Raw genomic sequence first — 72,089 nt, forward strand, 5'->3', positions numbered from 1 at the left:
ACTCATGATTGGGGCATGAATATATCATTAACTTAAGCCTCCCCCAAGCTTGAGCTATTCTTTCTCCTTCATGAGGCCAAAAATTATAAATATAATTCCGATCACGACGAACCAGATGGATAGGATAAAACTTCTGATGAAATTCCAATTTCAATCGGGTGTAATTCCATGATCCAATATCATCACATAGCCTATACCATGTCAACGCATTTTCCTTAAAAGATATAGGAAAGATCTTCTTCTTGACAACATCCTCGGGCAGACCTGCAAGCTTAAATAATCCACAAACTTCATCCACATAGATTAGGTGCAAATCAGGATGTAGTGTTCCATCTCGTGCATAAGGATTAGCTAGCAGTTTTTATATCATACCCAAAGGAATTTCATAATAAATACTTTCAGTTGGTGAAGAAGGTTGAGGAGCATCTCTTTGTGCTTCCGGTCGGGGTGAAGATACCCTGAACAAGCCCCTCAAAGGATTATTTTCCATAGTGACAAGTGACAGTAAGTCTCAGCATAGTATATAAAATTTTCCTTACCAAGTTCCACTTACCAAAGGTGCTTCACTCCTCGGAATGGCACCAGAAAAGAGTCTTGATGACCCACAAGTATAGGGGATCTATCATATCCCTTTCGATAAGTAAGAGTGTCGAACCCAACGAGGATCAGAAGGAAATGACAAGCGGTTTTCATTAAGGTATTATGTGCAAGCACCAAAATTATCGGTAACATATAGTTTTGTGATAAGGTAATTCGTAACGGGTAGCAAGTAACAAATCTAACAATGGTGCAGCAAGGTGGCCCAATCCTTTTTGTAGCAAAGGACAAGCCTGAAAAAACTCTTATATAAGGAAAAGCGCTCCCGAGGACACATGGGAATTTCTGTCAAGCTAGTTTTCATAATGCTCATATGATTTGCGTTCATTACTTTGATAATTTGGTATGTGGGTGGACCAGTGCTTGGGTGCTACCCCTACTTGGAAAAACCTCCCACTTATGATTAACCTCTCTCACAAGCATCTGAAACTACGAAAGAAGAATTAAGATAAACCTAACCATAGCATGAAACATATGGATCCAAATCAGCCCCTTACGAAGCAACGCATAAACTAGGGTTTAAGCTTTTGTCACTCTAGCAACCCATCATCTACATATTACGTCCCAATGCCTTCCCATAGGCCCAAATAATGGTGAAGTGTCATATAGTCGACGTTCACATGATACCACTAGAGGAGAGACAACATACATCTTATCAAAATATCGAACGAATACGAAATTCACATGATTACTTATAACAAGACTTATCACATGTCCTCAGGAACAAAAGTACCTACTCACATAGCATATTCATGTTCATATGTAGAGGAATATTAATAATCATTAAGGATCGGAACATATAATCTTCCACCAAATAAACCAACTAGCATCAACTACAAGGAGTAATCAACACTACTAGCAACCCACAAGTACCAATCTTAGGTTTTGAGACAAAGATCGGATACAAGAGATGAAATAGGGTTTGGAGAGGATATGGTGCTGATGAATATGTTGATGGAGATTGACCCCCTCTCGATGAGAGGATCGTTGATGATGACGATGGCTTCGATTCCCCCCTCCGGGAGGGAAGTTTCTCTAGCGGAATAGCTCCGTCGGAGCTCTAGATTGGTTTTGTCTAAGTTCCGCCTGGAGACGGCGGGATCTCATCCCAAAAGCTCTGATATGATATTTTTTTTCAGGTCAAAACCCTTCATATAGCAAAAGATAAGCACCGGAGGACTGCCAGGGGGCCCACAAGCCTGTAGGGCACGGCTAGGGGGGTAGGTCGCGCCCTGGCTTGTGACGTCCTGGTGGGTCCCCTGTGGTATTTCTTTCGCCCAATATTTTTTTTATTCGAAAACAATTCTCCATAACTTTTCAGGACTTTTGGAGGTGTGCAGAATAGGTCTCTCAGATTTGCTCCTTTTTCAGTCCAGAATTCCAGCTGCCGGCATTCTCCCACTTCATGTAAACCTTATAAAATAAGAGAGAAAAGGCATAAGTATTGTACCATAATGTGTATTAGCAGCCCATAATGCAATAAATAGTTATATAAAATCATGATGCAAATTGGACGTATCATCGATGACGAAGCTGAGGGAACCAAAGAGGATCACTCCGCCGAGTGTCATCATGTTGATGGAAAATGCAATAAACCTCCAACTGCGCTGGATTTGCTAGACGTGCAGCCCCAAGGTGGGCGCCAACTGTCGTGGTAATTACCCTGACAATAGTACCTAGGGTACAAATGAAGGGGCGAAGTCTAACTAGGCGCAGCAGATACACTCGGATGTACGAGTTCAGGCCCCACTCGGAAGTGGTAACAGCCCTTTGTCTCGAGCCCTCGGGCTCATGTTTTCTTATGGGGTATGAAATATTACAAGGTGCTGAAGCCTTGAGCAGGGGCCCAGGAGTGGCTTATATAGTGTACGCCACGACCGACCCAGCTTCATTTCAAGGTGAGTTAATGCTAATAAATAGGGAAGTTACTAGAAACGGCAGCTATAACTCTTGGCGTTACTGGTAACGTGTGTCTTCACTGCACTTCTTGTGATGGCTTAAGTCCTTAGCCGTTGGAGCCACTTTGGTGCCATCACCTTGATGTGGTCCGAGTGCGAGGATGCATCCGACTGCCACAACGCGGTCCAAGTGACTTCAGGCAGGCCGAGTGACGGTACGATGTATCGAGTGAGGCGAGACTACACCGATGACTTGAAGGACACTAATGTCCATAAGGGGTCCTAGGTGGGCCTAGGGAAGCAGGTCCGTAGGCCTACCCCTAATGTACAACCCCATAACCCAGCAAGCCAGCATCCAAGGCCAAGCCATCTGCTCCCAAGGCTAACAAGCTTGTAGCCTCTAAGGCAAAGAGGACTACAAGAGATATGCCTGTAGCTGAGAAGAACAAGGGTTCTGCTTCAAAAGATGTTGCTGCAGAGGATGAAGAAATTGTTGCGCTGAGGAATCTAAGACTACATCTGCCAGAACATAATGATGAACACCCATAGAAGAAAACATGAAGGAAAGGAAGGATCGAGGTCTCAAGGAGTGGAGACCAGCTAATCCATATGCTATGAGGAGGAGGATTGCAGTTGATGCTTGCTACCACACAAAGGAGCGGCAACACTTCTATGAGTCTATCATATTGGACAAGAGTCCAGCTGCCACTGACATGAGGTATGTAGATTGGGACTACCTCAAGGAGAATGAAGACTACTTCCCTCATGTACAAGAAAATTTCAGGGGCATAGACATTGACAACTTTGTTGGCAAAAAAATGACACCATGGTATAATGAGATGATCATGCAATTCTACTCTACACCTCACTTCTATCTAGATGGTAGAATTGTATGGATGGCAAAAGGCACCAAGTATAAATCCACAGTTGAAGAGTGGGCTACCATCTTGGTTTCCCTAGAGGTGCAAGAAAGAGATCTGGACATTTATACTGAGGCCAAAATGAACCAAAAATCCATGACCAACATGTACAACCCATTGACCAAGGAGTACGTGAAGACCCACAAGCTAGGGTGAGTTTACTTTTTGCAAGCAGGACTACCCACCACCAACACTATTATGAGGTACACCATGATGCCCAAATCAGGTAATGACAAGATGATCAGGGGGTACTCCATAAATATGATGCACCATGTAGGCACTCACACCAGGATTAGGGTGATGGACTTGATTGTTGAGACAACCAGAAGGACTGCTGCTGACCAAAAGAGGTGTTATGGATACAATCCCTATATTCAGATGTTGATCAACTCCAAGGTTGGGAAGAACTTGTATCTACTTGTTCGTCAACATCGGGCTCTCAAGCCAGAGTTCGCGAATAACGTTGTAGTGATGGACCCAAGTCATCCTACTTCAGCTACTGCGAACGCTGAGTTAGAGGCTGAGGCTGAGGCTGAGGCAGCCAAAGCCACTAGTGCAGTGATGAGATCCAAGGGTGATCGAATGGCGTTTCTTCTCAGCTCCATCCAAGGGATGGATAAGAACATAAAATATATTGTGCTGAATCAGAAGAGTTTTGAGAGGGTCGTGGAAACAAAGTTTCATGATTTTCGTTGTTTTCTTATGACAGATGCCATGGGGTGGCTTATCGAGTGTGGTTGGGCTGTAAGAACGCCGGCGGGCTCCAGAAACGAGATTGGGGACAAGCGATGTGAGACAGACAATGTACCTAGGTTCAGGGCCCTCTGTGGGAGGTAACACCCCTAGTCCTGCTAGTTTCGTTGACGAACGAAATGAGGTTACAATAGTGATCCTTGAGCTGTGTGACGGAAGAGGAAGATGCAGTGGGCAGCCTTCTACCTCTCGTGTGTGACCGGCTGACCCCCTACATGGAGCGGTACCAGGGGTTTTACAGGGTACCGAGAGGGACCCGACTAGCAGCCTCTCTAGCCGGCCAGGGGACCCACCGGTTGGAGGAGTCATGTCGCATGTAGGGGCCCGCCGGCTGTACGGTCCCACCAGGAGCCGGGACCCACCGGCCAGTCGTCGTCATTGGTGTGTGTTTGTTATGCAACGGCGTACGCCGCACTGTGCAGCCTCGTCTTGTGCAACCGGCTGCATTGTAGCCACGTGGGGCACGTAATGGAGTGGCCGGTGGGCATGCTGCCACTATGACGCCTCAGCTAGTCGCAGTCGACGAGAGTCAGTGGTAGGACCATCACCATTGTAGCCATGTGTGGTCAGGTCAGTGGTACATGAGCCTCTGTAGACATGCCTTTGATGATGTGCACGTAACGCGTTTGTCAGGGTGATGTGACTGGAACTAACCCGTCGGCTAGCGGGACGCAGTGGAGCCGGATGGAGAGCGCCCTTGCCCCGAGCCGGCTCGGTTGCGCAACCGGACAGGGGCATCCAGCTCTTCATGGGAAGAGGTCGTCCAGTGTTGTTTTTTCAAAGGAGGATGGGAGAGATGTTTGATTTTAGCCTAACTCGGGGTTATCCCCCCGTCAGTAGTCCTCGATCGAGGGGAGGCCCGCCAGCTCGGAACCGCGGACCTCGTCTGCTTGGATTCTTCGTCCGCGGGCTCGCGGAGCTACAACCGGATTGCAGACCAGCCAAAGGCGGCCCGGTCCATAGCCGACCATAGTGTGGACTGCATCGGGCTCTCCGAGGCGCAGAGGAAGGACGCCACGTGTGTTGTGCCATGGGCGGAGGCCTGAAAAGCCATGTGTGTGACAAGACCGGGCCGTGGGGCGGGGCCCGCCTGACTGCATCCTTGGCCCACGCGCGCAAATCTTCTGTGGATAAGGGGTGACGGTTGGCACTCTCAATGTGCAGTAACGCCGCCCGCGCGGCAATCAGGTAGTGGGGATCATGCGCGTCAGATCCCCACCCCCACTACCCCATGCGTAGTTTAAATGGGCGGGAGGAGGGGCCGAGGGTGCCATTAGCTCCCCCGTCCCCGTCCCTTGCCTTCTTCGTCCCTCCCCTCCAGCATCAAGAGAGATAGAGAGAGAAGCACTGATAGCGCACCCGTTGCGATGCCGCTCACCGTCGACGCCCGCCGCGACCTGCCAGCTTTCCCCATCTTTGGCCCCGCGCATCGAGTCATCGCCGAGCATGTCAACGACCACGGGCGCCTGGGACAGCAGCGACATGGATGAGGAGTACATCAAATTTCTCTGTCGTCGCCGTAAGTAACCACTGGTAGAGCTCATGGTGACGAGCATCACCGAGCCGGAGAATGCTCTGACACCACAAGACGGCGAGGTGGTGGTGATTGCCGAGCACTTCACCCGAGGGCTTGGGCTGCCGGGAAGCACCTTCTAACACTGGTTCCTTACGCACTACGGCCTGCAACCCCACCACCTCAGCCCCAACGCCGTCCTACAGCTATCCGCCTTCGTCACCCTGTGTGAAGGCTACTTGGTGATAGAGCCACGCCTGGATCTCTGGTGCCAGCTCTTCTACTTCAAGTAGTTGACGGTGGTGAACAAGGCCACTAGCGTGAAGGAGTGACCGTGTGTGATGCAGCACTCATCTACCACCGCACGGGAGCTGGCTTCCCAAAGATTCCCTTGCAAGACTCGGTGAAGAGCTAGCAGAGTGGGTTCTTCTATGTGAAGAACGTCGAGCGGCCCACGACCTCATGAACCTACCCGACTTCTTCGACACACCTCCGGTCCACAAGCTGAACTAGAAGTCTGTCTTGCCGCATTCGGCCGACGAGGTGGACCAGATCTACACTCGGCTAACGCAGTTGTTCGACAAGTAAGGACTCACGGGCATGGACCTCCTCGCCACCATGGTGGCGCATAGGGTTTAGCCGATGTAGCACCGCCCGCACCTCATCTATCATATGGGCGATCGGTGCGACTCGTGCCGGCTCTCCATGAAGGAACTAAGGCCACACCATGTGGCGAGGCGGGTGAACCTAATCTCCACCGCCTAGATGGACGAAGAGGGGTGGCACTAGGGCAAGGCCCCCTACGACGAGGAGCATTTGGCTCAAGTGGTGAGTTGAGTATTAGTTTCCCTTTTCTTATGTCATTCCTGCCGCCTTGACGTGCGTGACGCCGGATGCCGGTTGCGGAGACAGTTATTTTCCAAGTAGGATATTTATGGCAGGCCGGGAGATGACTTGCCAGAGTCGGATCCTGAGGAAATCGAGGACTTCGACAAGGTGGAGCCGAGGGAGACGGTCCGTGCCAAGACGAGGCGTCGGGAGGCGACGCGGCGGAGTCGGAGGGATCCGAACTGGCTGGTGAGTTTTTTAAGTCCGTGCAGCTGGGTTGGTGTGATGACGATGCTGAGTCACCAGCATCACACGATGTAGCCACCGCAGAGGATCCAGAGGCCGTGGAGGATGACGCTAGCGTGCCAAGGAGACGACTTCACCGAGCCGGCCACGACTCTGCCGAAAACAAGGCGGAAGCCAAGAGGTGGGGCAAGTTGTAGGCTAGCTCTCGCCCCCTTTGTGACAGCCCAAATGCTTTTCCTTCCTCATTTGTAACTCCTTTCCGTATTTGGCAACCTTGTGATGCTATGTGAATGGATGAGAGGCTTGGTGATGTTTTCATTTCATGTGCATCATGCATCATGCATAGCTTTTAATTCTTTTCTCTTCCTTGTTTGATCTTGGTGTGGTGGTGTCACCTTGGAGGTGTATGTGATTGGGTGATCTTGTGAAGTGTGGTGTGGGTGCAACACGAGCCCTTCAAAACCCTTAGTTGCACCATGGACCCAAAAACCCTTTTCCTTACAAATACCTTAGGGCAGGTTTGAAGTTTCTGTTGTGGCCTATTAAAATGTTCATCTTCTTTTAAAAATCCTATTAATAATTGTGGGTGTCAACACCCTCTGGTTTGATTCATTTTTTCTTCTGATTTATTCAAAAAACAGGGCCTCATTTTCAAATAAGTAAATTATTTTGGTCTTCTAAAAATGTGCCACTTACTTTTATAAACAGAGGCAACATTTTAAAAGCCCAAATATATTTTTCATTTCTATTTTCTCCTTTTCTTTTGGCCCTAGTCTTTATTTCATTTATGTTCTGTTTTTAAATCCGGCAGCTAAGTCTGAGAGTGTAACTGGCCCACCTGGGCTTCCTTCATCCCGCGACCCAGCTAGGCTGTGCGCTGGCTCCCCCCAGCGTGGCACGCCCTGGGCCCGCACATCAGCCCCTCCTTCCCCTTTCTTCTTCCTCGCTTTCCAGATCCCCCTCAAAGAGCTCCCGCGCGGGGACCCACCATGGCCAGGGTGGCGAGGCCAGTGTTGTGCCTCCCGGCCTATAAAGACCCCCTGGGCGTGCATTCCTTTCCCTAGGCTTTCCGCTCTCCATCGCCGTCGCCGCCAGGTTTGCTCTTCCCCTAGATCCGGTGAGAGAGCGGGTTCAGAGAGCACAGGTCGTTGCAGGTGCATCTCCGATGATCCCCTCAAGCAGGCGAGCGTCGGGAGTGCTCAGCGTCCTCCTCTTCTTCCCTGTCGTCCTCTGCATCGTCGCGGGATGCCAAGAACCACCGGAGTTGTTGTCTTCTTCCGCCGTGCCTGCCGGTCATCGCCGTTCAAATACGCAACCTCCTGTCTTCCTCAAGCCCGTTCGTCGACACAGTGCCTCCTTGTGAGCTTCTTCCTGTCCCCGCTACCTTCGTGCGTGTGATTGCAACGTGTAGAGCTGTCTCCACGTAGACAGGTTCTTGCCGCCGTCGGACCTCGTCACCGGCGAGTGATTCCGTCCAGTTCTTGCGTGAGAGCGTATGGGCTTGAGCTCCAGAACACGCAAAGGTTCCATTTTTAACTGTAGGGCATGATTCCGTCGTCATAGCTTGCGGTTCGACTCCGTCGTCGCCGCCGGAGTTCCTCACGGCCGGGAGTGTTCTAGCGCATTTCCGGCCCTGTACGTGTGCGTGCGCATGCGGATTGCTGTTGCGCGCGTAGTGTTGCCATCCGTCGCTAGGTTTGGTCACCGGAAGAACCCCCCCCCCCGTCGTGAGTGCTCCGACTCTGTTAGTCGCCGGCGATATGGGAGGTGTGTCTTTCTCGCGTGGGGCTAGGACTCTCTCCAGGGAGTGTGTTATGCTTTGTGCAGCCTGTCTCTGGACAGATGCGAGCGAGTGGTCGAGTGGTTCCACTGAACCGGCTTGACCAAGGGGGTGTGGGTTCGATCCCCAGCGCGCCCATTTCTTTTCTGCTGTGTTGGGGTTTTTAGCCTCGTTGCACGCAGGGTGTTAGACTAGGGGATTTCCTTCCCTAGCAGTGCAGCTATACTAGTGTAGTGAAGTGGTGTGGCATGTGAGTATGTGGGCAGAGGTGCATGGTTCGAATCCCCCTGGACCTTTTTTGTGTGTGTGAGTGTGGTGTGTGTGTGTGTGTGACCTTTGGTGTGGGTACATATGTGAGTGTGTGTGTGCCCTAGTATGGAGGGCAATGTGCTCATGCACATGTGATATGTGTGTGTGTGTGTGTGGTGTGTGTGCACCATATATGCAAGTGTGCACATGGGTGTGTGAGTGAGTGTGGTGTGTGTGTGCAAGTATGCTCATGAGTATGTGGGCATGTGAGTGTGCACATATGTGTGTGTGTGAGCATGGTGTATGTGAGTGTGTGAGTGTGTGTGTGTGTGGGCATGTGGGCATGGCCCACTTGCATACACTCACTAGGGGCCATGGTTCACTTACCATTGGGCCCCATGCATTTCTTTTGTGTTTGATGTTGTTTTGAGTGTTTTCCTCTTTGGGTAAATTCCATGTGGTGAGATAAGCAGATTTGGAAGTTTCCACTTTAGGCAAGATTGTACTTATAGTTGAATTGGAATCTAAGTGCAATTTCTTTTCTTGTTTGTGGTGTTCTCCAGAAAGCAACATGGGCAGTATAATAGATGGATTTGGGGTAGAAAATTCCAAGGAATCCAATGGTGTTACTCGTTTCTGATTTTGAGCAGTTATGTAGAAAGTCCCCATTTGGTGTGGTGGCAATATCTTTATCTGTGTAGGGTGGTTCATGTGCATGATAGAGGTTGTGCATGCTTGCATCATTATGTCTGTGGCATCATCTTCTTGCTGGTATTTATTTCCTGCTTGTTTCTTTTGGTAGCTACTCGGACCGAAAACGACTTCGAAGAGTCTGGTGAGTTCATGCAGGAAGATGAGAATCAGTTCCACTCTGAAGAAATCACAGGCAAGATGATCGTGACCTTGACACCGTTTCTAGCTTTGTTGTGCTTAGTGCTACGTTTCTTTCGTTACATCTCCGCTGCCTACCACATGATATATAGGCCATCAAACACTACCATGAAACCTCAAACACCTCCCCTCCTAGCAAATATTGTTTGGCTAAGTTAGGCTTGCTCAACCACTAATTGTTATCGTTGCTAGTTGCAGGTGCCAACTGGTCCATGTGATAACGTGGGCAATTTGATATCATCATATTTAATTGCTATTTAATTAATGCACATATATACTTGGTAAATAACGGAAGGCCTAGCCTTTTGCTGAGTGATTTGTTCCGTTGTTGCCGCCTTAGTTTCGGCTACCGGTGTTTTATTCCATAACTGAGTGTTGCTAACATGTTCCCGGTTGTTATAGGGACCCCCTCGATAAATCGTATAGTGTTAATACTTGTGTGGAAGGACCCAACTTTGGTGTTAATTTGCTAATAACTTAATAATAAAAGCATAGGGAATAGCTACCCCGAGGTATCTAATCAACCCCCTAGGCCAGTGCTCCTCATGAGGGTTGGTACAAAATGGATTACCTACGGGGCCACCGCGGGGAAACTTGAGGTTTGGTTCCCGTAGCTAGTTCCACTCGTCGTGTGCTGAGAACGAGATATGCGGCTCCTATCGGGTTCGTCGACACGTCGGGAGGTCTTGTCGGGCTTGTCTTACCTTAGCGATATATCTTGCGCATTGGGATTCCGGTGAGACTTTGGGTCTTCTCAGAGTTAAGATTTTCCTCTAAGGAATCCGACGAGATCACGAGTTTCGTGGTAGAGGATTACTATGCGGCCTGTGGTAATTTTTGACAGACTAGTTGGAGCACCCCTGCACGGTTTAATCCTTCGGAAAGTATTGCCCGCGGTTATGAGGCAAACATGGATATTTTGTTAACATCCCGGGAGTTGAGTTATATATTACTCCTTGTATCCATGGACCAGATTGCATGACCAGAAATTTTGGGAGTTCTGAGGTGGAAACTCAGGTAGTTACTTATAGGACAATCTTCCAACAGATGCATGATGTGAGGTTGGGATTCGACATTCAGTGGATTCATTTGTTCACGGTCATCTTACAGCAGTTCTTGTTGTGTCTTAAAGAGTCCTTGTAGCTTGCTACGACTCGGGGACGCTTTGTATGTCGTGTGCACTACCTTGTACACGATGGCTATTGTAGGATCGAGCCCGTGCCATCCTATCCACAAAAATATTGGATGGAACCTTTGTCATACATTTGTTCCGAGCAATCCTAGCTCATACTTGGTTTACAAGTGGCTTTGAATCAGATGTTGTCGACAGTTACTTTGAGGAAGCAGACTTACTAATTATCGTTCGAGTGCATTTGCTCAATATTCTTGTTCAGATATTTCTACTCGGTGGTTCATTTTAATCTTTGAATGTTAATCTCTGGTCTAACGTGTTGTCCGTCTCCAGGATGACTCCACGAACTCGCCAGAATCCGAGTCGTGAGAGTGTTGATCCTCCACCACCCCCTCCTCCGCCACCTCCTCCTCCAGAGGCATGGCAAGCTGTGATGACTGCAACCAATGCAAACACTCAGATGTTACTTCAGTTGTTGCAAAAGAGGAAAATCAGCAGCAGGGCAATTTCAACTCTGGTGGACATCAGTTTGCAACTCTGAATCAATTCCTGGCGAACCAGCCGAAGTCCTTCACTTCCTGTAACCAGCCATTCGATGCAGATGACTGGATTCGTGACATGAACAAGCACTTCGAATGCAGTAATGTGTGACCAGAAGACTTCGTCAAGTTTGCAACTTTTCAGCTCAAGGGTCAGGCAGCTGTATGGTGGCAACAGTTGAAGGATTCTAGAGGCGGCAGAATGATCAGCTGGGATGATTTCTGCAGGGACTTTAGGGCTCACTATATTCCAGCCAGTTTTGTGGAAGTTATGTGTGAGAAGTTTAGACGCTTGAAGCAAGGAAGCTCATCTGTGTACAAGTACAATGTCGAGTTTCACGAGTTGGCTCGGTATGCTAAACAGGACATCCCAGATCAAAAGAGCAAGATTTATCAGTTCAGAGGTGGTCTGAAGGAAGACTTGCAGTTGGCCCTTGCCTTGCACGATCCCGATGAGTTCGATAAATTCTAGAACTTGGCTCTCATGGCTAAAGTGGCTTTGCTCAAAGTGGAGGATTCAAGGAAGCGCTTCAGAGATTCCTGTTCCTCGTCCTCAACTCAGGTGGTTCAGAAGCAGCAGAAATATTGGGTGTCTCCTCCTCCTCGGCAGTTTCAGCAGTTCAATCAGTCAGGTGGTCGTGGTTCTTCCCACCCACCCAACCCAGCCTTCGAGCAGTGGTTTCAGCAGCAGAAGCAAGGGAATCCTCAAGTGCAATTTCATTCGCTGTTAGAGGTGACTTGTCACAAGTGTGGGCAGAAGGGTCGCTACTCTAACAAGCGCACCACTCAGCACCGTCTTCCGCCTCTTCCTCTAGTCAAGCCTCCAGGCAACACAATGGTGAAGTTCAATCCGAAGTCTGCGAGAGTCAATATGGTGAATGCAGCAGAAGCAGAAAACTCATCAGATGTAATCATGGGTAAGCTCTTTGTTAATGATATTCTTGCAAAGATTTTATTTGACTCACGCGCATCGCATACTTCTATGTCATTTCCCTTTGCATCTAGCAAAAAATTTGCGACCGAGTTTTTACCGAAGGCATTGCAAGTTGTGTCTCCGGACAGTCGTCTCAGTTCCAATATGGTGGTTCGTGATGTCTCTGTCAAGATGGGCGACTATTCCTTCTCGGCTTCTCCAATTGTCCTTGGCAAGTCTGATATTGATCTGATCCTTGGGATGGATTGCCTGGCGATGAACAAGGCGTATATTGATTGTCAAGCAAAAGAAGCCAAGCTGACTAATCCTTCGGAGGACGTGATTATCTTCACTGCGTGCGATGACACGATCAGTCTCTTTTCCTTGAATGAGAAGGGTGAGATCTCTCCAATTTCTCAAGTCCTAGTGGTATGTGAGTATGAAGATGTCTTTCCGGAAGAACTGTGACGAATGCCTCCGCACCGGGCAGTTGAGTTTGTAACTGAGCTTGAACCGCGAACTGAACCAGTATGCAAGCGGCCATTTAAACTGGGTCCAGAAGAGCTAAAAGAGTTGAAGAAGCAGTTTGATGAGCAAGAGTGTCTCCGTCTGATCAGAGCAAGCTCATCTCCTTGGGGTTGTCAAGTTCTCTTTGTCAAGAAGAAGGATGGAACTGACCGACTCTGTGTCTATTGTTGTCCATTGAATAAGAAGACGATCAGAAACAAGTATCCACTTCCCGAATTGTTCGAGCAACTGAAAGGGGCCAAGATTTTCTCTAATCTTCTCGGGATGGACTATCATCAGATCCGCATTCGTGAAAAAGACATTCCCAAGACTGCTTTCAGGACAAGCTTTAGCTCTCATGAGTACACAGTGATGTCTTTTGGTCTTGCCAATGCTCCACCGAACTTCTGTCAGATGATGAATTATATATTCTCCCCATTCAAGAATGAATTTATCTTGTTGTATCTTGATGACATTTTGGTCTTTTCTGAAACTGAGGAAGAGCATGAAGAACATCTCCGGCTTGTGCTTGATAAGCTAAGAGAGCATAAGTTCTATGCTAAGTTTTCCAAATGTGAGTTCTGGTTGAAGGAATTTGTGTAACTTGGGAACATTATCTGTGCCGAGGGCCTCAAAGTTGATCCGTCAAAGGTGCAGTCCATTGTTCAGTGGGAACCTCCTCGGAATGTAAAGCATATTCGAAGCTTTCTCGGGCTTGCAAGCTATTGCAGAAGGTTCGTTGAGGACTTCTCCAAGATTGCTAAGCCTCTGCCAAGCCTTCTTCAAAAGAGTGTGAAGTTTGTCTGGTCTCCAGAGTGTCAGTTGGCCTTCGACACACCAAAGAGAAGCTCACTTCTGCTCCAGTCTTGAATCCTCGTGATGATTCCAAGACTTACCAAGTTTTCTGTGATGCCTCTCTTCAAGGTCTTGGTGCAGTTCTGATGCAAGAGAAGAAAGTGGTAGCTTATACCTCGAGGTAGTTGAAGCCAAGTGAGAAGAATTACCCCACTCATGATCTTGAGTTGGCGGCAGTGGTACATGCTTTGATGACTTGGAGACATCTCTTGTTGGGCAGACAGGTTGAGGTCTACACCGATCACAAGATTCTCAAATACATCTTTACCCAGCCTAGTCTCAATCTTCGGCAAACTCGTTGGGTGGAAATGATCCAAGATTATAACACGAGCATTGACTATACTCCACGCAAAGCAAATGTCATTGTGGATGCCTTGAGCAGAAAGGCTTATTGCAACAGTCTTATTCTGAAGCCTCTCTAGCCTGATATTTATCAATCTTTCAGGAAGCTCAACCTTCAGATAGTACCTCAGGGATTTCTTGCTAATCTCTAGATTTTTCCTACCTTGGAAGACCAAGTCCGACAAGCTCAACTTCTTGATGTCATGGTGAAGAAAGTTAACATTGGCTTGGCAAAGAGCATTCCGAAATATAACTGCTTCCGTGTTGATGACAGAGATACCTTGTTCTTCGAGGACCGCCTTGTCGTTCTGAAAGGAGAGCTGATGAAAGTTATCATGGATAAAGCCCATAATTCCCTTCTCTCGATACATCCAAGAAGCTCCAAAATGTATCAAGATCTGAAGCAGACCTTCTGGTGGACTCGCATGAAGCGTGAGATTGCTCAGTTTGTGAACGAGTGTGATGTGTGTCGCAGAGTGAAGGCGGAGCATCAACGTCCAGCACGTCTTCTGCATCCCTTGCCTATACCCGAGTGGAAATTCGATCATGTGGAGATGGATTTTCTCTCTGGGTTTCCAATGTCCAGGAAAGGCAACGATGCCATCTTCGTCGTCATCGACAAGTTGACCAAAGTTGCTCATTTCCTTCCGGTCGAAGAGTCTATCTCGGCAGCTCAACTGGCAGAGTTGTACACATCAAGGATAGTCTCGTTGCACGGTGTTCCTATGCTCATTTCTTCAGATCGTGGAAGCATCTTTACTTCCAAGTTCTGGGATTCCTTTTAGACTGTGATGGGTACTAAGATTCATTTCAGTACAGCTTTCCATCCTCAGACAAGTGGGCAAGTTGAGAGAGTCAATCAGATCCTTGAAGATATGCTCAAAGCTTGTGTGATTTCTTTTGGCATCAAATGGGAAGATTGCCTACCATTTGTTGAGTTCTCATACAACAACAGCTTTCAAGCAAACTCAGGCAAGGCTCCATTCGAGATTCTATGTGGCAGGAAGTGTCGTACCCCGCGCAATTGGTCATAGACTCGTGAGCATAAGATTCTTTGGAATGACATGATTGCTGAAGCAGAAGAAATGTGTCGTGTCACTCGAGATAATCTCAAAGCAACTCAGTCCCGTCAGAAGAGCTACTACGATAGCAAGCATCATGACATGACTTTTCAGCTTGATGATTTTGTGTTTCTGAAAGTGTCTCCTATGAAGGGCACTCAGCACTTCGGCATCAAAGGAAAGCTTGCTCCTCGATTTGTTTGTCCTTTCAGAATTGTTGGCAAGAGAGGTGATCTTGCATATTAGTTAGAGCTTCCATCCAACTTCCAAAATGTGCATGATGTGTTTCACGTCTCTTAGCTCCGGAGATGCTTCAAGACTCCCGAGCGCACAGTTGATCTCCAAGATATCGATCTCTAGCCCGACCTATCCTTCCATGAGCATCCGATAGCAATACTTGAAGAGACTGAGCGCAAGACCCGCAATAAGTCAATCAAGTTCCTCAAAGTGCAATGGTCGCATCACTCTGACAAAGAATCCACTTGGGAGCATGAGGACCACTCCTACGGCAACAAAAGTCCTTCCCCGGCAACGCCAGGAATTCTTCTTGCTACTTCTCTTGCTTGCGTCGGTTTGTCCCTTGAAGAGGAGAGGGTGATGCAGCATAGGAGCAGAAAGTATTTCCCTCAGTTTGAGAACCAAGGTATCAATCCAGTAGGAGAATCTCGTCAAGTCCACAGTACCTGCACAAACACAAAGAGCTTGCACCCAACGGTATAAAGGGGTTATCAATCCCTTCAAGATTGATTGCAAAGTGAGATCTGAAGGCGGAAAGTGCAACGAAGGAAAAGTGTAAGGCTGAAAATATGGTGTGGAGTAGACCCGGGGGCCGTAGTGTTCACTAGAGGCTTCTCTCAAAATAGCAAATATTACGGTGGGTGAACAAATTACTGTCGAGCAATTGATAGAACCGCGCAAAGTCATGATGATATCTAAGGCAATGATCATACATATAGGCATCACGTCCGAGACAAGTAGACCGATACTTTCTGCATCTATGCTACTTCTCAAACAACAGCGCGAGAAATTGACACGTTGACAGAGATTGGGCTTGCGTTGGTTTTTCCCTTGAAGAGGAAATGGTGATGCACCACAGGAGCAGTAAGTATTTCCCTCAGTTTGAGAACCAAGGTATCGATCCAGAAGGAGGGTCTCGTCAAGTCCAGAGTACCTGCGCAAACACAAACACGCTTGCACCCAACGCTTCAAAGGGGTTGTCAATCCCTTCAAGATTGTTTGCAAAGTGAGATCTGAAGGCGGAAAGTGCAACGAAGTAAAAAGTGTAAGGCTGAAAATATGGTGTGAAGTAGACCCTGGGGGCCATAGTGTTCACTAGAGGCTTCTCTCAAAATAGCAAGTATTATGGTGGGTGAACAAATTACTGTCGAGCAATTGATAGAACCGCGCAAAGTTATGACGATATCTAAGGCAATGATCACACATATAGGCATCACGTCCGAGACAAGTAGACCGATACTTTCTACATCTACTACTATTACTCCACACATCGACCGCTATCCAGCATGCATCTAGTGTATTGAGTTCATGACGAACAGAGTAACACTTTAAGCAAGATGACATGATGTAGAGGGATAATCTCAAACCAATGATGAAAACCCCATCTTTTTACCCTTCATGGCAACAACACGATACGTGCCTCGCTACCCCTTCTGTCACTGGGTGAGGTCACCGCACTGTATGAACCCAAAACCAAGCACTTCTCCCATTGCAAGAATCATAGATCTAGTTGGCCAGACAAAACCCACAACTCGAAGAGAATTACAAGGATATGAAATCATGCATAAGAGAGATCAGAAGAAACTCAAATAAGATTCATAGATAATCTGATCATAAATCCACAATTCATCGGATCTCGACAAACACACCGCAGAAGAAGATTACATCGAATAGATCTCCATGAAGGTCATGGAGAACTTTGTATTGAAGATCCAAGAGAGAGAAGAAGCCATCTAGTTACTAGCTATGGACCCGTAGGTCTATGGTGAACTACTCACGCATCATCGGAGAGGTCATGGTGTTGATAAAGAAGCCCTCCGTGTCCGGATCCCCGTCCGGCAGGGCACCAGAACGTGCCCTAGATGGGATCTTGCGGAGACGGAAGCTTGCGGCGGCGGAAAAGTGATTACGATGCTCCCCTAATTTTTTTGGGAATATTTTTCATTTCTATTTTTCTCCTTTTCTTTTAGCCCTGGTCTTTTTTCATTTATGTTTTGTTTTTAAATCCGGCAGCTAAGTCTGAGAGTGTAACCAGCCCACCTGGGCTTCCTTCATCCCGCGGACCAGCTAGGCTGTGCGCTCGCTCCCTCCAGCGTGGCACGCCCCGGGCCCGCACGTCAGCCTCTCCTGCCCCCTTTCTTCTTCCTCGCTTTCCAGCTCCCCCTCAGATTGCTCCCGCACGGGGACCCTCCATGGCCAGGGTGGCGAGGCCAGTGTTGTGCCTCCCAGCCTATAAAGACCCCCTCGGTGTGTGTGCCTTTCCCTAGGGTTTGCCCTCTCCCTCGCCGTCGCCGCCGGGTTCGCTCTTCCCCCAGAACCGGTGAGAGAGCGGGTTGATAACCCACAAGCGTATGGGATCGCAGCAGTTTTCGAGGGTAGAGTATTCAACCCAAATTTTTTGATTCGCCACGACGGGAAGCGAAAGAATATTCTCAAGTATTAGCAGTTGAGTTTGTTAGAGTCAACCACACCTGAAAGATTAGTGTCTGCAAGCAAAGTATCAGTAGCAAAGTGGTATGATAGCAACGGTGCCAGAAACGATCTGTTGACAAGGCAGACTATTCCTAACTGTTGTATCAATGGCACCAGTAGGTTGCACGTAGGCGAGTAACTATTCTTCCCCCAACAACAGTGTCGGAAAAGATCTTGCAACAAGTAACAGCAAAGTAGCAAGGAACAACAGTAGCAGCAGCAGCAAAGTAACACTAGTGGGAACAGTAGCAGCAAAGTGGCCCAATCCCTTTTGTAGCAAGGGACAAGCCTATTCAAAGTAACGTAGCGAGGACCGGTAGTAAAAGACTCGTTGGCAGTGGATCGGTGATGGATGAGTATGACGGATTTCATTCATTCATGTAACAGCTATAACACGGAGAGATATGTAACTAGCTCCCGTTCATCAATCTAATGTAGGCATGTATTCCGTATGTAGTCATACGTGCTTAGGGAAAAGAACTTGCATGACATCTATTGTCCATCCCTCCAGTGGCAGCGGGGTCCTAATGGAAACTACAGGATATTAAGGTTCTCCTTTTAATAAAGAACCGGACCAACGCATTAACACGCGGTGAATACATGAACTCCTCATACTATGGTCATCTCTGGGAGTGGTTCCGGCTTTTGTCACTCCGGGGTTGCCGGGTCATAACACATAGTAGGTGACTACAACTTGCAAGATAGGATCAAAAACACACATATATTGGCGACAACATAATAGGTTCAGATCTGAAATCATGGCACTCGGGCCCTAGTGACAAGCATTATGCATAGCCAAGTAGTAGCAACATCAATCTAGAACATAGTGGATACTAGGGATCAATCCCCGTCAAGAACTAACTCGATTACATGATAGATCTCATCCAACTCATCACCGTCCAGCAAGCCTACGATGAGATTACTCACGAACGATGAAGAGCATCATCGAATTGTCGATGGAGAAAGGTTGATGATGACGATGGCGACGATTTCCCCTCCCTGGAGCCCGAAACGGACTCCAGATATGCCCTCAAGATGAAGAACAGGATGTGGCGGCGCCTCCGTATTGCAAAACGCGATGAAACCTTCTCTCTGATTTTTTTTCCAGGCGAAACGGAAGATATAGAACTGAGTTTGGGGGCGGTGGTGCCATGTGGGCCCCACAAGCCTGCACGGCGCGGCCTAGGGGGTGGCCGCGGCCTGTGGGCTTGGGCCCACTGGCACGCCCCCTCCGGTGGATCTTTGCGTAGGTATTTTTCTTTTATTCCAGAAAAAATCTTCGTAAATTTTCAGGACATTCCGAGAACTTTCATTTCTGCACAAAAAAAACACCATGGCAATTCTGCTGAAAACAGCGTCAGTCCGGGTTAGTTCCATTCAAATCATGCAAATTAGAGTCCAAAACAAGGGCAAAAGAGTTTGGAAAAGTAGATACGATGGAGACGTACCAACTCTCCCAAGTTTAAAGCCTTGCTTGTCCTCAAGCAATTCAGTTGACAAACCGAAAGAGACAAAAGAAAAACTTTGACGAACTCTGTTTGATCTTGTTGTTGCAACTAGGGATGAAAACGGAGCAGAAACGGATGGAACTGAGTGCTATCACATTTGTTTTCATATTGTTTTGCAGAAGTGGAAACGAATACAGAAACCCCGGAAATGAATACGGAAACAGGTACTACCAGAAACAGACACGGAGCAAATACAAAACAGATACAGAAATAGAGGTGGGCATTGACCAGAATATCAAAACCCCTTGAATCATAGAGTAATACAGACAACAACAAAAATTAATGAATTGCTAACATGTCTACAAAATAATTTGATTATGTTAGAAACATATCCTAGTATTGTATTAGTACATGACAATTGTGTATAGGGTCTAGGTGAGTACATATATGGTAGTATAAGTTGGGAATCAAATGATCCATTATGCTCATTGTGTCATTATGTGTTATTTGGTGGTTGGGCTACAAAGCAGACGTAGGCCTATAGTAAAAATGGGAAATTCCATATTCACGGAAACGGAAAGTTCCATTTCCACATATGTTCCACCGCAAAACACTCTTATGTTTTTGTTTCCGTTTTCGCATTAAAAATCCATTTCCATTTCCGTTTTGCAAATTTCCATTTCCGCTTTCATATTTCCTCTCCGTTTTCATTTTTCCTCCGGAAAAGCGGAAAGTTTCCACTCCATTTTCATCCCTAGTTGCAACTATGTCTAACTCATAACCAGAATTTCAGCAAGATCACAAGAAAACCACATAAGCAAATGACATCTAGGTCTCACGTTAAACTCATATCAATGGCATAATCAACTAGCGAGCAGATAATAATAAGCCTCAAGTGTCAACACTTCAATCAAAACAACATGAAGCAGTACGAATAGATGGTATCTCGCTGGCTCTTTCTGAGACCGCAAAACATAAATGCAGATCACCTTCAAAGACCAAGGGCTGACTAAACATTGTAATTCATGGCAATGAAGATCTAGTCATAGTCATAATCAACACAGTTAAAAGCAAAGCATAAAAATGACAGAGGTGCTCTCTAATTGGTGCTTTTGTAAGAGGAGGATGACTCAACAAGAACATAAATAGACAGGCCCTTTGCAGAGGGAAGCATTGATTTGCAGAGGTGCCAGAGCTCAAGCTTTGAAATCAGAGATAATAATTTTGGGTGGCATGCTTTCATTGTCAACGCAATGACTAAGAGTTCTCAACATATTCCATGCTACACATGCTATAGGCGGTTCCCAAACAGAAAAGTAAAATTTTGACTCCCCCACCACCAATCAATCACACTCCATGGCTAGCCGAATCCTCAGGTACCGTCCATACCAACAATAATCCCGGGGGAGTTTTGTTTGCTATTATCTTTTCGATTTGAGCATGGAACTGGGAATTCCAATTACCAGCCCCTTTCTCGTGAATGATAGTGAATAAACACATATCGACGATAACACGCCTAGCATGGAAGATACCAATAGCCCCCTGTCACCACATGAGCGGTTCGGGCACGCAAAATAGATTATTTCTTGAAGATTTAGAGGGTGGCATATGCAAATTTACTTGGAACGGCAGGTACATACCACACATAGGTAGGTATGGTGGACTCATATGGCACAACTTTGGGTTTATGGAAATCGATGCACAGGCAGTATTCTCGCTTAGTACAAGTGAAGGCTAGCAAAAGACTGGGAAGCGACCAACTAGAGAGCAACAACGGTCATCAAAATGCATTGAGAGTAACTAACATTGAGTGCAAGCATGAGTAGGACATAAATCACCATGAACATGAACATCATAGAGGCTATGTTGATTTTGTTTCAACTACATGCGTGAACATGCGCCAAGTCAAGCCACTTGAAACATTCAAAGGAGGATACCATCCTATCATACTACATCATAGTCATCTCAACTTTCATGTGGGCATCCAAGTCAAACCATTATAAGCTCCTAGCTAAGTAAGCATGGCATAAGCAACTATGATCTCTAAGTTATCATTGCAAACATGTTTCTCTCACAACAAAGTTGAACTAGGAATAGTGAGCTAGTCATATTTACAAAAACAAAATAGATCGAGTTCATACCAGCTTTTCCAGGCTCAGTCACTTCATCATATATCGTCATTATTGCCTTTCACTTGCACGACCAAATGATGTGAACAATAATAAGAGTGCTCGTGCATTGGACTACGCTGGAATCTGCACGCAAACACAACGGAGAAGACAAAGTAATATGGTTCTTGACAGCTAAACAGGTATGCATGCAAGAGCCACTAAAGAGTGTAACCAATATCTTCTACCTTGACCCAAAGAAAAAGAAAGCTATCTACACGGGAAAGCTCCCAACAAGCAAAAGAAGAAAAGAAAATCTTTTTGGGTTTTCTCAAACTAGACAGACACACGAAACGAAAACGAGAAAAAGGAAATAAACTAGCATGGATGATACAGTGGCAAAGTGTGAACACCGGCTAACAAAGTGGAAGCATAAGCAAGAATGTAAAGTTGGTGAGAACGCGTACTCCCCCAAGCTTAGGATTTTGGCCTAACTTGGTCTACTCCCAAGGATGGTCCTGGTGAAACCCAAAATCATAATTGGGGTTATACGGGAGCGCTGCAGCCACTGCTTGAATAGCTGCCTCACGGAGACGAGCAGCCTTTGCCTCCCTCTCATACTCCTCTGCCTCTCCTCTGGTTATGTAATATCTCCGTTTTACCTGAAAGTCAAAGAGAGCAGGAGCAGGAAGGGTAATATGGAAAACATGCTCCCGGTTAAATATCAGACGGTATAGGAGGGATTCATCATCCCTCTCAAGGAACTGGTAGCGTGTCAAATCTACGCGGTCAAGGAAAGCTGTATGGAGCGGGGGATCTCCTTCGCGGATGGGTACTCCAAGAAAATTTGTTATGCGAGTGGCATAGATCCCACCAAAGAAATCCCCTTCAATAGCATTCTTATTCAGCCTCCTTGCTATAATAGCTCCCATGTTGAAACTTTTGTCACCTGTCACTGCGGTCTTAAGGATACTAAGGTCGGGTGCGCAGAGGTGACAATGCTCAATCTTGCCATTAATGCATCTACCTATGAAGAGGGCAAAGTAATGCAAGGCAGGAAAATGAATACTCCCCATGGTAGCTTGCATAATGTCTCCAGTTTCTCCAACCGTAATACCAGCGCAAAAATCTCTAACCGAAGATTTAGGAGGATCACTGAGGCTACCCCAAGTAGGTATTTTGCAAATTCTATTAAAATCCTCTAAATCCATGGTATATGATTTATCATAGAGATCAAACAGTATCGATGTTTCACGGCCAGTTGAAAATTTGAATCTACGAACAAAAGAGGCAGTGAGAGCAACATACTGTTCACATTTATCGGAGATGAATTCTTCGATTCCGGCGTTGTGAACAAGTGCATCAAACTCATCTTTGAAGCCTGCCTCAATCATAAATTCATCAGAAGGCCATTCACATGGTTGAACCTGCGCGTCCCTAGGTTGGTAAGGATCAGGCTCCCGAATCGCAAGACGGGGACATCTCTTGCTTGAGGAACCACCATGAAAGTTTCTCCTGAACATCTTCCTTTTCTGAAATTTTCAGTGACCCAAAGGAAAGGTGAACAAGGCTCAACTAAACTCGTAGCAACTACTCCAACAAGTGCCTAGAGACCATATTACGCATCAAAACTACTTGGGACCAGCTAGAATCAGCATGTTAAGCTCAAGAACATGGTCACCAAGGCAGCAAAAATACGCGGAGTATAAGGCACTAGAACGAAAACTAATTGGACCAATGGAGGAGTCACTTACCAAGGAGTAATTTCCCCAAAACAGTTCAGAGAACGGTGATTTGAGCAAAGAGATCGAAAATCCCAGCAAGAGGAGCAAGAACACGGGTTTGAGCTGCGAAACGATTTTTTCTGGAGGTAGGAGAAGCCGATGAGAGCAAGAATGGGTGGAGGGGGTGCCTGTGGGCCCCACAAGCCTGGGTGACGCGGCCAGGGGGTGCACGCGCCCCTAGGGCTTGTGGCCCACTGTTGTGGCCCCCAGACAGACTCTTTCTCCCAGAATTTTTCAAAAAATCCAGAAAAAATCATACTTGATTTTCATAGCGTTCGGAGAACTTTGATTTTCGGAGTACTTTTCTACCGGACGCTAAAACAGAAACAAGGGAAAACTACACTAAATCTATCATTTTTCTTCTAAGCAACCTAAAGTGAAAGCTTGGAACAGAGGTTTGTGACTCCTCGGTTCATCCATCTCATGGTCATCGAAAGAAATCCGTCAATGGGGTTGATCAAATCCCCTCGACAAAACTTTCTCGAATCGCAAAAGAAGACGGAGAATTTTCGAATAGTCACTAAGTCACCTCAATGGGGATGTGTATCTCCCCAACAAGCAAGTCATACTTCATCTTGACACGAGGAATAGGGCATTCAAAGCTCCCAATGAAAATCGATGAAGTTTTTTCGATAGCATTGATGCAATGTACTCGATATTGTTTCTTCGGAAAGTGCACCGTATGCTCATTACCGTTGACATGGAAAGTGACATTGCCTTTGTTGCAATCTATAACACCTCATGCGGTGTTTAAAAAGGGTCTTTCGAGGATGACAACCATGGCATCGTCCTCGGGAATATCCAAGATAACCAAGTCTGTTAAGATAGTGGTGTTAGCAACCACAATAGGCACATCCTCGCAAATGCCGATAGGGAAAGCAGTTGATTTGTCGGCCATTTGCAGAGAGATTTCAGTGGGTGTCAACTTATCCAGTTCAAGTCTATGATAAAGAGAGAGAGAGGCATAACACTAACACCAGCTCCAAGATCGCATAACGCAGTTCTAACGTAGTTGCCTTTAATGGAGCAAGGTATAGTGGGCACACCAGGATCACCTAGTTTCTTCGGAGTTCCACCCTTGAAGGTATAACTGGCAAGCATGGCGGAGATCTCAACCTCAGGTATCCACCTCTTATTAGTCACAATATCTTTCATGTACTTAGCATACGAAGACATCTTGAGCATATCCGTCAAATGCATTGGCAGAAAGACAGGTCTAATCATCTCAACGAAGCGCTCAAAATCCTCATCATCCTTTTTCTTGGATGGTTTGGGAGGAAAGGGCATAGGTTTCTGAACCCATGGCTCCCTTTCTTTACCGTGCTTCCTAGAAGTGAAGTCATTCTTATCGTATCTTCTAGTCTTAGGCTGTCGGTTATCAAGATCAACAGGTTCAATCTCCACATCCTTATCATTGCTAGGTTGAGCATCATCATGAACATCACTATTGATATTATCATTAGGCTCATGTTCATCACCAGGTTGTGTTTCAGCATCAGAGACAGAGGCATCGTTTGGACTCTCAGGTGTAGCACCAACAGGGTTGCTAGCGTGCAGGTTCCTATCATCTTTCTTCTTCTTTCTAGGATGACTAGGTGCATCAGTGCTAACTCCTTGAGAATCTTATTCAGTTCTCTTCGGATAACCCTCAGGATACAAAGGTTCCTGGGTCATTCTACCGCCTCTAGTGACGACTCTGATGGAATTGTCATTCAACTCATTGAGCAAGTCATTCTGAGCTTTAAGTACTTGTTCTACCTAAGTAGTAACCATAGAGGCATGTTTACTCAGAAGCTTAAGATCGTTGATGTTTCTGTCCACACAAGCACTTAAATGACTAAGCATACGAGCATTCTTTTCCAATTGTCTGCTAACATAATCATTGAAACTCTGTTGTTTGGCAACGAAGTTATCAAATTCATCCATGCATAAGCTAGCAGGTTTATCAAAAGGAATATCACTCTCATAAAACCTACGCAGAGAATTTACTTCTACTACCTGTATCGGGTTATCGAGATCATGGATCTCTTCGATAGGTGGTAGATTTTTGACATCTTTAGATTTAAAGCCTTTCTCTCGCATAGATTTCTTGGCTTCTTGCATATCTTCAGGACTGAGGAATAGAATACCTCTTTTCTTCGGAGTTGGCTTAGGAGGTGGTTTGGGAATAGTCCAAGCATTCTCATTGCACAACATGTTGTTCAACAGAATCTCAGCTTGCTCTACGGTTCGTTCCCTAAAAACACTACCGGCACAACTATCTAGGTGGTCTTTGAAAGCATCGGTAAGTCCATTATAGAAGATATCAAGTATTTCGTTCTTCCCAAGAGGGTGATCAGGCAAAGCATTCAGTACCTGGATAAGCCTCCCCCAAGCTTGTGGGAGACTCTCTTCTTCAGCTTGAGCAAAGTTGTATATTTCTTGCAAGGCAGCTTGCTTATTATGGGCAGGGAAATATTTCTCAGAGAAGTAGTAGACCATATCCTGGGGACTACGCACACAACCAGGAGCAAGAGAAGTGAACCAGGTCTTAGCATCATCCTTTAGCGAGAAAGGAAACAGCTTGAGCATGTAGTAGTGGCGCATCTTTTCCTCACTAGTGAATAGGGTGGCTATATCGTGCAGTTTGGTAAGATGGGCTACAACCGTTTCAGACTTGTAACCGTGAAAAGGATCAGATTCGACCAGAGTGATTAACTCAGGGTCGACAGAGAATTCATAATCCTTATCGATCACAAAGATAGGTGAAGTGGCAAACTTCGGGTCGTATTTCATCCTAGCGTTCAGAGATTTTTCTTTCTTGCGCAGAAGTTTCTCAACATCATAGCTATCCTTACACGCAAGAAAGTCCTCAGCTATCTCTCCCTCCATAACATAGCGTGTATCAGGCATAACAGGCAATTCAGGCATAGTAGCAGGTTCTACTTCAATAGTATCAGCAGTTTCGGAAATATCAACACATCTAGCAGCAACTCTAGCAATATGTGCATCAAGGGCACCTAGTGGCAAAGCAGTATCAAGCATAGCATCATCGGGAATAGTATCAAGCATAGCATCATCATAAGCATCATGGGCAGCAGAAGTAGCATCATCAAGAACAAGAGACATATCAAGATTTCTAGCAGGAGGTGATGTCGCAAACTTACTCAAAACTGAAGGTGAATCAAGTGTAGAGCTAGATGGCAGTTCCTTACCTCTCCTCGTAGTGGAAGGCAAGATTTTAGTTCTTGGATCTTTCGGATTCCTCATAGTGACCAGCAGACGTCAATCCCAAGTGACTCAGAGAATATAGTTGTGCTTCCCCAGCAACGGCACCAGATAATAGCCTTGATAACCCACAAGCGTATGGGATCGCAGCAGTATTCGAGGGTAGAGTATTCAACCCAAATTTGTTGATTCGCCACGACGGGAAGCGAAAGAATATTCTCAAGTATTAGCATATGAGTTTGTCAGAGTCAACCACACCTGAAAGATTAGTGTCTGCAAGCAAAGTATCAGTAGCAAAGTGGTATGATAGGAACGGCGCCAGAAACGATCTGTTGAAAAGGCTGACTATTCCTAATTGTTGTATCAATGGCGCCAGTAGGTTGCACGTAGGCGAGTAACTATTCTTCCCCCAACTATAGTGTCGGAAAAGATCTTGCAACAAGTAACAACGAAGTAGCAAGGAACAGCAGTAGCAGCAGCAGCAAAGTAATAGCAGTGGTAACAGTAGAAGCAAAGTGGCCCAATCCCTTTTTAGCAACGGACAAGCCTAGACAAAGTAACGTAGCGAGGACCAGTAGTAAAAGACTCGTAGGCAGTGGATCAGTGATGGATGAGTATGACGGATTTGATTCATCATGTAACAGCTAAAACACAGAGAGATATCTAACTAGCTCCCGTTCATCAATCTAATGTAGGCATGTATTCTGTATGTAGTCATACGTGCTTAGGGAAAAGAACTTGCATGACATCTATTGTCCATCCCTCCCGTGGCAACGGGGTCCTAATGGAAACTACGGGATATTAAGGTTCTCCTTTTAATAAAGAACCGGACCAACGCATTAACACGCGGTGAATACATGAACTCCTCATACTATGGTCATCTCTGGGAGTGGTACCGGCTATTGTCACTCCGGGGTTGCCGGGTCATAACACATAGTAGGTGACTACAACTTGCAAGATAGGATCTAAAACACACATATATTGGCGACAACATAATAGGTTCAGATCTGAAATCATGGCACTCGGGCCCTAGTGACAAGCATTAAGCATAGCCAAGTAGTAGCCACATCAATCTAGAACATAGTGGATACTAGGGATCAATCCCCGTCAAGAACTAACTCGATTACATGATAGATCTCATCCAACTCATCACCGTCCAGCAAGCCTACAATGAGATTACTCATGAACGATGAAGAGCATCATGGAATTGTCAATGGAGAAAGGTTGATGATGACAATGGCGACGATTTCCCCTCTTTGGAGCCCGAAACGGACTCCAGATTTGCCCTCGAGATGAAGAACAGGATGTGGCGGCGCCTCCGTATCGCAAAACGCGATGAAACCTTCTCTCTGTTTTTTTTTCCAGGCGAAACGGAACATATAGAGCTGAGTTTGGGGGCGGTGGTGCCACGTGGGCCCCACAAGCCTGCACGGCGCGTCCTAGGGGGGTGGTCGCGGCCTGTGGGCTTGTGGCCCACTGGCACGCCCCCTCCGGTGGATCTTTGCGCAGGTATTTTTCTTTTATTCCAGAAAAAATCTCCGTAAATTTTCAGGACATTCCGAGAGCTTTTATTTCTGCACAAAAACAACACCATGGCAATTCTGCTGAAAACGGCGTCAGTCCGGGTTAGTTCCATTCAAATCATGCAAATTAGAGTCCAAAACAAGGGCAAAAGAGTTCGGAAAATTAGATACGACGGAGACGTATCACGGGTTCAGAGTGCGTAGGTCCTCGCGGGTGCATCTCCAGCGAGCCCCTCGAGCAGGCGAGCATCGGGATTGCTCAGCGTCCTCCTCTTCTTCCTCGTCGTCCTCTGCATCATCGCGGGACCCCAATAACCGCCGGAGTTGCTATCTTCTTCCTATGCGCCAGCCGGTCATCGTTGTTCGAATTCGCTGCCGCTTGTCTTCCTCAAGCCCGTTCGTCGACGCAACGCCTCCGTGTGAGCTTCTTCACATCCCTGCTAGCTTCGTGCTTGTGATTGCAACGTGTAGCATCGTCTCCGTGTAGACACGTTCTTGCCGCCGTCGAACCTCGTCGCCGACAAGCGATTCCGTCCAGTTCTTGCATGAGCGCGTATGGGCCTGAGATCCAGAATGTGCGAAGGTTCCATTTTTCCTGTAGCGCTCGATTCCGTCGTCATAGCTTGCGGTTCGACTCCGCCGTTGCCGCCGGAGTTCCTTAGGGCCGGGAGTGTTCTAGCGTGTCTCCGGCCCTGTGCGTGTGCGTGCGCATGCGGAATGCTGTTGCGCGTGTAGTGTTGCCATCCACCGCTAGGTTTGGTCACCGGAGGACCCCCCCCCCCCCCCGTCACGAGTGCTCTAACTATGTTCGTCACCGGCGAGATGAGAGGTGCGTATCTGTCGTGTGGGGCTAGGACTCTCTCCATGGAGCGTGTTATGCTCTATGCAGCCTGTCTCTGGATAGATGCGAGGGAGTGGCCGAGTGGTTCGATCGAACCGGCTCGACCAAGGGGGTGTGGGTTCGATACCCAACACTTTATTTCTTTTCTACTGTGTTCGAGTTTTTACCCTTGTTTCACGCACAGTGTTAGACTATGGGATTTCCTGCCTAGCAGTGCAGCTGTACTAGTGTAGTGCAGTGGTGTGGCATGTGAGTATGTGGGCAGAGGTGAAGGGTTTGAATTCCCCTGCACCTTTCTTTCATTTCTTTTTTGTGTGCATGTGTGTGAGAGAGAGAGTGTGGTGTGTATGTGTGTGTGCGCTCTGTAGTGTAAGTACACATATGTGAGTGGGTGTGTGTCCTAGTATGGAGGGCAATGTACTCATGCACATGTGATATGTGTATGTTTGATGTGTGTGCACCATGTGTGCAAGTGTGCACATGGGTGTGTGAGTGAGTGTGGTCTGTGTGTGCAAGTATGCTCATGAGTATGTGGGCATGTGAGTGTGCACATATGTGTGTGTGTGTGAGCATGGTGTATGTGAGTGTAAGAGAGTGTGTGCGTGTGTGCATGTGGGCATGGCCCACTTGCATACATTCACTAGGGGCCATGGTTCGATGACCATTGGGCCCCATGCATTTATTTTGTGTTTGATGTTGTTTTGAGTGTTTTCCTCTTTAGATAAATTCCATGTGGTGAGATAGGCAGATTTGGAAGTTTCCACTTTAGGCAAGATTGTACTTATAGTTGAATTGGAATCTAAGTGCAATTTATTTTCTTGTTTGTGGTGTTCTCCGGAAAGCAACATGGGATGTATAATATATGGATTTGGGGTAAAAATCCCAAGGAATCCAATGGTGTTACTGTTTTCTGATTTTGAGCAGTTTTGTATAAAGTCACCGTGTTGTGGGGTGGCAATAGCTTTATTTGTGTAGGGTGGTTCATGTGCATGATAGAGGTTGTGCATGCTTGCATCATTATGTACGTGGCATCATCTTCTTGCTGGTATTTATTTCCTGCTTCTTTCTTTGGGTAGCTACTGGGACCGGAAACGAGTTTGAAGAGTTCGGTGAGTTCGTGCAGGAAGATCAGGAGCAGCTCCACTCTGAAGAAATCACACGCAAGATGATCGTGACCTTGACACCGTTTCTAGCTTTGTTGTGCTTAGTGCTACGTTTCTTTCGTTACATCTCCCCTGCCTACCACATGATATATAGGCCATCAAACACTACCATGAAACCTCAAACACCTCCCCTCCTAGCAAATGTTGTTTGGCTAAGTTAGGTTTGCTCAACAACTAATTGTTAGCGTTGCTAGTTGCAGGTGCCAGCTGGTCCATGTGATAACATGGGAAATTGATATCAACATATTTAATAGCTATTTAATTAATGCACCTATATACTTAGTAAATAACAGAAGGCCTAGCCTTTGGTCAGGTGATTTGTTCCGTTGTTGCCGCCTTAGTTTCGGCTACGGTGATTTATTCCATAATTGAGCGCTCCTAACACGTTCGGGGTTGTTATGGGGACCCCCTCGATAAATCGTATAGTGTTAAGACTTGTGTGGCGGGACCCAACTTTGGTGTTAATTTTCTAATAACTTAATAATAAAAGCATAGGGAACAGCTACCCCGAGGAATCTAATCAACCCCCTAGGCCAGTGCTCCTCATGAGTGTTGGTCCAAAATGGATTGCCTGCGGGGCCACCGCGAGGAAACTCGAGGTTTGGTTCCCGTAGCTAGTTCCATCCTCGTGTACTGAGAACGAGATACACGGCTCCTATCCGGTTTTTCGACACGTCGGGAGGTCTTATCGGGCTTTTCTTACCTTAGCGATATATCTTGCGCATTGGGATTCCGGTGAGACTTTGGGTCTTCTCGGAGTTGAGGTTTTCCTCTAAGGAATCCGACGAGATCACGAGTTTCGTGGTAGAGGATTACTATGCGGCCTGTGGTAATTTGTGATGGACTAGTTGGAGCACCCCTGCAGGGTTTAATCTTTCGGAAAGCCGTGCCCGCGGTTATGAGGCCAACATGAATATTTTGTTGACACCCAGTTCTAGATAACTTAAAGTAATTCAAATAAAACTTACCAACTGAGTGTGTACCCGTGATTGTTTCTTTCACAGCTCCTTCTCTGATCGAGAACACGGTGGGGTAATGAATGACGTAAGTAGGTGTTCAGGATCACTTAGTGATCAATCCAGTCTTCGACCATCTTGCGTAGACCACCATATTTAATTTATGTTCTTCGTAAGATAGCCACCATATATGCTTACGATGCTGCAAACTCAAACATTTAACCTACCTCTCCTCTTTAACTTAGTTATACTCGATAACAAGGTCATGAGATTGATGAGTCCTCGTGGCTCACAGTTTACTACAAACACCCAAAGGTACAGGTACCCCTGGTGCAGATGTTCCCGAGGACAACCAGCTGAGGTGGGAGTTCGACGAAGACGGTGGCACGCTGTATGTGACGTATCCTGAGGACTAGAGGCGCATGGTCGCGATCGTGGGACTAGCAAGATGGGATAGCATGATTTTGTCATTTATCTTGTCTGTAGTCGGACCTGGTCTTATGTATGAATAATGAATGCTTGTGTGGATTGTAAATTAGCATGTGGCGAGTGTAAGCCGAATATTATACTCATCTCTCTATTTATGTAATGGCATTGTTATGCTACTTGCGATACGCTAAGATGCGACCCTTTCTACTTTTGAGGTCTCGTCCCCAAATAAGAAAAATGCCGCATCTTGGTCGTTATAAGCTTCCTAAGCGAGAAGCCGGGGGGCATTCGTTGGCGGCCACGAAGGTGGCGGAAAGAAGCAGCGGGTCCCGCCGGTGGGACCTTCCAGGCGGGCGGTTCCCGTCAGCACCGGGTAAATCCTTCAGCCGGCCCATTCCCCTTTATCTTGTTTTCTTCGTGAAAGCTCATGCTCATACAAATGCGACGAGCAGGGCCCCGGGCACCCTGGGGAAGTCGACCCAGACGGCGGCGGCGGAGGGCGAAGGGAGCACCGAGAAAGAGCGTGCCGCCTCGGACGAGCTCAAGTCAACTGCTACAGCAACAAAAGACCTTCCAACGGCGCCAGAAACGTGCTACGGCACCAGGAATCCTTCTGCTACGGCTACGCCTTAAGGGACTTCCTAGGAAAATATGCAAAGGATTTCCCCGTGTGCTTGGAGCCTTGCGTTGGTGTTCCCTCGAAGCGGAAAGGGTGATGTAGCGCAGCGGTGGTAAGTATTTCCCTCAGTTTGAGAACCAAGGTATCGATCCAGTGAAGGAGTATCACAAGTGCCTGCACAAACACAAAAGGCTTGCTCCCAACGCTATGAAGGGGTTGTCAATCCCTTATAGATTCTTCGCCAAGTGAGAACTGAAAGCAACAAAATAACAAAGCAAAGTAAAAGGAAAAGTGGAAACGATAGATGTGAATAGACCCGGGGGCCGTAGTGTTTACTAGTGGCTTCTCTCATGAAAGCAAGTAGACGGTGGGTGAACGAATTACTGTCGAGCAATTGATAGAACCGCGCAAAGTCGTGACGTCATCTATGGCAATGATTATATCTATAGGCATCACGTCCAAAACAAGTAGACCGATACTTTTTGCATCTACTACTATTACTCCACATGTCGACCGCTATCCAGCATGCATCTAGTGTATTAAGTCCAAAAGAACAGAGTAACGCCTTAAGCAAGATGACATGATGTAGATCGACAATCTCATATCTACGACAAATCCCACCTTGTTACCCTTGATGGCAACTACACAATGTGTGCCTTGCTGCCCCTACTGTCACTGGGAAAGGTCACCACACATTAAGAACCCAAAACCAAGCACTTCTCCCATTGCAAGAATCATAGATCTAGTTGGCCAAAGAAAACCCAAGACTCGGAGAGACTTACAAGGATATCAAATCATGCATATAAGAAATCAGCAAAGACTCAAATATATATCATAGATAATCTGATCACAAATCCACAATTCATCGGATCTCGACAAACACACCGCCAAAGAGGATTACATCGGATAGATCTCCATGAAGATCATGGAGAACTTTGTATTGAAGATCCAAGAGAGAGAAGAAGCCATCTAGCTACTAACTACGGACCCGTAGGTCTGAAGTGAACTACTCACGAGTCATTGGAGGGGCGATGATGTTGATGTAGAAGCCCTCCAACTCCAAAGCCCCCTCCGGCAGGGCACCGGGAAGGGTCTCCAGATGAGATCTCGCGGAAACGGAAGCTTGCGGCGGCGGAAAAGTGTTTTCAAGGATTCCCTGATTTTTTCTTCTGTATTCTAGGGAATATATAGGCGGAGGAGCTAGGTCAGGGGGGCGCTAGGGAGGCCACAAGCCTGCTGGCCGCCGCCCCCCTGGTGGTGGATAGGGGGCTTGTGGGCCCCCTGTAACCCTCCTGGCTTGGCCCTCAAGCCCCCTGATCTTCTTCCGTTCGGGAAAAATTTATTTCGGGGATTTTATTCCATTTGGACTTCGTTCCAAAATCAGATTTGAAAAGAGCCAAAAACACAGAAAAAACAGGAACTGGCACTTGGCACTGAATTAATAATTATTCCCAAAAAATATATAAAAGGTACATAAAACATCCAAAGATGACAAGATAACAGCATGAAACCATCAAAAATTATAGATACGTTTGAGATGTATCAAGCATCCCCAAGCTTAACTCCTGCTCGTCCTTGAGTAGGGAAGTGATAAAGAATGAATTTTTGATGTTTTCATGCTACCTAGCATAGATGTCCTTTGTACCTCCTCTTATGTGACGTGAATGTTCAGATCCATTAGATTCAAAACAATAGTTTGCTATAGATGTGGAAACAATAATAATTCAAGCAAACTAGCAAGGTAATCATGAACTTTCAGAATAACAAGACCAAAAGAAAGTTATCCCTACAAAAGCATATAGTCTGGCTATGCTCTATCATCATTGCATAACGAATTTGAATCATGCACAACCCCGGTATTGGCCAAGTAATTGTTTTCACACCTTTAACTTCTCAAACCTTTTCAACTCTCAAGCAATACATGAACGTGAGCCATGGTTTTAGCACTATAAGTGGTGTGGAGTGTGGTGGAGGTTGCAAGACAAAATAAGGAGAAGATGATCACATTAACTAGGCATATCAATGAGCTGTGGAGATGCTCATAAATAGATATCAATGTGAATGAGTAGGGATTGCCATACAAATGATGCACTAGAGCTAAGAGTATGTGAAAGCTCTTAAGGAAAACTAGTGGGTGTGCATCCAACTTGCTTGCTCACGAAGACCTAAGGAAATTTTGAGGAAGCCTATCATTGGAATATACAAGCCAAGTTATATAATGAAAATTTCCCACTAGCTATATGGTAGTGACAAAATGAGAGACTCTCAATCATGAAGATCATGGTGCTTAATATGCACAAGTGTGGAAAGGTGGTAACATTGTCCCTTCTCTCTTTTTCTCTCTTTTTTTTGGTGGGCTCTTTGGCCTCTTTTTTTTGGTGGGCATCTTTGGCCTCTTGTATTTCCTCACATGGGACAATGCTCCATCAATGATGATCATCACACTTTCAACTCAAAACTTAGAGCAACGATGACTCTATATGGAATGCCTTCGGTAGTGTACCGTGACAAAGATCTAGCATGGCATAGGCATTAATGGAAACATCATGCTAGCTATCTTACGATCATGCAATGGCAATGTAGACGTGGTGGCACATGTCATGTTGGTTGTTGCATGGCAATATATCTCGGAATGACTTTGAAAAAGCCATAGTAGGTAGGTATGGTGGCTATTTTGAGGGAGGCTAATGGTGGGTTTTGTGCACCATCGAAAGTTGCACGGCACTAAGAAGATAGTGATGGTGGAAGGTGAAAGTGCATCTAAACCATGGACTCAACATTAGTCATGAAGAACTCATATAATTGTTGCAAAAGTGTTATTAGTAATCGAAACAAAGCATTCAACGCATACTCCTAGGGGAAGGGTTGGTAGGTATAAACCATCGCGCGATCCCGACCGCCACACAAAGGATGACAATCAATAGACTAATCATGCTCAGACTTCATCACATAGCGGTTCACCATACGTGCATGCTACGGGAATTACTAACTTCAAGACAAGTATTTCTAGATTCACAACACCTTACTAATATAACTTCAATATTACCAAAACCACAACTCAAAACTAATTGAGATGAATCAAACTTATCTAACTATTCAATGCACATGAAGGTGGAAGTTTTCGTATACCTTTGGATAACTACCCCTTTTGAGACTACTTTCAAAGCATAGGTTTGTTGGGAAACGTAGCATAAATTCAAAAATTTCCTACGCATATTCAGATCTTCCTATGGAGAGACCAGCAACGAGAGAGGGGTAAGAGCATCTTCATACCTTTGAAGATCGCTAAGCGGAAGCGTTACTAGAACGCGGTTGATGGAGACGTACTCGCAGCGATTCGGATCCGGTGTGATTCCGATCTAGTGCCGAACTACGGCACCTCCGCGTTCAACACACGTGCAGCCCGGTGACGTCTCCCGCACCTTGATCCAGCAAGGAGGAGGGAGAGGTTGGTGAAGAACTCCAGCAGCACGACGGCGTGGTGTCGATGGAGAGACGAGCTCTCCCGGCAGGGCTTCGCCAAGCACCGGCAGAGAGGAGGAGAAAGAAGGGCAGGGCTGCGCCGAGGGAGAGGGAGAAGTCTGTCTCCCGAGGGCCAAAACCCCTCTCTATTTATAGGAGGAGGGGGAGGGGGGTGCACCACCCCTAGGGTTCCCCCTAGGTGGTGCGGCAGCCACCAGATGGGAAAGGAGGCAGCGGCTAGGGTGGGAGGGGGTGGCGCACCACCTGGTGGGCCTAAGGCCCACCTGTGCCTAGGGTTTCCCCCCCCCCCTCCTTCCCTCTCCCATGCGCATTGGGCTGAGTGGGGAGGCGCACCAGCCCACCTAGGGGCTGCTTCCCTCCCCCACTTGGCCCACCTTACCTCCCAGGGTCGTTGCCCCCCTTCGGTGGACCCCCGGGGCCACCTCCGGTGGTCCCGGTACATTACCGGTGATGCCCGAAACACTTCCGGTGTCCGAAACCATCCGTCCTATATATCAATCTTTACCTCCGGACCATTCCGGAGCTCCTCGTGACGTCCGGGATCTCATCCGGGACTCTCGAAACAACTTTCGGTAAACTCGTATAACAATTCCCTATAACCCTAGCGTCATCGTGTAGACCCTACGGGTTCGGGAGACAGGCAGACATGACCGAGAACCTCTCTGGCCAATAACCATCAGCGGGGTCTGGATACCCATGGTGGCTCCCACTTGCACCACGATGATCTCATCGGATGAACCACGATGTCAAGGATTCAATCAATCCCGTATACGATTCCCTTTGTCTGTCGGTATAGAACTTGCCCGAGATTCGATCGTCGGTATACCTATACCTTGTTCAATCTCGTTACCGGTAATTCTCTTTACTCGTTCCATAGCACGTCATCATGTGACTAACTCCTTAGTCACATTGAGATCATGATGATGTTCTACCGAGTGGGCCCAGAGATACCTCTCCGTCACACGGAGTGACAAATCCCGATCTCGATTTGTACCAACCCAACAGACACTTTCGGAGGTACCCGTAGTGCACCTTTATAGTCACCCAGTTACGTTGTGACGTTTGATATACCCAAAGCACTCCTACGGTATCCGGGAGTTGCACAATCTCACGGTCGAAGGAAAAGATACTTGAGATTAGAAAATCTTTAGCATACGAACAATACGATCCAGTGCTATGCTTAGGATTGGGTCTTGTCCATCACATCATTCTCCCAATGATGTGATCCCGTTATCAATGACATCTAATGCCCATGATCAGGAAACCATGATCATCTATTGATGTCACACCCTGTTTTTCACCCCAAGTATTCTATGTTGCAAAAATCAGAGCTTGTTAAAACTTTTTCAAATAATGTAGTGAGTGCAATGTGAACCCTTGTTTGAGTGTGTGCTTGTTTGTTTGATGACTCAAACCTATGAAAACTTATTATTTTGCTCTCTTCAAAAATCCTTTTTCCTTTATATCTTGATCACCTTCATCCTGTTGGGATACACCACTAGCTCATGAAGCCAAGTGGCACTTCCAACCAAAGTTAGTGGTCTAATCCAAATATCATTTTCATTCATTAAAAACACTAAATTATCATTTAAAATATTATTTTCCTATTTTATAACTATGTCTGTGTCTAAGGCCAGTAATGATATTCCCACAAGGAAAATTGCTTTCCTGCCTTAGAAAATTCTGAGTAAATTCATGGAAGCTCAGAAGGACATATATTTTCCATATATAAGATTTCCAACCCTATTTTATATTAATATTATTTGAGTAAAACCCTGAAAACCATTTCTGTCTGTTTTAGCTTTTTGAGATGTTTCTAAAGGAAATTGTCTCAATAAAATCCCATAAAATTTCAGGAGCCCTTCCAAGCCATATTAGGTGCTCACCTAAAATCTCACCTTGATCCAAGGTGGGGAAGTGCACCTAATGAACCCAAAACCCTCTCTGTCCAGAGTAGAGTTGGAATAACTCTACATTACAAAGTTTCTCCAATGGAGCTGAAACTTTCCACAGATGTTTGACACCCCAAATGAGGACTCCACACCAAAGATGGGATTTGTGAGACTCTGTTTGGCCACACTCCCTTTGTAAAAGGACAGTACTGGTCATTTTGAGACATTTTCAAGTTTACAAAGCCAAACTTGTTCAATGGAGCTCAGATTTGGTGGAACCCCATGTTTTTACCCCAAGACCAAACCTGTTAAGTTTCATTTCCAGTGGTGGGGTGGATGCACCCCAAGTCACTGTCGAACACCTACTGACAGGAAAGTGAAAACCCTCCTAGCCGCTGTTTTACCCAATGTCAAGGCCCCAAACTTGATGGGATAGAGCACCAGAAAACCCTGAGCACCCAGTCAATCAGCCCCTCCCCAACTCCAAACACAAGTGACAAGAACTCCAATTTGAGCTGTAGGGCAGTACTGGCAACACTAGTGTTCCTTGCTCCCTTGACCAGCTCGAGCTCCCACTAAGCCACAACGGCTAGGCTCACTCCCAGCAACACTCATGACATGGAGGACACGTCCCAAGTGCCCCAGAGTGAGCCAGCATGCCGTGGCATGCCAAAACTGCGCTCTGGGCGCGCTGCAGAGAGCCACCAGCAAGGGGACGACGCTCCGGTCGGTCCCAACCTCCCCAGTTATGTCCAAACACTCCCCTGACAACCATTCAGTGCAAAGCTACCCCAGGGACCCTCTCCCCCTCGCGCAAGAGCTCACGCGACGCGTGCCCGTGTGCGCCTGACGCGGCCGAGCATGCACGGTCGCTTCGGCTCGACCCCACTTGCTTTCCCTCTGCGGCCATTGCACCAGGAGGTCCTAAACCACGTCCCGAACCCGTGGTTTCGCGGCCACCACCTCACTGTGCCCGCACGCACGCCACAGTGAGTCACCGGCGCACCCGAGTCGGGTCACCGTCGTTGGCCTATAAATAGGTCCCCCCGGCACCCCAGCACCCTCCAAGAAGCTTCAGCACGACCAGTAGACACTCCCTGGCCACCTAGTCGAGCTCGCAGAGCCCTGGTACTCGAGATCGACCGAGGCTCCTCCGCCTCGGAGCTCCGGTCGATCTCCGGCTACACGTCGGCTCCTGCGCTGCCCGACCTCCCATTACACTCCCTTTGACACCAGGAACATTTCCCCTAACTTCCCCGAGCGGATCCATGCCCCTGGCCCCTAGTTCGACACCAGCCCGAAACCCTTCCGCCACGGGCACCTCGTCGCCGACGACCCAGACCACCTCCGGTGACGTCCCAACCAGGAGCAGGTAGGCGGAGGCACGAGGGACCCGTTCCCGTTCTTAGTTTGGCCTGAGGACAATGGCAGCCTCGCCGGCGTCCATCTCCACCTCTCTGGCTGGAGGTAGGAGAAGGACCCGACAGGTGGAGCCCACCTGTCGGTGTCCTGGCGCAGTCAGCGCGCGCAGCCGCTGACGCTGACCCCAGGGGCCCGCAGGTCAGGTTTGAACCTGGCCCGCGCGCGCCTGGTGGCCAGGCCTGCTGGCTGGGCCGGCTGGATCTGTTCCCCTGGCCTTTTTTCTTTTGTTTTAATCCAGTAACCAAAATGATTTTTATAAAAAGATTTAGCCAGTAGAAAAATATAATGCTTCCACCAGTAATTTTCTAAAATTGAGTAGTATTTGATTCTGCAATAGTTGACATTTAACAAAAACAGAAACTATTTTGATATAATAAAATGATATTAAAGAGCACTTATTTACTTCTGTTTGCTTTTAAATAAATATGGTTAGCTAATAAAACTATAGGAAACATTTTCCAAAATAATAAACTGAATTTATTCAAGCCTTGCAACATTTTTAAAGGCACTTTGTGATCTGTTTTAGTGAGAGCTAGTATTTATTTATTCCTTTCTCGACGGTAGAGTTACCGAGTGACGGAGGATCCGGAGCGGAAGACCTCGAAGACCCCGGATACCTAGCTGACCAAGGAAAGCGGCCCTTTTGCCATGACTTAAGTATATAAAATGATGCATGCTAGTATAGCAAGTATTTTCCATTGCATGTGATCACGATGCCGGTTCATCATTGATGTGATGGTACCAAAGGCTTCTTCGAAGCACTTGCATTGATAGTAATGATATTCACATGGCTCCTGGGAGCACAAACATGATGAGCTGACCCTACCACTTATGAGGATCATGCTACTGTCATGTTGATTAGTAAAGTTATAAGATCATTGCATTGAGCTTGACCCTACCCTTGAGGGTCATGTTATACCATGTTGACAAGTAAAGATAGAGCATATTATCACAAGCATGATGATGAGTTAAATAAAGAGTTTATGAAAACCCCGTTAGGTGCCACTAATGCCCGAGGGTGATGATGAGTTGGTGATCACTTTTGGTGAAGTGATGCACCGGTGATTTTGTGTGAGTATGGTTTCGAAAATGGGATTAGATTTATGATGTGTCGACCGTCCCAACCTTACCAGTACGACCACGATACCCCTTTATAGCACGGGGCTTTGTTGATTACTCTGGTCCGTACTAGCAAGGAGCCACATTACTAGTGGCGGGAGTGATCGATGTCACTCTCGTGATGGGGTCGTGCCAGGTAGGACGACTATGCCATTATTATGAGTTCCAGGCACACCGTTGGTCCCTGCATGGTTGATACGGTCCAGAGTCGGTGCTCGTAAGACGTACAACATGTGGGTTGGGTACCAATCGAGTGGACCTCTTTGTCTAGTATCGTCAGGGGAAAGATGATGATCGGGTACTTACCTCGGGTATATGTGATATACCGCGAGTCGTGGATGACACGGAAGTTTCCGTTTCTCGTGGGTCCAGCGTACTACCTCTGTAGAGTGTAAACTATTCGAATAGCCGTGTCCACGGTCAAGGACAGTTGGGTGGTGCTGCTTAAACTACGTCCAGTGTTTCCGCATAAACCAAGAGTGAGTGTGTGTGTGTGGTGTTAAAAAGGTGTTGTTATGATAATCACAATAATATGGTCAAGATCGGTGACTTGGCATATAGGGTAAACCCGGCTGGTTTAGCCCTCATTGATACCTTGAGGTTATGACAAGTCCGATGACTTGGCATATAGGGTGAGCCGGTGTGTTCAACCCTTGTCAGATATGTCAATATCTGTAACCTGTTCTTCAAAAGTAATTCTTTAACTTGTTGCATATACCTGATCATGCCCCCACATTGCATTCCACTAAAGAAGCATGTTACTGCTATTCCTTACCCAATATATTCATATCATGGGTTGTTTGCGAGTACATTCAAAGTACTCATTGGCTTGCCACTGGTTATGTTATTGACCAGACCTGGAAGGACCGGAGTTTGGTGGCGAGTACGCCTTCGGAGACGAACCTGCGATCTAGGACGCTTCCAAGTCAGAATTTCTGTCGGTGTAGGCTTCATGGCATGGGCACCGCTCAGGCCTTACGAGTTTCTGCTACTCGATGTATCCGTTTAATTGGCTTTAGGCCTTGCTCTTGAACCCGACCTTCTGGTCATTTGATGTAATAATTTCGGTAATTGGATGTAAGACTCTATTATTCAGTATCTGTGTTCAGTGCACATTGATCCTTGGGGTCACTGGGCACGGCGAACTCGACTTGCTAGTCGGGGTCACCATAGAACTGGTCTCAGAGCCATCCTAACTGTAGGAAGCCTTAGATAGCATGGACGTTAGCCGAGAACGTTAGAGCGCCAGCCTTGCACAAGACTTTTGCACATAGAACCTTTTGACTTCTCTCCTATGCCTTGTAGATGGCTGCCGTACCTGAGACGCTTCTGGAGGCCGGCTTTCCACTACTCCTGGTGGATTGTCTCGAGAAGTGCCACGTACGACGCACACCCATCTTCCTCTACCACGAGCACTGGGTCAACGCCGACACCAAGGAATATCACGTCGACGTGATTGTGAAGGCTAATAACTCCCCGTCTAGTTGGTTCTTCGAAGGACCACAGATGGGAGAACTGATGTTGGCAGTGGAGACGGTCGCACGAGAGGCGCTCGTGCGTCTCCGCAGCATCCTCCCTAAGATGGCTAATGAGCCTGTCACTTGTCATCTACCTTTCATTAAGGAAGGAGTGGATGGGAGTTGGACACTCACCCCAGCCACAGAGGATGGAATGCCATTAAGGTTTCAGACCTACTTCAGTCTCTCGTCGGACACCCTGACACACTTCTTGGTCAAGGAATCAGTCAAGCTTCGCCAAGAGCTGCACCTAGGCAAGGGCCTGCTCCACACTGAGAAGATGGAGAACCGCAAAGTAAAGAAGGCAGACGCACCTGAAGGGAGGGCAGTTGTTGCCACTAGGGGTGGTGTGTTACCCATCCAGGCAGTCCCTCTTCGGAGTCGCCGCCTGACAGCGGAAGAGTACACTGAGATCTTCGCCGCCTCGCCCAAGAGACGCCGTGATGTGCAGATCCTTTCTTCCACTCCTATAAAGGTAGAGGATGTTGATGAAGATGAGGATCCTGTTGAACCCGCCTTTGAGACAGAGCAGTCCGCCGCGTAGATTTTTGTGTAGGCAATTGAGAGTACCCGAGCACAGGGTATCAATGTATCCGTTTTAATTGCGTATGTGTGCTTGATGTAAGTCACCTATTGCCGTAGGCAGCCTGTAAGTGACTACATCACCTAGTTGTTATGAATGCAATTTCCAGTTTGTCAAAAACCTCGTTTTGAAAACTTGGCACATGCACGTATTGGACCCCCTCTTACTAGGAACAAATCCTTGTATTCCCGAGCAAGGTGGCATTTTGACCTGTCTGTTTCTATGACAGGATGGTGAACGCAACCCGCAACAGCACCTTCGGCAACCCCGGCGCCGGCTCCTCAGAGACGCCGCAGGGAACCGAAGGAGAAGCTCACGCTGGAGGTCACCACGAGCAGCCTAGAGACCTTCCGCCACCACCTCCTCCTGAGAACTTGACGATGTCTCAGTTCCTTCAAGCTCTTCGGGAGGAGCGTCAAGCCAGCAATGCCGCTATCCAGTAGCTGACTCAAGTTCTGGTGGACAACCCGCCGCGGAATGGGAATGGCGGTGGTCGCTCTACTCTTTCTGAGTTCATGCGGATGACGCCCCCCATATTCACGGAGTCAACTGAACCCCTCGATGCCGATGACTGGATTCGCACCATTGAAGACCTCCTCGCGCTGGTCAAGTGCACCGATGATCATGAGAAAGTCCTTTATGCTTCTCACTGTCTCGGAGGCACCGCCAGGGCATGGTGGGATGGATTCCAGATCATGCGGGCAGGGCAAATCATCACTTGGGAGATGTTCAAGGAAGGATTTCGCGCGGCTCACATTCCACCTGGACTGATGACCATTAAGAAGCAAGAATTCCGAGCCTTGAGGCAGGGCAGTGGAACTGTTAAGGAGTACCTGCAAAAGTTTAACCTCTTGTCGAGGTACGCGCCTGAAGATGTTAACACTGAGGCTGCTAAGGTGGAACGCTTCATGGAAGGGTTACAGCAGTCCCTGCAATACCAGCTGGTGGTTTGCGACTGCCAGACTTTCAGCGAGCTGGTCAACAAGGCGCTTATGCTGGAAGACAAGCGTCGTGCGATGGACGACACCCGCAAGCGCAAACTGATAGGCAGTGGAGGACCCGGTAACGCAAGACCAAGACCATGGCAGTCAGCACCTGCAAGACCCAACTTTCAGCAGCAGCAGTACAAGTATCCGGTGTTCCGCCAAAATTATCAGCCTCAGCAGCAAGCCAAGCCTGTAGTCAACCCGCCGAACAACGGTGGAGTCAAGACCAACCCTCCGGAGCAAGTCACCTGCTTTGGGTGTGGTCAGACTGGGCACTATTCCAGGCAGTGTCCCAACAAGAAGCCCGACGCACCGCGTCCCAATGCACCCAACCCCGGTCAAGGTGCACCAGGAAGGAACCAGGCCCCCCGCAACCAACAGTTCAATGGCAGAGGCCTGATCAATCACATCACTGCAGAAGAAGCGCAGGAAGACCCGGACTGCATACTAGGTACGTTCCTCGTCAACTCAACTCCAGCAATAGTGTTGTTTGATTGTGGTGCCTCACATTCTTTTGTTACTCAAGGGTTTGCGGAGAAGTGCGGCTTAAAACCCACTTTACTCCATGGGCAAATGGCAATTCAAACCCCGGGAGCAGTATTGAGGACCAACCTAGGGTGTAGAAGGGTCGAGATAGTTATCAATGGGACGAGTTTCTCGGCAGACCTCATTGTGCTTAAATCGCAAGGTGTAGAAGTAATCCTTGGCATGGATTGGTTGGCCAAGCACCAGAGTCTTTTGGATTGTGCCAACAGGGCCATTACCATGATAAGCAACCAAGGGGTCAAGGTCAAGTTTGTCTCCGAGCCAGTGTCGACTCACGCATCTCGAGTCAACAGTTTATCCGAGATAGAGCTTGATCAAGTGCCTATAGTCTGTGAATACCCGGACGTCTTTCCTGACGAGCTACTCGGAATGCCTCCTGACCGATACATCGAGTTCATCATTGAGCTCATGCCTGGGTCAAGTCCTATATATAAAAAGCCTTACAGGATGGGTTCCGAGGAGCTGGCAGAGCTGAAGAAACAACTGGATGAGCAACTCAGGAAAGGGTTCATCCGTCCGAGTGCATCACCTTGGGGATCACCTGTTCTATTTGTTTCAAAGAAGGATGGTACCATTCGACTCTGCGTCGACTACCGTTCTCTTAATGAAGTCACAATTAAGAACAAGTACCCGCTCCCCAAGATCGAAGACCTGTTTGACCAGTTAAACTGGGCCAGGGTATTTTCCTAGATCGATCTTCGATTGGGATACTACCAGTTGAAGATCCGACCCGAAGATATACCCAAGACTGCATTCGTGACCCGGTACGGTCTATATGAATACACTGTCATGCCTTTCGGTTTGACAAATGCCCCAGCTTACTTCATGTACCTCATGAACAAGGTCTTCATGGAATACTTGGACAAGTTTGTCGTCGTGTTCATCGATGACATATTAATCTTCTCCAAGTCCGAAGAGGAGCATGAGCAACATTTGAGGCTAGTTCTGGGAAAGCTTCGAGAGCACCAACTTTATGCCAAATTCAGCAAGTGTCAGTTCTGGCTGAACGAAGTTGGATTTCTGGGTCATACCCTGACGGCACGCGGTTTGGCCGTAGATCAGTCCAAGATTATTACAGTGACCAACTGGGAATCACCAAAGGACGTGAAGGATGTCAGGAGTTTCCTCGGGCTCGCGGGATACTACTGCAAGTTTCTCGAAGGATTCTCCAGCATCGCTCGACCTATGACTCATCTCTTGAAGAAAAGCCGGAAGTTCGAGTGGACACCGGCGTGTGAAGCAAGCTTCCAGGAGTTGAAGAAGAGGCTAACTACCGCCCCGGTATTGGCTACCCCAGACATCAGCAAGGAATTCGTGATATATTGTGATGCCTCTGGAACCGGGCTCGATGGAGTCCTGATGCAAGATGGCAGGGTCATGGCGTACTTGTCACGGCAACTGCGACCGCATGAGGAGAACTACGTCACCCATGATCTCGAGGTAGCAGCTGTAGTGCATGCTCTGAAGACGTGGCGACATTACCTTCTGGGAAAGCGATGTGAGATATATACAGACCACAAAAGTCTGAAATATATCTTCACTCAAAGGGAGCTGAATATGAGACAGCGGAGATGGCTTGAGTTAATCAAGGATTACGACCTCAGCATTCAGTACCATCCCGGCAAGGCAAACGTGGTAGCCGATGCCTTGAGCCGGAAGGCAGGCTCCTTGAACGTCACGCTCAAGGAAAGGTTACCCGTCTTGTATGAAGAGATGGAGGGCTTCGGACTTGAGATATTCAAACCAGGGTACCTGGCCAACCTCGAAGTCAAGCCTACTCTGGCAGACAACATCAAGGAAGCCCAGAAGGGGCACAAGAGTATCGAAGGCCTCAAGAGGAAGGTGCGAGAAGGCAAAGCCCCAGGATTCTCGATTGATGAGCAAGGAGTACTGTGGTACGGGAAGCGCTTATGCGTACCTAACAAGGCCGAACTTAAGGACTTGATCCTGCAAGAGGCACATGACACACCGTACTCTATCCATCCAGGTGGTACCAAGATGTACCAAGACATCCGAGAACGATTCTGGTGGCATGGCATGAAGAGGGAGATTGGCTACTATGTCGCTAAATGCGATGTATGTCAGCGAGTCAAGGCTGAACACCAGCAACCTACTGGATTACTGCAACCTCTTCAAGTGCCAGAATGGAAATGGGATAAAGTCGGCATGGACTTCATCACCGGGTTGCCCCGGTCAAATAAGGGTCATAACTCCATTTGGGTCATAGTTGATCATTTGACCAAGGTGGCCCATTTCATCCCCGTCAACACCACTTACGATGGCAGCCAGCTGGCCAGTCTGTACATTCATCGAGTGGTGAGTCTCCATGGAGTTCCCAAAGAGATCGTGTCCGACCGTGGCACGCAATTCACCTCAAGATTCTGGAAGAAGTTTCAAGAAGCTCTCGGAACCAAACTCTCCTTCAGTACGGCTTTCCACCCGCAAACGGGCGGACAGACCGAGAGGGTAAACCATATACTTGAGGACATGCTCCGCGCTTGTGTTTTGGCCCATGTTGCCAAGTGGGAAGACTGCCTGCCGTTTGCTGAGTTTTCTTACAACAACAGCTACCAGTCCCGTCTTCAAATGGCCCCATTCGAAGCGTTATATGGGCGGAAGTGCCGCACCCCGCTCAATTGGTCCGAAACCGGTGAAGGACTAGTCTTTGGACCAGAAGCACTGCAGGAAGCAGGGGACAAGGTTCAACTTGTCCGAGAGAACTTGGAGGCAGCTAAGTCAAGGCAGAAGAGTTACGCTGACCCTCGCCGCAGAAACGTGGAGTTTGTTCCCGGAGACCAGGTGTACTTGCGAGTCACGCCTCTCAAGGGGACCAAGCGTTTCCACGTCAAAGGGAAGCTAGCTCCAAGGTTCGTTGGACCCTTCAAGATCACGGCAAGGCGCGGGGAAGTAGCTTATCTGTTGGAGCTACCTCCTGAGCTTTCGGGTGTGCACAACGTGTTCCACGTGTCACAACTCCGGAAGTGTTTGCAAGTGCCGAACCGTCCCGATCTTTACAAGGATATTGACCATCAAGCTATTGACCTTCAACCGGATCTTACCTACCGCGAGAGACTGATCCGCATTTTGAATGAAGACGAGCGTTGCACCAGAAGCCGCACCATCAAGTTTTTCAAGGTTCATTGGAGCAACCATACCGAAGCAGAAGCCACATGGGAACGTGAAGACTATCTCCGATCAGAATTTCCCGAGCTATTCAGCGCTTAGCTTAGGAATCTCGGGGACGAGATTCTTGTAAGAGGGATAGGTCTGTCACACCCTGTTTTTCACCCCAAGTATTCTATGTTGCAAAAATCAGAGCTTGTTAAAACTTTTTCAAATAATGTTGTGAGTGCAATGTGAACCCTTGTTTGAGTGCGTGCTTGTTTGTTTGATGACTCAAACCTATGAAAACTTATTATTTTGCTCTCTTCAAAAATCCTTTTTCCTTTATATCTTGATCACCTTCATCCTGTTGGGATACACCACTAGCTCATGAAGCCAAGTGGCACTTCCAACCAAAGTTGGTGGTCTGATCCAAATATCATTTTCATTCATTAAAAACACTAAATTATGATTTAAAATATTATTTTCCTACTTTATAACTATGTCTGTTTCTAAGGCTAGTAATGATATTCCCACAAGGAAAATTGCTTTCCAGCCTTAGAAAATTCTGAGTAAATTCATGGAAGCTCAGAAGGACATATATTTTCCATATATAAGATTTCCAACCCTATTTTATATTAATATTTATTTGAGTAAAACCCTAAAAACCATTTCTTTCTATTTTAGCTTTTTGAGATGTTTCTAAAGGAAATTATCTCAATAAAATCCCATAAAATTTCACGAGCCCTTCCAAGCCATATTAGGTGCTCACCTAAAATCTCACCTTGATCCAAGGTGGGGAAGTGCACCTAATGAACCCAAAACCCTCTCTGTCCAGAGTAGAGTTGGAACAACTCTACATTACAAAGTTTCTCCAATGGAGCTAAAACTTTGCACAGATGTTTGACACCCGAAATGAGGACTCCACACCAAAGAAGGGATTTGTGAGACTCTGTTTGGCCACACACCCTTTGTAAAGGACAGTACTGGTCATTTTGAGACATTTTCAAGTTTACAAAGCCAAACTTGTTCAATGGAGCTCAGATTTGGTGGAACCCCATGTTTTTACCCCAAGACCAAACCTGTTAAGTTTCATTTCCAGTGGTGGGGTGGATGCACCCCAAGTCATTGTCAAACACCTACTCACAGGAAAGTAAAAACCCTCCTAGCCATTGTTTTACCCAATGTCAAGGCCCCAAACTTGGTGGGATAGAGCACCAGAACACCCTGAGCACCCAGTCAATCAGCCCCTCCCCAACTCCAATTTGAGTGACAAGAACTCCAATTTGAGCTGTAGGGCAGTACTGGCAACACTAGTGTTCCTTGCTCCCTTGACCAGCTCGAGCTCCCACTAAGCCACAACGGCTAGGCTCACTCCCATCAACACTCAGGACATGGAGGACACGTCCCAAGTGCCCCAAAGCGAGCCAGCATGCCGTGGCATGCCAAAACTGCGCTCTAGGCGCCCTGCAGAGAGCCACCAGCAAGGGGACGACGCTCCGGTCGGTCCCAACCTCCCCAGTTATGTCCAAACACTCCCCCGACAACCATTCAGTGCAAAGCTACCCCAGGGACCCTCTCCCCCTCGCGCAATAGCTCAGGCGACGCATGCCCGTGCGCGCCTGACGCGGCCGAGCATGCACGGTCGCTGCGGCTCGACCCCACTTGCTTTCCCTCTGCGGCCATTGCACCAGGAGGTCCTAAACCACGTCCCGAACCCGTGGTTTCGCGGCCAGCACCTCACTGTGCCCGCACGCACGCCACGGTGAGTCACCGGCGCACCCGAGTCGGGTCACCGTCGTTGGCCTATAAATAGGTCCCCCCGGCACCCCAGCACCCTCCAAGCAGCTTCAGCACGACCAGTAGACACTCCCTAGCCACCTAGTCGAGCTCATAGAGCCCCGGTGCTCGAGATCGACCGAGGCCCCTCCGCCTCGGAGCTTCGGTCTATCTCCGGCTACACGTCGGCTCCTGCGCTGCCCGACCTCCCATTACACTCCCCTTGACACCAGGAACATTTCCCCTAACTTCCCCGAGCGGATCCGTGCCCCTAACCCCTAGTTCAACACCAGCCCGAAACCCTTCCGCCACGGGCACCTCGTCGCCGGCGACCCAGACCACCTCCGGTGACGTCCCGACCACGAGCAGGTAGGCGGAGGCACGAGGGACCCGTTCCTGTTCTTAGTTTGGCCTGAGGACAACGGCAGCCTCGCCGGCGTCCATCTCCACCTCTCTGGCTGGAGGTAGGAGAAGGACCCGACAGGTGGAGCCCACCTGTCGGTGCCCTGGGGCAGTCAGCGCGCGCAGCCGCTGACGCTAACCCTAGGGGCCCACAGGTCAGGTTTGAACCTGGCCCGCGCGCGCCTGGTTGCCAGGCCTGCTGGCTGGGCCGGCTGGATCTGTTCCCCTCGCCTTTTTTCTTTTGTTTTAATCCAGTAACCTAAATGATTTTTATAAAAAGATTTAGCCAGTAGAAAAATATAATGCTTCCACCAGTAATTTTCTAAAAATGAGTAGTATTTGATTGTGCAATAGTTGACATTTAACAAAAACAGAAACTATTTTGATATAATGAAATGATATTAAAGAGCACTTGTTTACTTCTGTTTGTTTTAAATAAATATGGTTAGCTAATAAAACTATAGGAAACATTTTCCAAAATAATAAACTGAATTTTTTCAAGCCTTGCAACATTTTTAAAGGCACTTTGTGATCTGTTTTAGTGAGAGCTAGTATTTATTTATTCCTTTCTCGACGGTAGAGTTACCGAGTGACGGAGGATCCGGAGCGGAAGACCTCGAAGACCCCGGATACCTAGCTGACCAAGGCAAGTAGCCCTTTTGCCATGACTTAAGTATATAAAATGATGCATGCTAGTATAGCAAGTATTTTCCGTTGCATGTGATCACGATGCCGGTTCATCATTTATGTGATGGTACCGAAGGCTTCTTCGAAGCACTTGCATTGATAGTAATGATATTCACATGGCTCCTGGGAGCACAAACATGATGAGCTGACCCTACCACTTATGAGGATCATGCTACTGTCATGTTGATTAGTAAAGTTATAAGATCATTGCATTGAGCTTGACCCTACCCTTGAGGGTCATGTTATACCATGTTGACAAGTAAAGATAGAGCATATTATCACAAGCATGATGATGAGTTAAATAAAGAGTTTATGAAAACCCCGTCGGGTGCCACTAATGCCCGAGGGTGATGATGAGTTGGTGATCACTTTTGGTGAAGTGATGCACCGGTGATTTTGTGTGAGTATGGTTTCGGAAATGGGATTAGATTTATGATGTGTCGACCGTCCCAACCTTACCAGTACGATCATGATACCCCTTTATGGGACGGGGCTTTGTTGATTACTCTGGTCGGTACTAGCAAGGAGCCACCTAACTAGTGGCAGGAGTGATCGGTGTCACTCTCGTGATGGGGTCGTGCCAGGTAGGACGACTATGCCATTATTATGAGTTCCAGGCACACCGTTGGTCCCTGCATGGTTGATACGGTCCAGAGTCGGTGCTCGTAAGACGTACAACATGTGGGCTGGGTACCAATCGAGTGGACCTCTTTGTCTAGTATCGTCAGGGGAAAGATGATGATCGGGTACTTACCTCGGGTATATGTGATATACCGCGAGTCGTGGATGACACGGAAGTTTCCCGTTTCTCGTGGGTCCAGCGTACTACCTCTGCAGAGTGTAAACTATTCGAATAGCCGTGTCCACGGTCAAGGACAGTTGGGTGGTGCTTCTTAAACTACGTCCAGTGTTTCCGCATAAACCAAGAGTGAGTGTGTGTGTGTGTGGTGTTAAAAAGGTGTTGTTATGATAATCACAATAATATGGTCAAGATCGGTGACTTGGCATATAGGGTAAACCCGGATGGTTTAGCCCTCATTGATACCTTGTGGTTATGACAAGTCCGATGACTTGGCATATAGGGTGAGCCGGTGTGTTCAACCCTTGTTAGATATGTCAATATCTGTAACCTGTTCTTCAAAAGTAATTCTTTAACTTGTTGCATATACCTGATCATGCCCCCACATTGCATTCCACTAAAGAAGCATGTTACTGCTATTCCTTACCCAATATATTCATATCATGGGCTGTTTGCGAGTATATTCAAAGTACTCATTGGCTTGCCACTGGTTATGTTATTGACCAGACCTGGAAGGACCGGAGTTTGGTGGCGAGTACGCCGTCGGAGACGAACCTGCGATCTAGGACGCTTCCAAGTCAGAATGCCTGTCGGTGTAGGCTTGATGGCATGGGCACCGCTCAGCCCTTACGAGTTTCCGCTACTCGATGTATCTGTTTAATTGACTTTAGGCCTTGCTCTTGAAGCCAACCTTCTGGTCATTTGATGTAATAATTTCGGTACTTGGATGTAAGACTCTATTATTCAGTATTTGTGTTCAGTGAACATTGATCCTTGGGGTCACTGGGCACGGCGAACTCGACTTGCTAGTCGGGGTCACCACAATTGACTAACGAGCTAGCCAACTAGAGGCTTGCGAGGGACACATTGTGATCTATTTATTCACACATGTATTACTATTTCCTGTTAATACAATTATAGCATGAACAATAGACGATTATCATGAACAAGGAAATATGATAATAACCATTTTATTATTGCCTCTAGGGCATATTTCCAACAGTCTCCCACTTGCACTAGAGTCAATAATCTAGTTACATTGTGATGTATCGAACACCCATAGCATTATGGTGTTGTCATGTTTTGCTCGTGGAAGAGGTTTAGTCAACGGGTCTGCAATATTCAGATCCGTGTGTACTTTACAAATATCTATCACTCCACTCTGGACATGGTCCTGGATGGAGTTGTAGCGGCGTTTGATGTGCTTCGTCTTCCGGTGAAACCTAGGCTCCTTGGCTATGGCAATGTCCCCAGTGTTACCACAGAAGAGTGTCATTGGACCCGACGCGCTTGGAACCACTCCAAGGTCGGTGATGAGCTCCTTCATCCAAATTCCTTCATGAGATGCTTCTGAAGCAGCTATGTACTCCGCTTCACATGTAGATGCTGCCACGACTTCTTGCTTGCTACTGCACCAGCTCACTGCCCCACCATTCAACACATATACGTATCCGGTCTGTGACTTAGAGTCATACGGATCTGTGTCGAAGCTAGAGTCGATGTAACCCTTTACGACGAGCTCTTCGTCACCTCCATAAACAAGAAACATTTCCTTAGTCCTTTTCAGGTACTTAAGGATATTCTTGACCGTTGTCCAGTGTTCCATACCGGGATCACTTTGGTACCTCCCTACCAAACTTATGGCAAGGTTTATATCAGGTCTGGTACACATCATGGCATACATTAGAGAGCCCACGGCTGAAGCGTAGGGGACATAACTCATCTTCTCTCTATCGGCTGCCGTGGTCGGCGACTGAGTCTTACTCAATCTCATACCATGCAAAACTGGCAAGAACCCTTTCTTTGAGTTTTCCATATTGAGCTTCTTCAATATCTTGTCAAGGTATGTACTTTGCGAAAGACCTATGAGGCGTCTTGATCTATCTCTATAGATCTTGATGCCTAATATGTATGCAGCTTCTCCAAGGTCCTTCATTGAAAAACTTTTGTTCAAATAGGCCTTTATGCTCTCCAACATCTCTATATTATTCCCCATCAATAATATGTCATCCACATACAGTATGAGGAAAGCTACAGAGCTCCCACTCACTTTCTTGTACAGAGAGGCTTCTCCGTAAACCTGTATGAACCCAAATGCTTTAATCACCTCATTAAAGCGAATGTTCCAACTCCGAGATGCTTGCACCAGCCCATAGATGGAGCGTTGGAGCTTGCACACTTTGTTAGCACCCTTAGGGTCGACAAAACCTTCTGGTTGCATCATATACAACTCTTCCTTAAGGTTCCCGTTAAGGAACGCTGTCCTGACGTCCATTTGCCAAATTTCATAATCATAAAAGGCGGCAATTGCTAACATGATTCGGACTGATTTCAGCTTCGCTACGGGAGAGAAAGTCTCTTCGTAGTCAACTCCTTGAATTTGTCAAAAACCCTTTGCGACAAGTCGAGCTTTGTAAACGGTTACATTACCGTTTGCATCAGTCTTCTTCTTGAAGATCCATTTATTTTCTATGGCTCGTCGGTCATCGGGCAAGTCCACCAAAGTCCATACTTTGTTCTCATACATGGATCCTATCTTAGATTTCATAGCCTCAAGCCATTTGTTGGAATCCGGGCCCGCCATTGCTTCTTCATAGTTCGAAGGTTCACCGTTGTCTAACAACATGATTTCCATCACAGGGTTGTCGTACCACTCTGGTGCGGAGCGTGCCCTTGTGGACCTTCGCGGTTCAGTAGTAACTTGATCCGAAGCTTCATGATCATCATCATTAACTTCCTCTTCAGTTGGTGTAGGCACCACAGGAACAACTTCCCGCGCTGCGCTACTATCCTGTTCGAGAGGGGGTGTAATTACTTCATCAAGTTCTACCTTCCTCCCACTTACTTCTTTCGAGAGAAACTCTTTCTCTAGAAAGGATCCGTTCCTGGCAACAAAGGTCTTACCTTCGGATCTAAGATAGAAGGTATACCCAATAGTTTCCTTAGGGTATCCTATGAATACGCATTTCTCCGCTTTGGGTTCGAGCTTTTCTGGTTGAAGTTTCTTCACATAAGCATCGCAGCCCCAAACTTTAAGAAACGACAACTTAGGTTTCTTGCCAAACCATAGTTCATACGGTGTCGTCTCAACGGATTTAGACGGTGCCCTATTTAAAGTGAATGTTGCAGTTTCTAATGCGTATCCCCAAAATGATAGCGGTAAGTCGGTAAGACACATCATAGATCGTACCATATCTAATAAAGTGTGATTACGACGTTCAGACACTCTGTTGCATTGCGGTGTGCCAGGCGGCGTCAGTTGTGAAACGATTCCACACTTCCTTAGGTGTGTGCCAAACTCGTGACTCAAATATTCTCCTCCACGATCAGATCATAGACACTTAATTTTTCTGTCACGTTGATTCTCGACCTCACTCTGAAATTCCTTGAACTTTTCAAATGTCTCAGATTTGTGCTTCATCAAGTAGATATACCCATACCTACTCAAATCATCGGTGAGAGTGAGAACATAACGATAGCCACCGCGAGCTTCAACGTTCATTGGACCACACACATCAGTATGTATTATTTCCAATAAGTCGGTTGCTCTCTCCATTATTCCTGAGAATGGAGTCTTAGTCATCTTGCCCATGAGGCACGGTTCGCATGTGTCAAATGATTCAAAGTCAAGAGACTCTAATAGTCCATCAGTATGGAGCTTCTTCATGTGCTTAACGCCGATATGACCAAGGCGGCAGTGCCACAAGTATGTGGGACTATCATTATCAACTTTACATCTTTTGGTACTCACACTGAATATGTGTAACATCACGATCGAGATTCATCTTTACCTAATAATAAAGAGGCTACCGCTTCCGTCGGAAAACTCACCGAGGTGATTTTACAAAAAAGCCCTTACTGTTTATGACATTAAACTCGTAGTATATATTAAATATATTTTTTAAATACTCATATCTTTTAAACCGTAACTCCAAATTTAACATATTATACATGGAAATTGATTAGAAAAATATGTAGAATTTAAATATGATATTATTTTATCTGTTAAACGTTTAATAAAAATACTATCTAGGGTGCAATCTTAATAAATAAGTCATTATTCGTCTTTCTTTCATACCGGTACTCATCCGGGTTGGGAATGAACACGTCAACAAAATCAGGATTAGAGATGAAACTGAAGGTCACTTGACTGATTCTTTGTACGTATTAAATCTACATACAAGCCGTGTTAAAATAGAAGACCTGTGAAATTTTGAACTGCATTTTTGTAGGATAAGACCATCCTTATTTGTATCGTAACTATAAATTCTCAAATTATAGACATTTTTTATAAATTAAGAGCGTGTGCCGTGTGGTATTTCTTTCTCCCGTTGCAACGCATGGGCCCTTCAGGTAGAATTTTTTGCAAAAGGCCCGTGCGTTTTTCGGTATTCAACCCGCACTCCCTTTTTAAGTATAAAAACGGTTCAGTTGAAAATGTTTTACAGAAAAGCGCCTGTTTATTTTGGTAATTGAACCCGCGGTGATCCCCTCTTCGTTTTACTTTTGGTTAGCGTGTTCTTATACGTACATTACATAGCCGAGAGAGAGAGAGCAACAGGGACATCTCATCTCCGAGTCGCACTCGCCGCTCCCTCCCCAACCAGCCAGCAGCAACAAGCAAGCATCTTCTCTTCTCTGGTGCGGCGCCGTTCGTGGCCAAGACGTATGGGATGGTGGACGACCGGGCCACCGACGCCGTCGTGGCGTGGGGGCCGGCCGGCAACAGCTTCGTCGTCGCTGACTCATTCGCCTTCTCGGAGATGCTGCTGCCGGCGCACTTCAAGCCCGCCAACTTCCACAGCTTTGTCCGGCAGCTCAACACCTATGGCTTCCTCAAAGTCGACCCGGACCGCTGGGAGTTCGCGCACGCCTCCTTCCTCCGCGGCCAGACGCACATCCTCCGCCACATCGTGCACCACCAGAGCAGCACCAAGCGCGGCAAGGGCAACATCAAGGACGACGACGAGGACAAGAGCAGCAGTAGCAGTGAGATGCTGGCGATGGAGGTGGCCCGGCTGAGGAACGAGCAGATGGCCACGGAGGAGCGCGTGGCGGCCATGTGGCGTCGGGTGCAGGAGACGGAGCGCCGGCCCAAGTAGATGCTCGCCTTCCTCCTTAGGGTCATCGGCGACCCCGACGTGCTGCACCGCCTCGCGGGCGGGCAACGGCGCGGGCGAGGGCGCGAAGGTCAATAGGCCGCGGCTACTCCTCGACAGTGATGGCGCGGGGGTCGACGGGCTGCCGTACCACCGCAGCGGCAACGACCAGAGCCCGGAGGCGGCCTTGGTGCCGGAGCCGAGCGTGGACTTGTACTTCGCCGGTGGCAGCGGGTTCGGCGACGTGTAGATGGACGGCTCCCCGCCCTACGGCTTTCACATGGACAGCGGCTACTGACTGCTTCCCTGGACGCCGGCTGTCGGTGCCGGTGCCGGTGTATGTATGTAGATAATGTTGGCACTAAGCCATGCCTGCACAGGATGATGACCGAGCAGTTCCAGGTCGCGGGTGAGCAACGGCTCACGTTCGCTCGACAGCGAGTCGCGGGGCGCGCGTGCGTGGGCAGCGGAGGCTGATCGCGTGGGACCTACACCCCGTTAGCTACAAAACCGGTCGTAGTTAGTGGCTGGGTGTGATGCATGCATGCATGGGTTAGTGGGCGTTGTGGTGGCCAGGTCATGTGTGCGTGCGTGTGCTGGTGTGTGTATCTGACTATAAAAGCCTCCCGTGTGTACTGCTTGTAGGAGCCCCGGCGTGTGTTACCGAGCGCCAGTATGTGCCGAGCTATAGGTGCCGATGGGTTGTCGAGCCAAGTAAGAAGGATCTAAGAAAGATGTAGTCTTCGTTGGGACTTTTATGTAGGATTTTTGAACATCAACAACTTACTACGAATAATCCAGTTTATTTAGAGTGAGTTGATGGAGTAAGTTTTATTAGCACAGAAGAAGATTACGAGCTTTTGAAATACAATAGAATTTTCATAAAGAGGATCCTTATATATCTTACAACCAATTTCATTGGAAAATTTCTTACAACACGTGAACATGTCCATCATTCAGTATACATATATGACAAGGAACATAAGATGGCTTAATTTGCAATCCCAGACAACATGAACCTCTAAAGAGAATAATTATGGGAAAGTGAGATGTTTGCCCTATTGCAATGCACACCAACTCTTTTCATGAATGGCATTTTTTGAACCCAAAAAATATGTCAATTTTAAGACCATTTTTCTATTAAATTAATATATGTCTTATTAAGTAGGACGTATCTTAACTGAATGGAGTACCTACAATAGTGACAGTGAGAATAAAATAGTAACGCCCTAAACCAAACAATGCAAACTTTTTTTAGCCATTTTACAAAGATGGCAAGGCCGACAACATAATTCTTCATGTTGAGAATTGTTAATGTGGGTCATAAATCAAACAATTACTCGTGTTATAGGCTATGGGATGTGATGCTTTTTTTTCTCCCGGTGCAACGCACGGGCATTTTTACTAGTCAAGAATAAACCATCCACCAGCGGAGCATGACCATAAAACATATCACTCATATAAATAGAACAACCATTATTCTCTGACTTAAATGAGTAGCCGTCTCGCATTAAGCAAGACCCTGATACAATGTTCATGCTTAAAGCTGGTACTAAATAACAATTATTAAGGTTTAAGACTAATCCCGACGGTAGATGTAGAGGTAGCGTGCCGACGGCGATCACATCGACCTTTGAACGATTCTCGGCGCGCATCGTCACCTCGTCCTTGGCCAATCTCCGCTTACTCCGCAGTTCCTGCTTTGAGTTGCAAATGTGAGCAACAGCACCGGTATCAAATACCCAGGAGCCACTACGAGCGCTGGTAAGGTACACATCAATAACATGTATATCACATATAACTTTAACGTTGTCGGCCTTCTTGTCCGCTAAGTATTTGGGGCAGTTCCGCTTCCAGTGACCCTTTCCCTTGCAATAGAAGCACTCAGTCTCAGGCTTGGGTCCATTCTTTTTCTTCTTCCCGGCATCTGGCTTACCGGGCGCGGCAACAGCTTTGCCGTCTTTCTTGAAGTTCTTCTTACCCTTGCCTTTCTAGAAACTAGTGGTCTTGTTGACCATCAACACTTGATGCTCTTTCTTGATTTCTACTTCTGCAGACTTGAGCATCGAGTACAACTCGGGAATGGTATTTTCCATCCCTTGCATGTTGTAGTTAAGCACAAAGCCTTTGTAGCTTGGTGGGAGAGACTGGAGGATTCTGTCAATTATAGCATCATCCGGAAATTCGACTCCAAGTGAAGTCAGACGACCGTGTAACCCAGACATTTTGAGTATGTGCTCACTGACAGAACTGTTCTCCTCCATCTTACAGCTAAAGAACTTGTCGGAGACTTCATATCTCTCGACACGGGCATGAGCTTGAAAAACTAGCTTCAGCTCCTGGAACATCTCATATGCCCCATGTTGCTCAAAACGCCTTTGGAGCCCCGTGTATAAACTGTATAACATGCCACACCTAACCAGAGAGTAGTCATCACTCCGCATTTGCCAGACGTTCAGAATGTCCTGGGCTGCTGCGGGAGCGGGAGGGTCACCTAGCGGTGCATCAAGGACATAAGCCTTTTTAGCGGCTTCAAGGATGAGCTTCAAGTTGCGAACCCAGTCCGCATAGTTGCTACCATCATCTTTCAGCTTGTTTTTCTCTAGGAATGTGTTGAAATTGAGGTTGACGTTGGCCATCTACAATATTTATAAAGACAACTTTTAGACTAAGTTCATGACAATTAAGTTCATTTAATCAAATTAAGTATGAACTCCAACTTAAATCGACATCCCTCTAGTCATCTAAGTGATACATGATCCATGTTGACTAACCCGTGTCCGATCATCACGTGAGACGGACTAGTCACCATGGTGAGCCACTTCATGCTGATCGTATTCAACCATACGACTCATGTTCAACCTTTCAGTATCTTGTATTCGAGGTCATGTCTGTACATGCTAAGCTCGTCGAGTCAACCTAGGTGTTTCGCGTGTGTAATTCTGGCTTACACCCGTTGTATGCGAACGTTAGAATCTATCACACCCAATCATCACGTGGTGCTTCGAGACAACGAACCTTTGCAACGGTGCACACTTAGGGGAATACGTTCTCGAAATTTTAAGAGGGATCATCTTATTATGCTGCCGTCGTTCTAAGCAATAAGTTGTAAAACATGATAAACATCACAATGCAATCATATAGTGACATGATATGGCCATTATCATCTTTGCTCTTTCGATCTCCATCTTCAGGCATCGCATGATCATCATCGTCACCGGCGTGAAACCATGATCTCCATCATCGTGTCTCCGTGAAGTCGTCACGCCAACTACTACTATCACTACTACTATAGCTAACCGATAGCAATGAAGTAAAAGTAGTAAGCACATGGCGTTGCATCTCATACAATAAATTAAGACAACTCCTATGGATCCTGTCGGTTGTCATACTCATCGACATGCAAGTCGTGAAACCTATTAAAATAACATGATCATCTCATACATCATACATGCAACATCACAACTTTGGCCATATCACATCACATGTCAAACCCTGCAAAAACAAGTTAGACGTCCTCTAATTGTTGTTGCAAGTTTTACGTGGCTGATTTGGGTTTCTAGCAAGAATGCCTTCTTACCTACGTGACAGCCACAATGATGATATGCCAAAGCTATTTACCCTTCATAAGGACCCTTTTCATCAAATCCAATCCGGCTAGAGTAGGAGAGACAGACACCCGCTAGCCACCTTTATGCACGGTGTGCATGTGTGTCGGTGGAAGCAGTCTCCGTAAGCGTACGTGTAAAGTCGGTTCGGGCCGCTTCATCCCACAATACCGCCGGAAAAGAATAAGACTAGTAGCGGCAAGCAAATTGACAAATCATCGCCCACAACTTTTGTGTTCTACTCGTGCATAGAATCTACGCATAGAAAACCTGGCTCGGATACCACTGTTGGGAAACGTAGCATAAATTCAAAATTTTCCTACGCATATTCAGATCTTCCTATGGAGAGACCAGCAATGAGAGAGGGGTAAGAGCATCTTCATACCTTTGAAGATCGCTAAGCGGAAGCGTTACTAGAACGCGGTTGATGGAGTCGTACTCGCAGCGATTCGGATCGCGGTGTGATTCCGATCTAGTGCCGAACTACGGCACCTCCGCGTTCAACACACGTGCAGCCCGATGACGTCTCCCGCACCTTGATCCAGCAAGGAGAAGGGAGAGGTTGGGGAAGAACTCCAGCAGCACGACGGCATGGTGTCGATGGAGAGACGAGGTCTCCCGGTAGGGCTTCGCCAAGCACACGCAGAGAGGAGGAGAAAGAAGGGCAGGGATGCGCCGAGGGCGAGGGAGAAGTATGTCTCCCAAGGGCCAAAACCCCTCTCTATTTATAGGAGGAGGGGGAGGGGGGTGCACCACCCCTAGGGTTCCCCACTAGGTGGTGCAGCAGCTACCAGATGGGAAAGGAGGCGGCGGCTAGGGTGGGAGGGGGTGGTGCACCACCTGGTGGGCCTAAGGCCCACCTGTGCCTAGGGTTTGCCCCCCCCCCTCCCTCTCCCCTGCGCATTGGGCTGAGTGGGGAGGCGCACCAGCCCACCTAGGGGCTGGTTCCCTCCCCCACTTGCCCCCCTTCGGTGGACCCCCGGGGCCACCCCCGGTGGTCCTGGTACATTACCGGTGATGCCCGAAGCACTTCCGGTGTCTGAAACCATCCGTCCTATATATCAATCTTTACCTCTGGACCATTCCGGAGCTCCTCGTGATGTCCGGGATCTCATCCGAGACTCTGAACAACTTTCGGTAACCTCGTATAACAATTCCCTATAACCCTAGCGTCACCGAACCTTAAGTGTGTAGACCCTACGGGTTCGGGAGACAGGCAGACATGACCGAGACACCTCTCTGGCCAATAACCATCAGTGGGGTCTGGATACCCATGGTGGCTCCCACTTTCTCCACGATGATCTCATCGGATGAACCACGATGTCAAGGATTCAATCAATCCCGTATATGATTCCCTTTGTCTGTCGGAATAGAACTTGCCCGAGATTCGATCGTCGGTATACCTATACCTTGTTCAATCTCGTTACCGATCAGTCTCTTTACTCGTTCCATAGAATGTCATCGTGTGACTAACTCCTTTGTCACATTGAGCTCAAAAGATATAAGTTTAGCACATGTGAGCTGAATTGTCTACCAAAGGATATAAGTGAAGCTCGACAAAATCACGGTGAGTGCATGTCTCTCTCTAGGTGTGCAACAAGGATGATTGTGACACAACAAAAATAAAAGACTCCTACGATACAAGACGCTCCAAGCAAAAACACATAACATGTGGTGAGTAAAAATATAGCCCCAAGTAACGTTACCGATGGATTGAAGACAAGAGAGGGGATGCCTTCCCGGGGCATCCCCAAGCTTAGGCTTTTACGGCATCATTGAATCTCTTGGGGTGCCTTGGGCATCCCGAAGCTTGCTCTTGCCACTCTTTATATCTTTGTCCATAAGAACTTCACCCAAAACATGAAAACTTCACAACACAAAACTTAAACAGAAACTCGTGATAACATTAGTATAAGAAAGCAAACCACCACTTCCTTAGGTACTGTAGAAAACTTAAATTCTACTTATGCTGATGTTCGGTTACTGTATTTTCAATCTTCCATGGCTAATACCCCCCCCCCCCCCCGATACTATCCATAGTTTCGTCAAAATAAGCAACCAACACAACAAAAACAGAAACTGTCAACAGCAGACCAGTCTGTAGCAATCTGTATACTTTGTATACTTCTGGTACTTCAAAAATTCTGAAAAATTATGACAGTCTGAAGAATTGAAAACTCTTTTCGTGAGCAGAAAGTTTCTCTCTTTTGCAGCATGACCAAACGATCATCCTCAAGACTAATCATAACGGTTTTGCTTCGCTCAAACGCAAAAATAAACACAAAAGACACAATCATAACAGAATTATGAAAGTGTGGAAAACACGAAACATAAAGAAAAAGGATAGATTCGTTGGGTTGCCTCCCAACAAGCGCTTTTATTTAACGCCCTTAGCTAGGAAAAAGGTGATGGAATCACGTATAGTCATCTTTGATGCTCAAACCATAAGTAGCCCTCATCATAGATTCATACGGCAATCTTATTTTCTTTCTAGGAAAGTGCTCCATGCCCTTCTTTAAAGGAAATTGAAATCTAATATTCCCTTCCTTCATATCGATGATAGCACCAATAGTCCTTAGGAAAGGTCTACCAAGAATAATGGGACATGAAGGATTGCAATATATGTCAAGTACAATGAAATCCACGGGTACATAGTTCTTATTTGCAACAATAAGAACATCATCGATCCTTTCCATGGGTTTCTTGACAGTAGAATCCGCAAGATGCAAATTAAGAGAACACTCTTCAATCTCATGAAAACCAAGAATATCACATAAAGACTTTGGAATCGTGAAAACACTAGCACACAAATCACACAAAGCATTGCACTCGTAGTTTTTTATCTTGATTTTGATAGTAGGTTACCACTCATCATGAAGTTTTCTAGGTATAGAGACTTCTAGTTCGAGCTTCTCTTGAAGAGATTTCATCATAGCATCTACGATATGCGCGGTAAAGGCTTTGCTTTGGCTATAAGCATGTGGAGAGTTTGCAATGGATTGCATCAAAGAAATGCATTCAAACAAGGAGCAATTATCATAATTGAATTCCTTGAAATCCAAAGTGGGAGTTTCATTACTACCGAAAATTTTGATTTCTTCTACCACACTCTCCACACCTTTATCATCAAGATAGGTGGACTCCGAATCATTGGGGCGTTTTTCAACCAAAGTGGATTCATATCCAGCCCCTCCATTAATAGGTTTGACACGCGAAAATAAAGATTCAAGAGGAGACACACCAAGCACTTTAAGATCTACGTGATTTGCATCACAAATTTCAGGTTTAGCTACCATCTTATTGACTAAGGTAGCCTGCTTATCAGAAATTTGGCCCACCAATTTTTCAAGGTGAGCAAGCTGAGAATTAAGTGCAAGGAAATCATTCGCCATATCATCAACCTCTTTATTTAAACAGACCAAAAAGGAATTTTTCTCTTTTAATTCCCTACGGAAGTAACTATTTTGGTCAAACTGAGAAGACATGAAACCTTTGACATTAGTTTCAATCTCCTCCAATTTTCTGAAATAGTTTGGTTTGGCCATGAGGAAAGGTCTCTCACGAACAAGCCTAAGAGCAGGCGGGCGAAAGGGAACGGCAAAAAGGCAAAAAGCAAAAGAAAATGGCAAAGGAGAAAGGCAAATGAAAACAACAAATGTGAAGTGGGGGAGAGGAAAATGAGAGGCAACTGGCAAAAAAAGTAAATGCAAGAGATGAGTTTGTGATACCTACTTGGATAGATCTCTCCTTCCCCGGCAACGGCGTGAGAAATACTTCTGCTACTGCAACAAAAGACCTTCCAACGGCACCAGAAACGTGCTACGGCACCAGGAATCCTTCTGCTACGGCTACGCCTTAAGGGACTTCCTAGGCAAATATGCAAAGGATTTCCTTCGTGGCCTTGGAGCCTTGCGTTGGTGTTCTCTCGAAGCGGAAAGGGTGATGTAGCACAGCGGTGGTAAGTATTTCCCTCTGTTTGAGAACCAAGGTATCGATCCAGTGAAGGAGTATCACAAGTGCCTGCACAAACACAAAAAGCTTGCTCCCAACGCTATGAAGGGGTTGTCAATCCCTTATAGATTGTTCGCCAAGTGAGAACTGAAAGCAACAAAGTAACAAAGCAAAGTAAAAGCGAAAGTGGAAACGATAGATGTGAATAGACCCGGGGGCCGTAGTCTTTACTAGTGGCTTCTCTCATGAAAGCAAGTAGACGGTGGGTGAACGAATTACTGCCGAGCAATTGATAGAACCGCGCAAAGTCATGACGTCATCTATGGCAATGATTATATCTATAGGCATCATGTCCAAAACAAGTAGACCGATACTTTTTGCATCTACTACTATTACTCCACATGTCGACCGCTATCCAGCATGCATCTAGTGTATTAAGTCCAAAAGAACAGAGTAACGCCTTAAGCAAGATGACATGATGTAGATGGACAATCTCATATCTACGACAAAGCCCACCTTGTTACCCTTGATGGCAACTACAAGATGTGTGCCTTGCTGCCCCTACTGTCACTGGGAAAGGTCACCACACGGTAAGAACCCAAAACCAAGCACTTCTCCCATTGCAAGAATCATAGATCTAGTTTGCCAAAGAAAACCCAAGACTCGGAGAGACTTACAAGGATATCAAATCATGCATATAAGAAATTAGCAAAGACTCAAATATATATCATACATAATCTAATCACAAATCCATAATTCATCGGATCTCGACAAACACACCGCCAAAGAGGATTACATCGGATAGATCTCCATGAAGATCATGGAGAACTTTGTATTGAAGATCCAAGAGAAAGAAGAAGCCATCTAGCTACTAACTAGGGACCCGTAGGTCTGAAGTGAACTACTCACGAGTCATTGGAGGGGCGATGATGTTGATGTAGAAGCCCTCCAACTCCAAAGTCCCCTCCGACAGGGCACCGGGAAGGGTCTCCAAATGAGATCTCGTGGAAACGGAAGCTTGCGGGGGCGGAAAAGTGTTTTCGAGGATTCCCTGATTTTTTTTCTGTATTTTAGGGAATATATAGGCGAAGGAGCTAGGTCAGGGGGGCGCCAGGGAGGCCACAAGCCTGCTGGCCACCCCCCCTGGTGGCAGATAGGGGGCTTGTGGGCCCCTTGTAGCCCTCCTGGCTTGGCCCTCAAGCCCCCTGATCTTCTTCCGTTCAGAAAAAATTTATTTCGGGGATTTTATTCCGTTTGGACTCCGTTCCAAAATCAGATCTGAAAAGAGCCAAAAACACAGAAAAAACAGGAACTGGCAATTGGTACTGAATTAATAAGTTAGTCCCAAAAAAGATATAAAAGGTACATAAAACATCCAAAGATGACAAGATAACAGCATGAAACCATCAAAAATTATAGATACGTTTGAGACGTATCGTCGACGCAGAAGGTGTTGATCGAATAGAAGCACCGTCCATGGGAGGAGGCGGCCCGGGAGATGGCGGTCGGAGGGGCAAGCGTGCAGTCGGAGGGTTGGGTGCCGTAGCCGGACGGCTCGGCTCTAGATCCACCGATGAGGGAAAAGCGGTCCAAGAGGACGCATGACCCCGCGCGTCAACCCAAGTCGGACGCACGGGCCCATGAAGTGGAGTGCACATATGCGAGCATGGCGCATGCCGCGAAGGGGCCAGAGTAGGGGGCAACAATGCACCGGAGGGGGCCGAGGTCACCCCGGAGGGGCCCGAAGTCATGCGAGAGGAGCCCAAGGTTGAACCGTAGGTCGAGGTTCCGTCGCCGGGGATGGAGGCTTTGGGCGACAAGGCAGACGCCGCCAGTGATCCGTCCATGAATGCGGGAGGCGGTGCCTCAGAAGTGGAGGTCCCCGCCACGAAGGACACTCGCCAAACTGACTCGCCGAAGGAGTCGGCCGGGATGCGTCTTCAAGAGCCGGGACCACCATCGTGTCAGTCCGCGACTGGGCCGCAGCCGGAGCCGGCACCAACGTCGGGACCCGGCCGCTGGAGAACTGGTGTGTAGCCAGCTGGAACCTCGGAGGAGGGGTCCCCGGATTACCAGGAGGCGGGATCTCTGCGCTCATCACAGAACTCGCCGAGTGCCAGAGCCAGGCGCTGCAGGCGGCCCAGTTGACACAGGAGCGGGTGATCCACCTCGAGCACTCCGTCGGAATAAGCATTCCGCCCCTTCATTCTTTCTTCTTCAAATATTATTTTTCTTCAGTGAGGGCACGCAAGCGCACCCACTGGGTGTATCCCCCGAGTGTCGGGTCAGCTAGGAATCAGCCAGGTCGAGTCTTACCCGTGGCGAACTCTTTCCAGGAGGCTGAGAGCCAGTCGGTTGATCTCCGGAGCCGGTTGACCCAAGCCGGCCAGCAGCGGGATCTCCTGTAAGATGAGTGTATCCGGTTGTGCTAGGAGGTGGATCTTCTCCAGACGGAGAAGAAGGACCATGAGGCGGCCAAGTGCATGGAGTTGGAGCAGCGAGACGCGGCTCATCGCGTGGCGCTGGAGCAGTAGGAGATGGCCCACCGTGAGGAGCTGGGGCAGCGGGAGACACCTCACCACGAGGCCGTGAAGGCCAAGGACGACCATTTGGGAGAGGCGGTCGAGGTGGCACGGGTTGCGCACGACGAGCATGATCGCCTACGAGGGAGCGGGAGCTGCAGGAAGAGGCATATGAGGTGGACACGTTCCTCTCCAGTGAGTTCTCTTGTCTGGACTTCTTCTTCTCGTGCCACCTTGGGCTTGGCCCCTTCTTTTCTTTTCTTACGCTGAACGTTCTCCCCTCCCATAGATCTCTTCCTAGGGACGCAAGATGAGGCGGAGGCGGCCGTAGTGCCCCAGAAGGTCGGGCTGGCGGTCGTCCACACCCTCTGGCCGTATGCGGTGGAGCCGGAGTCCATGAGCCGGCTGTAGCGGTGGCTGGAGGCCGAAAGCGCACAGGTGAGTGTGTGGCGCGCCTCGGCGGTGTGATTCGGTGCATACATGGTGCTCCGGGTTTCCAGATCGGGCTACTCTGACCTGGACTTGGGCCTGCTTGCATCCTAGCATGCCGGCATGGATGCGGAACTGGAGGTGGTCGAGGACGAGTTGCTCATACCAGCCAGCGATGTGGCATCGCTTGCCCTGTGGGACGAGTACGTCCCGGAGCGGGAAGACGATGGCAGGGTAGTCCCGGAAGCTCGGTACGGGCTGGCCCCTTATGACCACGAAGGCAGCGCCGGCGAGACGGACCTTGAGGGCATCGACTCGAGCGACGACGCCTATGCCGACCCCTTGTCACAGGAAGACATAGGTGCGAAGGCCAACACGGGAGGCACCGAAGCCGGAGACAGAGCGTCCGCCTCGGCCAATGTGGGCCACGCCGGGGCCAAGGACGTGGCGTCCACCTCGCCTGCCACGGGAAACGCCGGAGCGAAGGGCGGAGCCGCCACCATCTAGGATTCTTTTCCCTTTTCCTACGTTAGTTAGTTCACAGTTCCACCCACTAGGGGTGTGATGTAATGAACTCATGGCCATGGGCCTTTTATGATTTTGTGTATCATATGCATGCTTCAAAGTTTGTTCGAATTATTTTTGTGTGTGCCGATTCTTTTCTAGCCTTTTCTTCTTTTGGTTTTCGGATACCCAAAGCCTTGCCCTCTCCAGTTTCCACCCTGCAAGCCGAACAGCCGGGAGTCGGTCTGTGACTGGGACGGGGCATCTGCCTTTGGGGGGTGGTCGTGGATTTCTGGAGCTGCAGGAACGCTTAGACTAGGATGAGTGCGGTAGAGGCCGGCTATAAATGACCACGGGAGGTTCGACTAGCCCGAGTCGGCTACTCCTTCGCAGTCGGTGTTTGTGTGCGGCAAGCTTTCTGTCCCAGAGTCCCGCTAGTCGGACAGCCGGGAGCCGGTCTGTAGCTAGACTTGGTGGTAACGGTTTTCGCTCGGCCCACACTTCTTGATCGGCCTCAAAGAGAGAGAGGGCTTGGGCCAGCCAATGAGCCCCCGGGTCCGAGGAGCCGGACCTGGGAGCTTGCTCGAGAAACAACATATTTTTGAGGGAATCGAAAAGGTATGCCCCAAGTGTCGGCTTGGGACACCCGTTGCATCCATTAAGCCCCAAAGGGTAGGGGATACATATGTACACTGGCATTTTCTCTCCTAGTAGTAGAATAGGCGAAGGAGCGCCACAGTCCACGGGCGCTCCGACTCCTCGCCGAAGGCGTCTCTCTTGCACTTCTGCTGCTTCTGGGAATCTATCAGGTAGTACGCGTTGTTGTGCAGCACCTTGCTGCTGATGAACGGCCCCTCCCATCGGGAGGATAGCTTGTGCTGGTAGGCGGTTTGCTGGATTCGCCTTAGTACCAGGCCCCCTTCGCGGAAGGAAAGGGGCATGATCCGCTTGTTGTGGTAGTGCCGGAGCTTCTGTTGGTAGATGGCTGGCCGGCTCAAGGCCAGTTCGTGCACCTCCTCAAGCAGGTCGACGCCGTCTTCTCTTGCTTCTTTTGCGTCCGCCTCCGTTTACAAGGTGACGTGAGGCGAGTCGAACTCAATGTCCGTGGGGATGACCTCCTCGGACCCGTACACGAGGAAGAATGGAGTGAAGCCGGTTAACCAGTTGGGCTTGGTGCGAAGGCTCCACACGACAGCTGACAGTTCTTCGATCCAGCAGTCGGTCAATTGGACGAGTGGGATCTGGCATCACGATCCGCGGCTTGATGCTGGCTAGGATCAAGCTGTTTGCTCTTTCCGCCTAGCCGTTCGACTCCGGGTGAGCCATCGATGTGAGGTCGAGACGGGTGCCTTACTTGGAGCAGAAAAGTGCCATCGCGCCTTTGGCAAAGTTGGTGTCATTGTCGGTGATGATGTTGTGGGGGACTCCATAGCGGACGGTGATGTCATTGACGAATCAGACAACCATGGGGTCGTCCAGCTTCTTGATGGCTCTAGCCTCGATCCACTTTGTGAACTTGTCGACAGCCAACGGGAGGTGTATCATGCCACCTCGAGCGGTCTTGAATGGTCCCACCATGTCGAGCCCCCAAACGGCGAAAGGCAATGAGAGGAGGATGGTCTTTTGGGTCCCATCCGCCAAAGACCTACCGCACCACGAGATCCAAGTCGCTGAAGCAGAGGATTCGCCGGATGCCAATTTCCTTGGCAATATGGAGGTCGTGGATGAGCGCCTCATACTTGGCCATGTTGTTGGAGGCGGTGAAGTGGATTTGGAGGGCGTACTTGAGTTGATCCCCTTTAGGGGATGACACGATGATGCGGGCTCACAATCTAGTTCACATCTTGGAGCCGTCGAAATGCATGCCCAATGCATGGAGTCCAGAGGCGGAGGCACAAACTGGGTCTCGGCCGAGTCGACAAGGAAGTCAGCCACCGTCTGAGACTTGATGGTCGTGCGCGGCTCGTACTAGATGTCGTGGTCGGCCATGGCGATGGTCCACTTGGCGATCCGGCCGGTGGTGTCCCGGTTGCCCATGATTTCTGAAAGCGGAGTCGTGCTCACCAAGGTAATGGTGTACTCCTGGAAGTATTGCTTCAGCTTCTTGGCGGCAAAGTATATGCCATAGCACATCTACTAGTAGTGGGGTAGTTCTACTTGGAGGCGGAGATGACCTCGCTCACATAGTAGACGGGGCAGTGAAATGGCAACGCCTTGCCCTCCTCATGCCGTTCCACCACGAGAACAACGCTGACCACGTGCGTGGTTGCCACGATGTACGCGAGCATGGGCTCATTTTCAGTTGGCATGGCCAAGACGGGCATGCTGGAGACGGTGCATATGAGATTGAGGAATGCTTCGACCGCATGGTCGGTCCACTCAAACTTGGTCGTCTTCTTCATGAGCTGGTAGAGGTGCAGCGCCTTCTCACTGAGCCGGCTGACGAACCGGCTGAGCGAGACCATGCAGCCGGCGAACTTCTGGATGTCGCGGAGCTTCGTCGGCTTGTGCATGCGCTTGATGGCCTTGATCATCTCCGGGTTGGCTTTGATGCCATGTGTAAACATGAAGAAACCTAGGAGCTAGCCGGCTGGCACACCGAAGACACACTTCTCCGGGTTGAGCCAGACCTTGTACTCGCGCAGGTTGGCGAAGGCCTCCCGGAGATTGTCGAGGAGGCTGAAGTGCTTCTTGGATTTGACGATGATGTCATCGATGTAGACGTGCATGCTCGTGGCGATTTGGGGCAGGAGGCACTTCTGCATGCAGCACTGGAAGGTGGCGTCTGCGTTCTTGAGGCTGAATGACGTGGTGACATAGCAGTAGGACCCGAATGGGGTGATGAAGGAGGCCTTCAGCCGGTCGGTCGGGTCCAATTTGATTTGGTGGTAGCCGGAATATGCGTCCATGAAGGATAGCAAATCGCAACCAGCCATGGAGTCGATCACTTGATCAATCCGGGGCAGTGTGAATGGATCCTTTGGTCACGCCTTGTTCACGCTGATGTAGTCGATACATATGCGCCAAGTCTTGTTTTTCTTCAGCACCAGAACTGGGTTGGCCAGCCAGTCCGGGTGGAAAACTTCCATGATGAAGCTGACTACGAGTAGTCGGGCGATATCTATCGTCATTTTCTCATGGCAGATGCCATGGGGTGGCTAATCGTACATGGTTGGGACCGAAAGGACGTCGTCGGGCTCCGAAAACGGGATTAGGAACGAGTGGTGCGAGACACGCGAAGTACCCAGGTTCGGGGCCCTCCGTGGGAGGTAACACCCCTAATCCTGCTTGAGTGGATTGATGATTGATGTCTACTACATAACATTCTTCTTGTAGACTCGTGTTGGGCCTCCATGCGCAGAGTTTTGTAGGACAATAGCAAGTTTCCCTCAAGTGGATGACCTAAGGTTTATCAATCCGTGGGAGGCGTAGGATGAAGATGCTCTCTCTCAAGCAACCCTGCAATCAAATAAAAAAGAGTCTCTTGTGTCCCCAACACACCCAATACAATGGTAAATTTTATAGGTGCACTAATGGTGATACAAGTGTAATATGGATGGTAGATATAGGTTTTTGTAATCTAAAAATATAAAAACAGCAAGGTAACAAATGGTAAACAGCGAGCAAAACATTGTATAAATGCTTGGAAACAAGGCCTAGGGTCCATACTTTCACTAGTGCAACTTCTCTTAACAATACTAACATAGTTGAATCATATATAAATCCCTCACATGCGACAAAGAGTTCACCCCAAAGTCACAAATAGCGGAGAACAAAGAAGAAATTATTGTAGGGTACGAAACCACCTCAAATTTATCTTTTCTGATCAATCTTATGAGCTATCCCTATAAGTGTCATGAACAGCCCTAGAGTTTGTATTAAAATAACACCTTAAGATACACATCAACCAAAACTCAAATGTCACCTAGATACTCCAATGTCACCACAAGTACCCATGGGCATGATTATACGATATGCATCACATAATTTCAGATTCATCATGTTCAATCCAACACAAAGAACTTCAATGGGTGCACCAAAGTTTCTATCGGAAAGTCAAGACGAAAACATGTGTCAACCCCTATGCATAGATTACCAAGGTCATGGAACCCGCAAGTTGATCACCAAAACATATACATCAAGTGGATCAATAGAACATCCCATTGTCACCACAGATATCCCATCACATGACATAAATCAAGTATTCTCAAATCCTTCAAGACTCAATTCGATAAGAAAACTTCAAAGGAAAAACTCAATTCATCACAAGACGATAGAGAGGGAAAAACTCCATATGATTCATCTATACTTATACTAATTAGGCACTCCCTGGAAAATCACACGCTAATTAGAATTTATGAGCCGTTAATTTAGTGGGGCCGAGTTATTACGGTGTAGATCAATCCTAGATTTTTTTATGTTAGTTATAGATTTTCCACATTAATTAAGAATTTTCCCAATCTCTCACGACTCTCTGCTTCCTCAAAACAAATCTCACGTTCTCACAAAGGATATGCAGAGGTGGTCATCTCTCCCAATATCTTCTATCGGTCGGCACAATAAAAAAAATTGACCCACGAACGATAGGCAAAAGAAAGCTCGATGAGCACACATATGTTGATAGGTGAAGCGTTGCCTCACGATCTGGAGTAATGAGGATAATCGGCTAATCATCCATACGTCAGGATGTTGGATCTGCTAGCCAGCAAATACTCATCGGTGGCAATTCCATGGTTACTTTTTAAAGGAGTTTCCCGTACTTGCCTCCACGTGCGAATAAAAAAAGGTAATTGAATCAAGTGGATTTGATCTGATATATGCGCAATACAAGGGAATTCTTCCTTCACTTCTTCCCTGAGCACTCATATGACAGATTAGATTGGGGGTGGGAGCCTATGGCAGAATCGTAGTGCCCTAGCAGCAGGCTGTTGAGACTGAGATGGAGGCTTAGGTAAGGCATGCATGATGAGATTATCAGTATACCCTGTATGTACCTGCTTTAGTTCTGTATTATGTGCATCATCCACGAACAGGAGCATCCTATGATGGAATCTTAAGAAACATCCGAAAAACTACTGCACGTGTAGCCTCTGCTATATTTTTTCTCATTGTAGGACAAAAACTGCTATACAGCCGAGACTGCTCAAGATGGTATGGGAGGGCTCACTTCTCATGTTGTTATTCTTTGTTTCGTTCTAATTAGTGTAGTTTTCTTTCGTTATTTTTTATGAAATAGGATATATACAATATAATACAATTTATACCCTAAGAAAGCAGTCAGACAGGAGACATAGTGATCCAGACGTCAGGGGTATGGAGACAACATGGGATTGTTCATGGCAATGCCACTGAAGGCGTTGTTCCGCAAGCCACGTCAGCTTCCGTCCACTACAATAGATCATGAAAATCAGAAGCTTCGTACATACATGTTGAGGCATGAAAATAGTTATACATGAATGGTATTCATAATGTACACTTCTATTTCGACTGCACAATAGCAGCACAACTGCAGGAGTTTATATATATGAATGAACTATACAACAGGTAAATTTAAAAAATATAATACAATTTACAGCAGCCTAGAAGGAGCTTCAATCACAGAAGGTGGGCTCACGTGCATATACATAGGATAAATTCATGCACACCATTGATGCATGCATGTCTACAGCGGTGAAACGATGATCAAGAGGCTAGGACGTCCGACGCCCACAGGTTAGTACTGATTAGTGCGAGTATATATATACTGATCTATATATCTTCCATTGTGGCATTCTCTCTTCCACCACATAGTATTGGAATCCATGTAAAATCCATGGGGCGATGATGGTATTTGATGGCAATGAAAAAA

The 72,089-nt window shown here is 47.5% G+C and overlaps 1 pseudogene; it reads left to right on the forward strand.

Moving 5' to 3' along the window:
* Positions 1-31,429: 31,429 nt before the first annotated feature.
* On the forward strand, positions 31,430-55,525 carry LOC123408637 (annotated as a pseudogene).
* Positions 55,526-72,089: the final 16,564 nt, after the last annotated feature.

Source organism: Hordeum vulgare, chromosome 7H (genome assembly GCF_904849725.1).
Source record: "Hordeum vulgare subsp. vulgare chromosome 7H, MorexV3_pseudomolecules_assembly, whole genome shotgun sequence".
In the NCBI taxonomy this organism is placed as follows: domain Eukaryota; kingdom Viridiplantae; phylum Streptophyta; class Magnoliopsida; order Poales; family Poaceae; genus Hordeum; species Hordeum vulgare.